Here is a 72,089-nt window from a genome sequence, read left to right as displayed (position 1 = left end):
CTTCTCTATCTTTTCCAGTTGTTATTTTCATTCATTCACGGGGTAGTGGGATTACTCAGAAATATATTCTACACACAACACTTTTATTTTTAATTCTTATCATCTTTCCAAAGAAGTAAAATACTTGAAAAATAACTGGTTTCCTAGGTTCAGAAAATAATTTTTTCAATAGATTTATTCAAGTAGAGTAATTACATTGCAAATACCATCTCTTTTTTATTCCCACCTAAAATTAACAGTGGAGTACTCGTTGTCCTAGAAGATACATACAAGGTTGAAAAACAATCCATACTCCCTAAATTTATGGGAGATGGATATATGTAAATTAACTACTTATCAAGTCTGCATTTCCTGTAGATTCATAAGGCTATATAGGAAAATTATACACTTATATAAAAAAGGCCAGGGAGAAGAAAGGGAAAATTTTAGTGGCTACAATCTCTTAGAAATAAAAACCAGATAAGATATAAGACAATATAGGTTTTACAAAACAAGAATAATGAGGATGGGTATAGAATAGTTTATTTCTCATATACAATTATTTAGTATAATTTTTCAATCCATATAGTAAGCTTTATTTTTAACTATATTTCTTTTTTTTTGGGGGGGTGGCTTGTGTGAGCTAATAAATAATTTCCACAAAAATTAATCTGTTATGAAAAAACTAAACGTTTCTACTAAGGCATAAAACAGAAACTTAGGTTAATATTGTCTAAAAAATTAAGACAACACAAAAAGCAATAAGCCTTAGTTAAGGAAAATCATACTGTTAGATTGAGGTATCAAGTTCAAGATGGATGCCCATGAAGTGGTCAGATCAAACAGGGAGATGCGATAGTACCAACCAGGTCATTTGGACCAGGATCAACTCCTGAGGGCACAGCAGATGTTGTACGTAGATTACCTTCCCAGGTAATCTGTCCTTCTTGCCTTAGCTGTTTTGTGAACACTGTTATTTTCAAATTCCAGCTACAGTTTTAACGTTTTAGTAAATCTTGGCTTGACTATCCCAGAAGTCATGTACCCCATACTCCTTCACGATCCCCTAAAGACACTGACCTTCCACTGTCATCACCGTTTATTATACCGTATAATCATGTATTGCAATTTTTATAACCTGATAAATTTCATCACCCTTATGAACAACTAGAACACGGGCATCATGTTTTATACATTATATATCAACATAAATTTGCACAGTTTACAATACATAATATCCATTCAATGCATATGTTTGTTGACTTCAATAAAACTTTCAATTTCAATTGTTTTAAATATATAGTTCATGGTTTGTCTATAGATATTTACTTGTAATAAAGACAGTCCATACTGTAGCTTCTCCACATCTCTGCAGGCATTTTTTTCATCCCACTCTGGCTCTGGGTCCTAATCTTGGTCACCACATTGTTCCAGGTGCCCTCTTTAGAGTACTAGCATTCATATTGTATTTTATATATATTTTCATTTCTTTCTAATAGTTTTTCTAGATTTCCCAAGCATGTCTCTTTCCTGTGCCTTTGTCTAAAGTGCCCCTTTTTACTTCAAGATACTTTATTATTTTTTTATTTATTTATTGGGGTGACAATTGTTAATAAAATTACATAATTTCAGGTGTACAATTCTGTATTACATCATCTATAAATCGCATCGTGTGTTCACCACCCAGAGTCAGTTCTTCTTCCATCACCATATATTTGATCCTTCTTACCCTCTTCTCCCACCCCCCTCCCTCCACCCCCTTTACCCTCTAGTAACCACTAAACTATTGTCTGCTTTATTTTTAAAACAGGTCCTAACACTAAGTTTCTGGCCCATTCCACCAATGTACAAAGTATAAATGGTTGCTCAGCATAAAGTGCCTATCACATAGCAAAGTGAGAGAAGAGAAAGATGATTGCCTCATACAGGCAAAACAGTGCACAGCTCTACGTTGTTCTGCTAGCACTTGAATGGTTAGTCAATCATATTATCACATACAAATTTAAATATTCAATTTAAAATGCATACCATTTCAAATTGTTGGAAATTGTGAGGAAAGAACGAGAAAAAAGAAACTATTTATTACCTACTTATTGCATATGCTTTAAAATATCTCACATCTTCACAATAACCTTTTGACGTATGTTATCTCCATTTTTTTTCAAATGAAATAAGGCTCAACGACATTACATAACTTGCCCAATTACACTTAGACCTAATTCCAAAGTATATATTCCACTATATACCGCATCCCCTAAGCATAGAACCCTTTATGTGACCAAGTTATTGTAGAGACTAAAGGAAAAATAAAACTTACTAAATCCACAAAAATTAATCGTATATATATTTAGTAATATGCAAAATTGTTGGTGTTTTGCTTGGTAATTAAGATGTAAACGCTACAGAGTTCAATAAATACTTGTAATTAATAATAAAATGTCAAAGTATTTCTGAATTAGAACAAATGAAAATCTTAGAACAGGAAACTGTTCTAATGTCTTACTTGATGCTCTATTGAAAATGTTCCTAATCAAGTAGCACTTATGCAAACAGGATAGCTCAATAGGTAGCACGTGAATTGCCTCAAAATATTTTGTTTTAGAAAAATAAAGTTTGCTGCTACTGAAAATACCTCCCTTATACTGCCAAAAACTTAAAAATGATTGGTGCATATAGATCAACAAAATGGAAAAATGATCATTTCAGATGTAAATGATAAGGGAAAATTTATACAGTACTTAGAATTTGAACTTATGAGTTATAAAACACACGATTAAAAAGAAAGAGAAAAAGAATTAAAACCAGGCTCTTTCTGGCAGACCAAACTGAATGCACAAAAGACAATGAAAAACGTGTTTTCTGACCGACAATTAATAAACTAATTTGGATGGACTTGCTTTGCATGGTAGTCAAGAAGAGAAAGAAAGTTTGGGATGAAAACCACAAAGGCCTTGACAAAGGTAAACCCTGTGCATATTTCCTGGGATCCTTACAGGAGCTTTTAAAATGACCCCAAGGTGCCCTCTTCCTAGCATAAAACACATTTTACTATTCTAGGTGCTGCTAAAAAGGGATTTTTGCAGATGCAATTAAGGTATCAAAACAGGTATCCTTAAGATAGGCAACTGTCCTGGATGGACATGACGTAATCAAGTGAGCACTTAAAAGAGAATGGAATCTTCTAGAGGTCACAGATTTGAAGCCTAAGAGGGATTTGACACAAGGGACAGTCTCTGTTGCTGGCTTAAAGATTGAGGGGGCCACATGGCAAGGCCTGTGGGCAGCCAACAGACCCGATAACAGCCCACAGCTCACATCCTGCAAGGAAGGCAGGCACATCAGTCCAACACGGCAAGGAAATCAAGGCCACCACATCCACATGGGCTTGGAAGAGGACTTGGAGCTCTAAATGGGAACATACCCCATGACAGTGACAACTAACTTCTAGTCTTGTAAGACCTAAAGCAGAAAAGCCAGTCATTCCAGGCCTGGACTTGTGACCTACAGAACAGTGAAACAATAAAGTAAACAGGTGGTATTTTAAGGCACTCACTTTGTGCCTATTTGCTGCACAGCAACCTAAAATTAGTATAACCAAATATAAAGCATCCTTGTCTCCATCATTCCTCTCTTGTTTTACATAAGATCATCATATGTATAATGGATATACAAAGATCTGCATGTTTTTTAAATTAAAGTTTATTGGGGTGACAATTGTTATTAAAGTTACATAGATTTCAGGTGTACAATTCTGTAAAACATCATCTATATCCCACATTATATGTTCACCACCTAGAGTCAGTTCTCCTTCCATCACCATATATTTCAGACCATTTACCCTCTTCTAGAGCCCCCTGCCCCCTTACCCTCTGGTAACCACTAAACTATTGTCTGTGTCTATCAGTTTTTGTTTCTTCATTTGTTTGTCTTGTTCTTTTGTTGTTTGAAGTTTCATATGTACATATCAATGAAATGTATGGTTGTCTACTTTTTCTGTCTGACTTCTTTTGCTTAGCATTATAATCTCAAGATCCACCCATTTTGTCGCAAATGGTACTATTTCATCTTTCCTTATGGCAGAATAGTATTCCATTTTGTATATAAACCACATCTTATTTATCCATTCATCTACTGAAGGACACTTTAGTTGTTTCCATGTCTTGGCCACCGTGAGTAAAGCTGCAATGAACATTGGAGCACACCTGTCTTTATGGATAAATGTTTTCAGATTCTTTGGGTAGATACCCAAGAGAGGAATTGATGGGTCATATGGTTATTCTATTCTTAATTTTTTGAGCAACCTCCGCACTGCCTTCCATAGCGGCTGCACCAATCTGCATTCCTACCAACAGTGTATGATGGTTCCTTTTACTCCACAGCCTCTCCAACACTTGTTACTATTTGTCTTGTTGATGATAGCCATTCTAACTGGGGTGAGGTGATATCTCAGTATTTTTTATTTGCATTTCTCTGATGATTAGTGATGTTGAGCGTCTTTTCACATGTATATTGGCCATTTGTATCTCCTCTGAAGAAATGTCTCTTCAGATCCTCTGCCCATTTTTAAATTGGGTTGTTTGTTCTTTATTTGTTGTTGAGTTGTATAAGTTCCTTGTATATTTTGGATATTAGCTCCTTAATGTATGCAATTTGATGAGTCAGGGCATATGCAAACTTCATGATAATATCACCAGAGTCAAGGGAACAGGCATATCCAACATCTCCCAAAGTTTCCTTGGGTCTTTTTGATTTTTGTTTTCTTTCTTCTCTTTTTTTCTTTTTCTTTGAGTTTTGTTCTGGACACTGCAACTTAAGTAGCTGGCCCTGTATTATGTGCTCTGCCAAACAGCAGGTATCCTGTTGAGGTCCCTAACTATGCTGCTGCTCCCGGCCACAGTTGTCCCCAGAAGCCTGCTGACACCCAGACCATCAGGACCATTGTGGTACGTTAGCAAAGCTGTCTCATAGCCCTGCTGAAGCCCCTACACTGACGTCAGAGCTGCCGCATGGCATCCAGGATGGTGGGGATTCATTTAGTTTACTGTGGATTTGCTATTTTGTTGTTGTTCTTAGGCTAAAACTCAGGGGTGAGCCTACAAAAGGAAAGCCAGAGTCCAAACTCAGAGATCAGCTTTTCTTTACCAACATTTTTGAGACACTTTCATTGGTTATGAATAAAATATTGGCATCTGGATTCTCTTCTCTGTCAAAATGGGTCTTTCCCAGAAAGTTGCTCTTTATGAAAATATAAATCTAGGATGGTGATTCCTCTGTTAACTTCTTCAATACCAGGACCCATCTGGTTTCTAAAATGATTATGACTTAACATTAAAATACAACCTAGCTTAATCATCAAGGATTGCTCTGCATTGTGGTTATGGGCATGGTGATTCAATTGTGCATTGCCGTTATTAAAAGTAAGTAGGTTTTCCCTCTTCAAATCCTAAAAGAATAACCTTATTTTTTAGATAAGAAAACTGGGGCCCAAAAGGTTAAATCAACATTTACTTAGGGTCTGACCAAGTGCTAACAATTTTCTGTCAACACTGTGAACCGAGTAAGAAAATAATATTGCAAAACATCAAAAGTTAATATCCTATAAATAGAATAACATGAGAACTTAATTGATGCTAAAATAAAGTATTTCCTAATCATGGAAAGAATCAGAATGAGAAAACTCTGCTTTAATGTTGATAAAAGTAGGCCCTGTGAGGAAGGGTTCAAAGGTATTTTTCAAAAAAGCTATCACATAAATATCATTACACCAGGGAAAATACTATAGCCAACTAATATCTCAACCCTGGGTCACACTTTGTATGTTTTCTCTCACTGCTTCCAAATTCAAAGCTGTAACATAAATTTAGCTTTCACACTTGTAAATTTAAATTTTGGAATTTCTTATCTCTCAGAAGCTTAGTACTCTCTTCAACACAATTACTACCTCACATATGGAATTTATTAGTATACATAGTTTATACTAATAAATTTCTGATTTTCCCCTCCTTCGAGTGATGGTCAGCATTCTTTCCTGATTTATATTTGTAATCTTGCATCAGTCCAAATCCAGAACTGAGAAACAAATGTTATTATGTACTTACTATGCTCTTTCTAAACACTGATTTGGCAAGAGACAGCTAACTAGTTTCTGTTAAACCACTATAGACATAACATTCTCCTTGCATAATTTCTATTCTTCATACATGGCCTGCTTATTTCTATGTGAGCCATTGGTTTTAAGAAACAGTTTATTTCAATATTTCATGTCCATCTAGTATGAGTAAGAATCATATAATCATTAGCAGATGTATCAAGAATCATATGGTCTCTACAAAGAACACTTGGCACACCAATTTGATGGTAATACTCCCTTCCTATGTTTATACCATACTGATTAGAGAAAGGAGCAGAAAGTACATGAGGGTAGAGCCAGTACTGGCACAAAAGAAAAAGGTAGACTTTGTCTTGTAAACATCCTACCCCTCATTACCCGGTATCACCTATCTCAGCTTATCTCTACTTCCCCAGGATATCTATGTATATTGCAGTTATCTATTAGTATGCAATGTATTAATCTAAACTGTCTTCCTCCTCCTCAAACTTCATTCCATTTCTAAAATTACCTTATGTTTAATCCCTACAACCATCAGTCTCCCGCTTCCAATTGCCTCAGTGTTAGAGACAGTGTGTTTGCCTGGATGTAGTACAGGTACTGGTATAAGAAAAAAATGGTCACTTTGTATTAATAAACAACATGGTTAGCATTCAAAAAACGTTGCTTGTACAAAATGTGCACACATATAAAATTATTAGAAGAGCACGTTAAAATAGAAGGTTACTCCCCCACGTACAAATGTGAAAGAACGTGACCTATGAAATGTGTCAGTGCTATAGTGGAATCCAACCTTTGGCATTTATTATCTGTGTAATATTAAATGAATTAACTCAACTTCACGAGCTTCAGTCTCCTCATCTTTACGATGAGGATGAATAATAAATTAATTCATAGCATAGAGATATATTTCACAGAATGGAGATAATAAGCAAAAATCCCTAGCACAGTACTTGGAACACTGCAGATAGTCAACAGGTGCCATTTTCCCCTTATTCAAGTAAAAATAACAATCTAATGTATAGGTATCATTTTGATGTTATCAACACCTATCTGTATTTACTATTACAGTTCCTATAAAATGCATTAAAAACGTATAATTGCAATTTGTAGAGAATAAATTATGTATCTAATGTCCTCTTTTTTGTCAAGGAAAAAAAAAACCATGTGAAGAAATCTAGAAAGTACCGTATTTCCCTAAAAATAAGACTGGGTCTTATATTAAGGTTTGCTCCAAAAGACGCAGTAGGGCTTATGTTCAGGGGATGTCATCCTGAAAAATCATACTAGGGCTTAATTTCCAGTTAGGTCTTATTTTGGGGGAAACATGGTATTATAACCATTATACTGAAGAAACTGAGACCAAGAAAGGTAACGTGATTTGTTGAGCACCACAATATAGTAATATGTCTTTTTAGACTCACGTATGCTCCTTTATCACTCTGTGCTGACAACACAAGGCAGCCCTGCCACTTCATTTTTTTTTTGTCTCCATATGCTCTCCATCTGATTGATTCTAGATAAAGAAGCTCCACTTCCTCCTTGCTCTTGAGGTACTCACAGCTTAAGTTCTGTTGTCTTTTTATTTAAAACTATCTCCTGAAGTCAGGATTTTCTCTGGCTGGATATTTTATCATATGGTTTCTAAAAGGTTTCCTAAATCTTGGCCAAAACTAAAGCTCAAAATTTCAGTAAGATCCACAGAGAGCGGGTAGAATTGAGAGCAGGCACTCACAGTTATGCTTCCTTAAGGATGGTCACATGATGCCATTCTGACTAATGAAATGTTAGAGGAAATGGGCTTGAAGAGCTCCTCAGAAATTGTCCTCACTCTTGATAAAGAACAGAAAGACATTTACTCTCCCTTCTTGTCTCTGGATTTTACCATCTACGTGTAATGCTTGGATCTACAACAACCATTAGTCATCCACCAAGAGTGGAAGAGAAGCAAGGTGGGAGGAGTTAATGCCACCATTATTCTGAAAGCACCCCGCTTCCAGACTTTGTCAGGTGAAAACAATAAGTACCCTTATAGATCAAGTCACTTCTAGTGGGGTTTCCAACAGCTCAAACTGATGGAGTTAGAATGAGCCTTCCTAGGATACTCTGATTCCTTGTCTAGTGCCTTTTAAAAATCAGATCATACCATGCCTGGCGAAGCACACCTACTCATATTAATGTAGAAAACTGAGATTCTTATTATTCCAAAGAAACCTCTTTTGAACAATTTAGACAAAAGTAGTACATTTTATTCTAAAACATATTATGTTCTTTTTTTTTTCGTAGTCAATCGATCCTCCACACTGCAGTAAAATGATAACGCAAACTAATAACTACATCTCTTCAACTTAAAAATTCTCATAAGCCTCTCTAAGCCTATTGCTTACAGCAGTGTTTCTCACCCATGGCTGACCATTTTAATAACTTGGGGAGGTTTTTTTGAAATAACAATGCCTGAGTTCCCACCCCAAGATATTCTGACATACTAGGTCTGGATGTGGCCTGGGTCTCACAATTTACATGTGCAGCCAAGGTTGAAAACCCTTTCCCTAGAGATTAATTCAATTGGTTTACGGTGGGTCTTGGAAATTACATGTTTTTATCTTTCTAAATTATAAATTAGCCAGGTGATTATAATTTAGCCAGGATTGATAAACATTCACTTGTGAAAGAAAGTAAACATTTCTTACTTCATTGCATTTTATTACCTCTCTTCAAATATTTTCGAACTGCCTTCCTAAACAAGGACTACTTCCTCACTCTAAGTTCCAGTTACTCTACATCATTTAGAATTTTATTCCAGTTCATGTAACAGAAGAACTCAAAACCAGTGGCTTTAACAGAATACAAATGTATCTTTTTCTCTTATTTAAAAAATAAATAAATAAATAACAGTTTTAAGGTCCACATTGAGGGTTCTGCATTGTTCCCAGAGTCCCATACTACCCTGTATTTTACACCTCACTGGCTAGAACTTAATCATATGGACAGATCCAGCTACACGGGAGACTGACTACATTGTCCTTACAAACAAAATCAGTGTGAAAATAAATGGGAAATAGAGAATAGATATTGGTTGGCAAGTAGCCCTATATACCAAACTACATAAAATTTCCCCAAGCATCATGCTTCTTGAGTCCCTATGTGCCTTTATTCAACTCTCAAGCAATTACTGGCCTTTCAAGTCCCAGCTCAACTATCAGATTAGCTACAAGACTCACAACTCCCCTACTTCATGTAAAATTGATTACTCCATCCACTTCCTTATACAAACTAATATCTTACCACCTATGAAACTGTATTGCTCTTACATGTTTACATCATTCTCTCTCCTTAAAGAACTATTAGCTCCTTGAGGGCAAAGAAAGTTTTAAGACATGAATACTTCTAGCATGTAAAGGTACTGCACACAAGTACACAGTGGTCAGAGCACAGACCCCTGACCCCAGAACTCTTAACACCTGAGGTCAAAGCCTCGCTCTACAACCTATTTCTGTGTGTAAAATTCAGGGAAGTCATATAAATCTCAGTATCTCAGTTTCCCTATCTGTAATTTTATATTTTGATAAAATAAATAGTGCCTGTTTAATATTAACTTATTATGAGGGCAAAATGAATTAATGGATATTCCTGGCACATTGTACGTGCTATAGAAGTAGCAGTTAAAATTGTTAATGCATTCCCTAGCACAAAATAGTGCCACACATATTGAATGAATAAATCATCCATGTGTATTGACTTACGAGTTTTAAATTATAAAGAGACTTATGTGAGAGAGACACGGAAGCATGACATATTATCTTTGTAATACAGAAGCAGAGAATAGAGTTGGAATGAAAATGCTAGCATCTCATGTGATACTTTATGTGAGTGAGACCTCAAATCTATAGAAAACATCATAAATAATACCATTTGGAAGAAGTAAAGTTCATTGAGAATAACAGCGGAGGGTTTGTGAAGGAGGTATAATGCAGTCTGGATGTTAAAGTATGCACAGAGAAAGTGCCAAAGAAAAAGCAGTGGAGGTGTTCTAGAAATGACAGTGTGGTCTATTTTTGAGGCATTGAGAGTAGCCCGACTGGAACAGAGCTTTCAATCTGAGATGCAGATTCAGCAAAAACAGATTTAACAAGCACTTATCGCATCTAAACAATGTCCCAGGCACAGTGCTCAGTGTTTTCCTTCTGGCTTTAAGAAAAAATACAGATACAGGAGGACTATAGGAAAAAAAGGAGTTCTAAAGAAAACTACAAGCATACAGATTTAATGCAGATAAAGAATTTCATGATGAACCTAGTTCCAGAGCAATTGAGGAAAGAATGGTCTAGAATCAAGAAGGATAGCTAAGACAGAATATCTGTAATAAAATGCACTAGAACACAGAGCACACCAGATACCTTTGGCCTAAAGTATTAGTTACCCATGTAGACAAGTTCCTGAAATACAGCTGGGTTAAACTATCTTCCCAAAGATATTTTATGTGGAATATCTGGGAAAACATTTACATTAATTACACCTTTACATTCATACTTTTAATTGACATGCTATGCTATTATTTACTTTGAGATTATGAAGCTGGAAAACATTTGTTTTCCTATGTTGTTGAATCTCTGAAGATTTATCTACATTGATCAGATAGTTTGACTGAAATATATGTTTGGAGGGAATTCCTATTTGAGCTTCCTCAGTAGCTAAGTATTTTTTGTCACAACTCATGCTTCAATACTATGTTTCAGTAATTATCTTTATAGTGAAGCACATCCTTTGCTCGAGGCATTTTCTTTATAATTTCTCCAGTGTCTGCATATGTTTTAAAAAGTTTCTCACACACAAGATTACATAGAGTGATGCCAATATGATGGCAGAACAGGAAGCCTCATATGTTTCTTCCATCAATGGAGATACTGATTCAACAATACTCTTTGTGTGAAATCCATAAACCAGCTGGGAGACTTCTAGACCCCAGGCAAGTGCAAAACCAGCCAATTCATAGCCAGTAGGAAAATTTTTGACACCTTCTCACCATTGTCAATCCCCCAGTGAAGTGCCACATGATCAGGAGAAAACTCTCAGCTCTCAGCTTCAACCTGGGGAGGGAACGAGAAGACTTGACCACACATCCAACATACTGATTTTTCAGAGAAGTTGCTTGAGGAACGAGTTTTTCTCAAAGTGCAGAAAGAAGAAAAATGATCAGTGCAATATATTGCTGCTGCAGAAGTACAAGTAACAGCTCACTGGTCTTCACTCAAGAGGAAAAGAGAAGATTGGACTCTACAATCAACATTCTAGCTTTTCAGGGAGCTCTCTGAAAAACCAGATTCTGCATAACCCAACTTGACTTACAAAAGGGATCCACATACTCAATATGCCTGGGGGCCTCTGAATAGGTAAGCATATTACTGCTTCAGAGGACCTATGATACACAAAACAGACAGACAGACACCAGAGGGAGCAAGAGATTGTGAACTCCTGTGAAAAAAAGAGACTAGCAAATCCTTCTAATTAGAAATCTGCAAGTGGAAAAAGGACATATCCACAGAAAAGGTGTGAGAAGCCCCCTGAATCTCTAACTGGGCTGAGTGGTGAAGGTCTTTCTTTGTAAAAAGTTAATAAGAACCAGGAAAAGTGGCTGTTTTTTTTTTCAAACATGTGGATACCAACACAAAGTTACAAGAAGCAATGTGCCAGATAAAGGAACAAATGATATTCCAGAAACAGACCCTAAAGAAAAGATATGTGAATTACAAAACAGATTTCAAAATAAATGGAAAAACATGCTCAATGAATTCAAGAAAGTGACACATGAACAAAATAAAAATTTCAATAGAGAAAATATTAAAAAGAATCAAATAAATTTAAAGCTGAAAAATGAAATAAACTGAAAAAAATCACTGGTTCAACAGCAGACTTGAACAGTCATAAGAAAAGAATCAGCCAACTCAACAGAAGTTCATTTGAAATTATCCGGTCAGAGGAGCAAAAAGAAAAAAACGAACGAAAATTTAAAAATGAAGAAAGATCAAAGGACTTACAAGAAACCATCCGAGTGACCAATATACAATTTATGGAAGTCCCAGATGACAGAGAAAAAGAAGACAGGGGTGGAAAGTTTATTTGAAGAAATAATGGCTGAAATTTTCCCAAATCTGGAGAAGGAAATGGACATCCAGATTCAAGAAACGCAATGACCCAAACTATGTTGAATCAAAAAGGATCTAAACTGCATAAATGATGTTTAATTTCAGAGTAAAAGTTAAAAGAAAAAAAAAATATTAAGAATAATTTAAAGGACAAACATTTGTTAATGGATACACAATATATAAAAAAAATTGTGATATCAATAACATAAAATATGTGGGGGGAGCCTAAAAGTGTAGAGATTTTGTATGTGATTAAAGTTGTTTATATTAGCTTAAAATGCATTGTTATAACTAAAAGACATTTTATGTTAGCCCAATGGTAACTACAAGAAAGTATTGATAAAAGATATACAAGGTCTCTTGCTGCAGCGACGCGAGCAGTAACCAGGAGCCTTAGCTCAGAGTGAAGACCAGGGATCATTTCAAGAGGCAGACAAGCCCAACGTGAGGAAAATCACCAACTTTGATAAGGCCAAACTGAAGAAGATGGAGACGCAGGAGAAGAATACCCTGCCCACCAAAGAGACCACTGAGCAGGAGAAGCAGAGTGAAATTTCTTAATAACCTGGAGCACTCCCCACCCCCGTCATCTTGGAGGCTTCAGTCTTCATGTGGAGAAGGGGCCACCTGCAAAATGGACACAAGTGACAAGCTGTACTGTGAACCCGGGCACTCTGCACCCATGCCATCAGCCTGTGGGTCTCTGAGGGCCCCCCCACCAATCAGACTGCCAAATTCTCTGGTTTGCCCTGGGATATTGTAGACAATAATTTGTATGATTAGTGAAAATAAAACACACTTCATGGAAAAAAAAAAAGATGCACAAAAGAAAAAGATAAGGGAATCAAAGCATGCCACTACAATATTTCAATGAAAAATAAAGAAAGACCGCAAGCAATGAAAGGGGTTGTATAAAAGAACTAACACAGAAAACAATTAAAAATGGCATTAGTAAGTCCTTTACTACCACTAACTACTTTACTATAAATGTATGAAATTCCCCAATCAAAAGAGATTAGTGGAATAGATTTTTTTTAAAAAAACACACAAAATACAGCTACATGCTGTGTAGAACAGACACACTTTCAATTTAAGTACAAACTTAGGCTGAAAGTGAAATAAAAAGATATTCCATGCAAATGGTGAGCAAAAGATAGCAGAAGTAGATATACTTATGTCAGATAATTAGACTTTATGTCAAAAACTGTCCAAAGAGATAAAGAACATTATATAAAGATAAAAGAGTCAATTCACAGGAAGATGTAAAAATTGTACGTACATATGCATGCAACATCAGAGCACATAAATATATAAAGCAATCATTGACAGACCTGAAGGGAGACATAGCATTATAATAATAGGAAACTTAAATATCCTACTTTCAACGATGGGTAGAATATATAGATAGTAAATCAATAAAGAAAGAGTGGAGTTGGACAATACCATAGACCAATAAAATTATCAGACATGCACAACATTCCACCCAACAATAGCAGAACATACATTTTTCTCAAGAATACAGGGATCATTTTCCAGGCTAGATCACATGTTAGGTTAAAACATGAGTCTTAACAAATGTTAAGATTTAATTTTCCAAGCACAATGGAATGACACTGGAAATCAACAGCCGAAAGAAAAAATACCTCAACATAATAAAGACAGTACATAATAAGACAATAGCTAACATTATACTCAATGGTGAGAAGTTGAGAGCTTTTTCTTTAAGATCAGGAACAAGGCAAGGCTCCCCCTTCTCACCACTTCTGTTCAACATGGTGTTGAAAGTCCTAATCAGAGCAATTAGAAAAGAAATAAAAGGTATTCAAATTGGAAAAGAAGAAGCAAAAATGTCTCTGTAGATGATTTGATCCTACATATGGAAAACCATAAAGACTCCACCAAAAAAACTGTTACAGTTAATAAAAATTCAGTAAATTTGCAGGACACAAAATCAGCATACAAATTAGTTGTTTCTATACACTAACAACAAACTGTCTGCAAAGAAAATTTTCAAAATAATCCCATTTACAATAGCATTAAAAAGAATAAAGTACTTACTTCAAACTAAATAAGGAGGTGAACGCCTTGTCCACTGAAAACTACAAAACAGTGATGAAAGAAATTAAAGGTACAAGTAAATAAAAAATATTCCATGCTCATGGATTGGAAGAACATTGTTAAAATGTCCATACTACCCAAAGAAATCGACAGATTCAATGCCACCACCCATCAAAATCCCTATGGCATTTTTCACTGTAATAAGAAAAATCCTAAAATCCATATTGAACCTGCAAGGATCCCAAATAGCCAAAACTATCTTGCAAAAGAACAAAACCGGATACATCACACTTCCTGGTTTCAAAATATATATCAAAGCATCAGTGATTAAAACAGTATGGTACTAGCATAAAGACAGACATATGCTAATGCAAGGAATAGAGAGCCGAGAAATGAACTCGGCCATACAGTCAACTGATCTTGGACAAGGTTCGCAAGAATAAACAATGGGGTTAGAAAAGTCTCTTCAACAAATGGTGTTGGGAAAACTGGACATCCACATAGAAAAGAATGAAACTGAATTTTTGCCTTATACCATACATAAAAATTAACTCAAAATGGATTAAGGACTTAAATGTGATCCCTAAAACTGTAAAACTTCTAGAAGAAATCATAGGAGGAAAGCTTCCGGACATTGGTTTTGGCAATGATTTCTTGAATATAACATCAAAAGTACAAAAAAATCAAAAGGCACCAAAAGGCAACAAAAATATCAAAAGGGAGCAAAAACAAAATAGACAAGTGGTATCATACCAAACTAAATATGTCTACCCAGCAAAAAATCAATAAACAAAATGAAAAGCTGACTTTATCAAAATAAACAAAGATAACAAGTATTGGCAAGGATGTGGAGAAATTGGAAACCCTGTACACTGTTGGTGGGAATGTAAAATGGTGCAGCCACTATGGAAAACACTATGGAGGTTCTTCCAAAAATTAAAAGTAGAACTACCATACGATCCAGCAAATTCATGAAAACATATATACATATGGTTTGCATATGTATACATATGTACAAAACGTATATACATATGTTATACATATATACATATATCCAAAATAATTGAAATCTGGATCTCAGAGATGTTTGCACTCCCATATTAACTATAACGTATTCACAATAGCCAAGAAGTGGAAACAGCCTAAATGTCCATCAACAGACCAATGGATAAATAAAATGTTATATACATCTAATGGAATATTATTCAGTCATAAAAAAGAAAGAATCCAGTCAAATACTACCACACAGATAAACCTGGAGGACATTATGCTAAGAAATTAGTTGCTGAAGTTCTTATGAGTAGACACATTACAAAAATATACCTCATCTGCCTGGTGTGGCTAATAGAGGACAGACTCGATTTCAGTCCCTTCTTTTCCCCCTCCCTACACCTCTGCCAAGCTGGATATATGTTTTAAGCACATGGTGTGCATGACCGTGCATGGTTTGAAAACATGCATAAGCAAAGACTAATGACTGCTGAAACAAATTCTGAAGCAAGGGCTGAAGATATTCATGCAGATGGCAGAGGAGGTGAACAGTGTGGGCACACAGAAGCATCGCAGAGACTGCAGGAAGAATGCTCTAGACCAAATCATCGTAGAACTTTTACCTTTTGGCCATGCTGATTAAGAATTATCATCGGTGATATAGGAGCATTTGTGACAACATGGATGGATCTTGAGAGTATAATGCTAAGTGAAATAAGTCAGACAGAAGAATTATCATCGGTTTATTAGGACTTGGAAACACACTGTATGTCTTTTCTAGTTTGTTGTAGAGTCATGCTCATAGTGTCATATTTAGTGACGGGGATACATTCTGAGAAATGCATCATTAGGTGATCTTGTTCTGAAAATATCACAGAGTGCAATTATACAAAGCTTGAGGGTATAAACTACTACTGTAATTGTGTGTGCTATATTTTTCTATGTCTGGCAGTGCAGTAGGTTTGTTTACAGCAGCAGCACCATAAACACATGAGCAATGCATGCACTACGAAGTTACAATGGTCATGGCATCACTAGGTGATAGGAATTCTTCGGTTCCATTTTAATCTCATGGGACCACCACTGTATACAGGGTCCGTTGTTAATCAAAACGCTATTATGTGGCACATGGCCGTATGTATGTGTGGTTCTCATTACAGAGTGTATCATCAGTCAGTCTCATTTAATCTTCAGGCTGTTTCTTCCTACATGACTGTTATGTTGAAGATTCTAGAGCCCAGAATATTTAAATTCAGCATTCCTCAGAGTGGAAGTATGTTTACACAAATACTGAGGTATGGGAGGGAGATAGAAGGAAGATTTCCTCTGCCTGGAATGTCCTTCCTCTTCACTCTCCCTGTCTGAAAGACAAATACTACATGATTTCATTTATGTGAAGTATCTAAACCAGTCAATCTCGTTGGAGCAGAAAATCAGAATGGTAGTTGCCAGGAGCTGAGGGAAGGAGAAAATGAATGGTTGCTGTTTACTAGGTATAAATTTTCTGTCAACTAAGATGGCAAAGTTCCACAGATCTGCTGTACAACATTGTAATTATAGTTAACAATAGTTTACTATACACTTAAAGATGTGTTAAGGGGGTAGATTTCATGTGTTTTTGACCACAAAAAAAAGAGAGAGAGAAATGAAAATAACTAAAACCTCGAGGAAAGGTTATAATTGCAAATTTCTGGATCTCCAAGGTGAAATAGTTCAGCACCTCACAGATCATGTCGGTTACCCAGGTTATTGCAGTTTTTTGTTTTGTTTTATGTGCTACTATCCTGAACATATTATTATAGTTTGAAAATCAGGTGTGTTCTTTATGATGGCAGATGGCTATCACACTTTTCGGCACTATATCCACTTGTGGCATCTGGCTTAGGTCTCTCGTAAGTCCTTTTATCTGAAAATAACTAATTTCCCAGAAAGCCGTCATTAGACTTTCAAAGTCTTACTTTCCAGGCTAGGACCATAACCATTTACCTTTGCCCCAGCTTCAAGGTTGGCGTAGGATGTAAGTATTTGGCAATTTCATACTCTCTATTGTGGAAATTGTCTCAAAGTCAATACAATAAAATTGGATCATCAAAACGAAATAATTTCAAAAAGAAAAAAATAAATAAAGGGGGGGTGTGAACAGCGATTGTGCAAAACTGGCAACCAGTTCTGCCACATACTTCTTACCCTTTGCCACCTTTCATAAAGCATGATGAAATATATGTTTTACTCATTATTCTACGGGTGAAGTTTCCAAATTTACTCATACTAAAATATGTAAAAATTAAATGTGGGTTTGTGTACTTATTAAAACATCTGATATTTAAATCTGTTACTGCATAAAGTAACAAGGCAGATGAAATAAAATGAAAGATTCTGCCAACCCTGTTAAATTTAGCCTGAAAAAATAAATTCTCTTTTCAGGTAATGTCTGCTTGCTAACCTCAGTATTTCCAATTTCTACCCATGACTCATAGTTGTTAAGCATTTTCAGTATATATTGTAGAAATAATTGCAAAGGCGGCTTTAGTGGGAAGGAAATAAATCTTACAGTTCTGGGATCCTCATCTTCATGGGCCCTTGGCAAGGATTTAAAATTCTGAATTCTTTTTCTTAAAGAGTACCTCACAACACCAGGATCTGCACTGAGGGCATGCAGTATTCCATGTTATTGCAGCAGAAATAAGAGAGGGTTCTTAGACTCGTTCAATGGCCTATAGAAAAGCCCTGGTCTCCCCTGAGGCATGCATGGCTGGTCGGCCTCACAACCTACATGGGTCATTATTGAGATCATTAGGGCTTCAGGAGAGGGGAAAGGGAGTGGCAGAACTACATCTAAGCCATTTCCTTTCAGTCTCAAAGTAGCTGAACAGGAGGGCTATTAGCTTTGAACTTACTCCCCCTAAGAGCCTGCTGGTCTCTGGGTAATTCCACCACCCCTCCCTGCATCATGGAGATAAACTTGATGCCTCAGAGGAGGCCTTGGGAAAACAAGAATGTTGTTTCAGACACAGCTGCACCCTCATCCATACTCTAGTAAAATAAGCCATGCCGTTTTAGTAATGAATACATGCAAAATATACCCGCAGGCTTTCCGGCTCTCCCTGGCGTGCCCACGGTTGTTTGCAGGGAAGTCTTCAAAGGGATCACCTCCCAGAATCCTAAATCAGAAAGAATGCCAAAGCCTTTTGTATTAAATACCTTCTCCCAATAACTTTGGCCCATAATGATGAGATGAGAACACGGAGAGTCACACTTTACACCATCACCCCAGTGTTCCAAAATACTTTGGCTACAGGCTTCATGTTTCATTAAAATATAACTTGCCAATTTTTTTCAAACTGGTGTCCATAAACGGTAAACCAGAACAAACAAGTGTGTGTGTGTGTGTGTGTGTGTGTGTGTGTGTGTGTGTGACTGAAACAATGGTTTTATAAGCTATTTTGCTAATCTAGGCCTTCATATGTACAATAGCACTCTGTTTTTCTATCTTAGTCTATTTCACTTTAAAAAAAAAAAAATGTTTGTTAGGACCAGAAAATGTACTTCAAGATCTACTGATATGTCTCTGCTATGGCATGAAATTCACCCCGTCCTACTACCAAGGTTCACAGGTTAGCTACAATGAGAAGAAACTCTGCTGTATAATAGATCACCAGACTAGATTTTAATATGTTAAATGAGAAAAAAGGGAATCTGAAAACTAACAAAAAACATTTAAAAAAATCATCAACACCTGGCTTTCACAGATATGATCTTGCTAAACGAAGGAAAGTGAAAGTATTGAGACCCAGTTTGAGACTTAAAATATCTTTATCCCAAGTCAGAGAGAGGTCTAAGATTTTTTTTCTTAAAGGTCCAAATAGTAAATATTTTAGGTTATGTAGGCCATACAATCTTTGTTGAAACTTTTCAACTCTGTCCTTGTGGCTTGATGGTAGCCATAGACAATATATAAACAATGGCTGTGGCTGTTTTCTAATAACACTTTATTTAACAAAAAAAAAAAGGTGGTAATTTGCCAATCCTTGTTCTAAATAAAAACACCTTGTTTGTTTCTCTTGTAACAATATATTTTGCAATTATTTATGTCTAGGTTTACCTGTTTTCCATGTTCTCTCCCCACTTAACTCCCATCTCCGCGAGAGTACAGGCCTCTTTTGACTTTCAGATTTGCATCACACAGTACAGACTCAATAAATATTTTCTAATCTGTTGCCAACTTGCAAAGTGGCTAACAGAAAAACTAGCTGATTAAGCAAAGCTAGGGTTACTTGATTTATATAATAAAGGAGAACACAATGTAGACAATCTTAGTAGTCCTTCAGATAGACTTAAGGAGAGGGTATTTATTTACAGGTTTTTCGTATTAAAAATAAAGCTGTTATGAACATCATGGTACAGGTTTTTTATGTGGACAGAGCTTTTCATTTCTCTAAAATAAATGCCTAGGAGTGCCATTTCTGGGTTGTATGGTTAATTTTATAAGAAATATCCAAAATATCTGCAATAATGGAATAATATATAATTCCATCAAAAGGTATAAGAGATCTAGTTTCTTCACTTTCTCTGTAGCATTTCATGTTATCATTATATTTTAGCCTTTCAAATAGATGCATATTATCATTCCATCATGCATGTACCTAATGGCTAATGAGGCTGAACATCTTTTCGTGGATTTTATAAGGCAGAGAACTGGTTGATACTGGACAGATTAATACAGAGTTTATAGCTTTGGATTGGTGGGCCCAACAAAGCTTGAGTCTTAAAGCAGAATATGGACAAGGACACTTCAACTGGTTCACAATCTTGAGTTTCAGTAACAAGTATCTCTTGAAAGAGTAGATAAGTTATTTTTGTCTGATCCCATTACAAAAAGACAAGAAAGTATATTTCTTCTGAAATTCTGGATTCGAAAAGTATAGTATAGATGCAGAAGAGAATTTTGGTATCAGTTCTCAATTGAATGGATATTTTAATGTCATTAATTATTTTGATGTTTAACTTATTTTCTCTTATATAGCAGTATAATAATTATGTAAAAGTCATAGTCTAAAATTATGTTAAATTCAACCAATTTGGAAATTAAAATAGTAAATAATGAGGATACATTCTATGCATAGCCCCTCAGAGGCATATAGCCCACCATAAAAATCATTATTTTTAATATTTTAGTAACCGGAATTATGACATTTTCATTCTCATCGCTGCACAGCATGTTTTAACACTTCCATTTTCTCAGAGTAACACATAATATGCTATGACTATATTTTGGGAATTCTTTCTTTGAGTCCTGTCATTGTCATTTACCAGAAATTTGTCCATAGGTAACCATTCAAAAATTCAGTTTGCTCTTCTGCATAATGGAGAAAAAGTTCAAGCTACCTATAGGATAGATTTAAAGGTCAAATGAGATACCATATAAAATAGCTCTTTATATGTAAGTATTAAAACGCCATATAAAGATATGTAGCTTTCAGAATGACTCCCTGTTTGGTATAGCACAGTGGTTAACAAACATGCCTATAGCTGAACTGACATTGGTTTTAAACAAAGTTGTACTACTTTCCAGGTCTTAACCAAGTGTCTTCATCTACCTAACAATCGGCTTCTTCACTTCAAATGATCATAATGATGATACTTCATGCAGAAAAATTATTATGAGGAATCAAAAGTTAGAACTTCAAACAATGCTTGGCATTGTAATATAAATATTAGCCATTATTAAATTACTAAGTCCTATTATTATGGATCTCACTTAAAAAAACACTATTTTACTACCCCTTGTATTTTTGTTATTAGCTTACAAAACTAATATTTCAATAGATGATAGACTCCACAGTAGCAGGAAATAAGACATCCATTTTTGAACTCTTGTCAGTCTAGGTCAGTGACTTGATTGTATGTCGTGACCAACAGACTTTTATATTAATGAATTAATATTATAGTGAATCAATACTATAAGCCTAATAAAGGGTATCAAGTTTATATTAATGAATTAATATTATAGTGAATCAATATTATAAGCTTAATAAATGGTATCGAGTGTTATTTGTATTAGTATTTTTGTTTGTACTATGAATACTGTATAATTTATAATTCTTGGCACTTCAACCCTAGTCCTCTTGTTAATTGCTTTAGGAAGAAGTTTGTTTCATTGTATTTGACATTTTCTACCCTTTACTTGAAACTGGCAATTAAGACTGCTATTTTCTCTGTGGACATGTATGGTAGAGAGAAAGAAGATTTTTTTTTTTTTCAAATGAAGCTCTGGGTATTTCATGATCCCAGTTTTAGAGCTGAGATCAAGATTCTTTAAAAAGATTTCAATATATATTCATATTTTTGGATAGACCCAAGTAATATTATCTCTATCATCTTTTTATTGCACTAAGTTCAAATGCATTTCCAATCTTTAACTTGGTTTTAGTTTGGTTTATTTTTTATATACCCATGATAAAGGTATTTTACCTAATTAGTTATGTTGGCCTTTACTTCATTTTATTGGACTTATAGTTATGGATTAGTGTAAAACCAAGTAGCAAAATGAGGTTTACAATCAAGAATAGAATCTTCCTGGAATGTACCATTGCAATTTCAAATTTCTAAGTATTTGGGGGTGAGGGAAGAATAAAAAGGGCAATTGAAAAGCTTAATGGTTTATTTTCCTTTGCTTTACCTTCATTAAAAGTTTTCTCTCTTATCATACATGATGAGGGACAGATACTTCCATTAGCCTTCTTTGATAAGATTTCTTCTTAAGAGGTAGGGGGATTCCATCTCTCTTGGGGCCATTATTAAAATTAATTAATTTTGTTTTTCTTTAATGCTATGCTTGTGAGATGGACAAGAATGAACACAAACCTAAGTAATAGTCAAACAATCCATGTCAATTTTATTATTGCTGATTTAATACATGCTGCAGTAACTGACACATAACTTGAGAATTATATCCTAAGCAGCAGAAGTCAGATACTTTTTCCCCATGGAGACTGTCACATGGAAAAGGACTGAGAGAATATTTACTATGTAGAATTATTTATTGCAGCAAATCAGAAAAGCAATATTACAACAAGCCATGTAAGTAAGTGCACATAAAATCAAGATGCTGGATTTTATATAATCTCAGACCCCTTAAGGGAAAGAGATTATAAGGAAATTCTACCTGATTATGAATGGAAGGTACAAGACCAAAGGTGTGGACTTCTAACATACACACAAACATAGAAAAACAGTTGTCAACCCCTATCACAAAGTTTCAATCAATTATTTAATTATACGATATTTAAATAAATTACCGAAGAATAAGTTCAGAGCTACTAACAAATATCACAGCTATCTTACCATTTTGCCAGAAGGGCATGGACTCTCACTTCACCTGCCTGGAAAGTACTTCCCTCTCCTTTTTGCCAACTCAACTGCTATCAAATTTTTAGGATGTCAAACAAACCATTTTTTCAAAAAAAAAGAAAAGAAATATAAATGTATAAAAATATATTTGAATAATCCAGTGTAAAGGGATTTGTCCTTTTTCTGAATGTCAAAGCAATTAAATATTAAAACACAATTTGTTATTTAGAATTTTTTAAAATTTCATTGTATTCGATGGTTTCAGCTAAATTAATCTTCCCATAGACAAAGTAGGTTTTTAGACAAGGATCATATATTTCACTACTTTTAAATCAGACAGAGATAGAGATATAGAAGTATATGCTCCACTGGTTGGTCCCTTTGAGGCCATCTGGATAGCCTTAAATACACTGAAAGAAACTGTTTCTAAATATGATTTAGGGAGTTTGAGAGATTATGCCTGTTGTAAAACTGGAGAAACTTGTATTCTTATCAATGGGCATTAAAACAAGGCAAGTTTATAAAGGTTTCCTCCTTTCTATCCTCCTTCCCTTCCCCCCCTTCCCTTCTTCTCCCCCCTTCCGTTCTTCCTGCTTCGTTCCTTTCTTCCTTCTTTACTTCCTGGCATTCTCTTTCCATTTTTCTTTTTGTAAGAGTTTACTCTTTTGCAGTATTTCACCTCAATAATGACTGTGTAACGAGAGAGTCTTCAAAACGAATTATGTGATTATAAAGAGATTTTTGATAGTCAATCACTAAAATATGGAGTTGTTCTTCAAACAGTTTTTGCATTTTGTTATCTATATAGCTCCATTGTTTTTCTTATTCATAGGAACATTATTCTATCAAGGAAAATTGAGAAAGTTATCTTTTGAGTTCATTATAAATGTGGCATGCTTTTTTTTCAAAATGCTTACTTTATGTCAATCAATAGATATTATTGAACACCTGAGAGCAGGTCAAAAAAATAGTACCCTAGATGCGTGAACAAAGACAATTACATCTCTTAACATATTCTTTGGATCAAAGGATAGACTTTAGTCCATCTGCATATTTCTGACATTCTCAATTAAAAAATATATATATATATATAGTAGTATACAGATGATAAATTTCACAGAAGAGAACTGAAGTACAATTAAACCACCAAAACCATTTTATGTATAATGTAAAGAAGTTAAGCTATTACCAATATTTGGAAATATAGTTAGGGAAAAATTCCCTATCTTGTACATTATTGATAAAAAGAGTATAAATATAAAACTTCTTAATTTTATTTAAGCTTTAAGTATGTTTGCTCTTTTCTGTTGACTCACTGATTTATTCAAGTTTAGTTACTAGTTCACAATTAATTGCTCTGTGTTAATTTGCATGAAAGTATGCATAATGTATTTAGAAATACATTTTCTTTTCATTCAGTATCACTCACGTATAATACCAAAGATCAATGCATTAATTTCATGGACAATTTTTAAGTAAAATTTGAATTTATTTTTTGCAACTGAAAAGATCTGATTGGAAAAGAGTTCAGTACTATAGGTTAATGAAACACTTTCCTAGCAAATTAAGGGAAAACACTTTTTTTTTTGGTTTAACCATAAAAGAAACATGTTTAGTTTTTCATTTGCTGGCTGTTATATTTAATGACCTATGCTACAAAAAGTCTCAGTAATTTTGTGAAAGGATGGGATTTTCACTTATGCAGAATAAAGTAATATATAAATATCATTATACAAGCAGAATTATCATTGTATTTTATCTTAGAAGAGTGCGTCACACTTTATAAAATATATTCACAGGTGATCTTTTTGACCTTATAAGTAGGACTGGAAGAAAAACTAGAAGGAAAATGTGAGGAAACAGAGTGAACAGACTTAGCCAGCTGTGCTAGGCAGAATAATGTCCCACCAAGAATATCCATATTTGAAGCTGTGGAACCTGTGAATATGTTAGGCTTATATGGTAAAAGGTGATTAAGGTTGAGTCTGGAACTAAGGTTGCTAATCAGCTTAATTTAAAATAGGGAGATTTTCCGGGATTACTTGTTGGGCCCAAAATAATCACAAGGTTTTGAATATGGAAGAAGGGGGCATACAAGGAGTAGATCAGAATCATAGCACATTAGAAGGACCCAACCAGCCATTGCTGGCTTTAAAGAGAGAGACAAAGGGCAGCAAGCCAAGAAATGCAGGCAGCCTCTAAGAAGCTGAAAAAGGCGAGAAAATAGATTCCAATCTAAAAATCTCCAGAAAGGAATGCAGCCCTATGGACATCTTCATTTTGGCCCAGTAAGACCAATGTCAGACTTCTGACTGACAGAACTGGAAGACAATACATTTGTATTGTTTTAGCCACTATGATTCTGGTAATTTGTTATAGCAGCCATAGGAAACTAATATATCAGTAGTCTACTTTTATTGGCTATTATTACATTTGTTTTCCTAAGTTAACATTAGAATTTTTGTGCCTACTAAGACTATTTAAGTTCACCCATCATGTCATGATCTACCAATACCATGTATTAAAGATATTAGAAACTTGTAAAAGACTGAAAAGTATTTGTAGCTTGAAAATGTTTGAAGTGAAATGAATCTATTGAATTTTATTCATATTCTGTAATATCTTTAAAGCCTTATGTTTATATAGCCTAAAATACCAATATTTTGAGTAGTGAAAAAGCAGTAATACATTTTTATCTTCTTTACATTTGAGGCAGTTAGAGCATAAAATCTCCCCTTATCTCCTTATGGACATGTTTAAATTCATGCACATTCCCAGAGCTGCTGTGCACCAAAGTATATTATTGCCTGTACATTATTAACAGTGACTGCAACTTAAGTTTATAAGGGAAAAACTATAGATAAATATTATTTTTTTTTAAATAGGCTCAATTATTTCTCTACCATCCTACCATGCCCCAAATGGACCTGTTGGCATGGATGAGACTTACAATGATCTCTCCCACACAACTGTACAACACTAAGTGTATGGAAATTCACCTAAAGTGCTGCAAGAACTTCTGAGCTTCTGGCAACAATTCTCCATAGCAAATCTGGTGACAGCAGTTGTCCCAGACTAGTTTTTCAAGGATATCTGTAGAGCCAACAGCCTTGGAAGATGAAGACAGTGTCTTCCTCATGGCTAGAAGGCAGATTTGTTTGCTGTTCAGGATTATAAAGGTAACGTGTCTTTCCAAGGAGAAAGTTGAGACAGGTTTGCTAGACATCTCTTCTATGACATTAGGGGTTCCTAATCTCTGCCCATGAGCTGTGACACAAACCCACCGTGTGCGGGATCTACCTAGGTCTGCTTCTTTACTACCCGCATAAGATTTCAGCAGTGTTTCAGTGCCAAATAACCGAGGATCACAAAAATAGTAGCTAAAAATAACATGCAGTTATTGCCTCACACTTTCCATGGGTCAAGGGTCCAGGCACAACTTAGCTTGGTTCTCTGCTCACAATGACACAAGGCTGCAATAAAGGTGCCCGCCCGGGTTCCTTGTCATGTGGAGTCCCAACCGAGGAAGAATCTGCATCTGTTACTTGTGGCTGTGTGACTGAGGAAACGAGGCTTCCCTTGCTGTTGACCACAGGCTGCCCACAGGTCTCACAGGCTGTGTGCAGTTCCTTGACAAGTGCTTTTCCAGCATGGCGGTGTACTTCACCACGCCCATAAAATGGATTACTCTCCTTCCTGCTGCACTTGTTAAGGCAGAGTCTTATTTTATACAGTGGAATCACAGGGATGACATGTTGTCACCTTTGCCCTAATATTGTGACCTAACCATAAAAGAGCTAGCCTATCATGTTGACTATATTCTATTGTTAGAAGTAAGTCTGACCCCCTCACACTCAAGGGGGAGGGATTACATGAAAACATGAACATCAGGAGATGGGAATCACTGTGAGGGCAGAGGGTCACCTACGGTCTGTCCATCACAGGGCACAAGGGAAACGAGGCAAACACTGAAGCTCACGGTGCTTACTGGGCTGTGAGTAATAACATCCTCTGTCTCTGACTTGGGAGCCCTATGTCTTCTGCCAGCATCTACTGGCAGGACAATTTTGTCACTTACAAGTACAGAAAAAGTCTCAAACTTTTTATACTTCTTAAGTTCTTTGTGTGTGTGTTGTTATTTTTTTTTCCTAATTTTATCCTGGATGTGCATAAGCCACTGAGAGTTAAGGTAATTGTATCCTGACCAATTTACCCCCTATTGAAGTGAAGGATTGAAGGATTATCCAGAGAAGAGGGGTTTTATATAATTACGTATATATCTCCATCCCCATTACCACAGACACTCAGAAACATAATACTTCTAAGGACAAATACAGTGGGAAGCTGCTGGTACTTCACATCCTAATCTTTACCTATATAAGGGTTTCTTAACCAATAGCTTTAAAGTTTAAACCAATTCATCTGGAGTATAGTGACATGACTAGTTTACTTAATTTGAAATCTTTTTAGACCCCTAGAGTACAACCAAAATGACTGTGGGAAAGATAATATGCCAGAACTCAGTCATGAAATTTATGGTCAGTGACCTGAATGGAATATAATCGCTCTTTTCTAAACTTGACAGAGTCTCGCATCATTTTTTAAAAAGTTTAACAATGTATAATGTCTTACTAAAACCAATAAATGCACCATCAGGGTGGTTTTGAAATGCAGATTGCTTTTAAAATTGCACTAAAATGGCTTAGTTTTCAACAGACTACTTAGCAATAGGAGTTCAAAGATCACCAGTGGAATGGCCCATAAAAGGTCCATTATGTCATTTTATACGCATCTATCTGCCAAGCACTGAAGATCACAATAAGAAATTAAACAGTTCAAAGAAGATAAAGTTGTGAAAGTTAAGTGGCGAGACAATGCAATGCTCTACTGATAAAGAAGTTATTTCAACAGTTTATAAAGTGTTGACAGCTCTTTTCCAGCTCAACTTAAGCCCAGACTCTTGTCCTAGTGCCAAAGCAACACATTGTATAGTTCAACCAGGTGTATTCTGTATCCTGAAGCATTCCAGATTTTGACGACAGTAGCCACTCATTGCCATGATACTACAATACAGAAAAGACGAATCCCTTCCTTCCTCACACTGTAGAAATCCTCTTCCTAGACCTGGGGAAAAATAAAATTGACTCCCTTTCAGATACTTTCTTTACTTTTCCTTCAACCTCTGAAACTCTCCAGAAGAACACATGGCACGGCATCTGATTTTGAGGTGTTCCTTTTTTTTTCAAAACCTTTCCAAGCAATCAATTTTAGAACTCCCAGAAAAAACAGAAAAGCATCTCCGTGTTTTCACGAAATACCCAGTGTGACTGGTTTTAGTCACCAGTTTCACTCCCACTACAAATCATCAGAGTTGTCTTTCCATCTCAGAATGCTCAATGGCTTCCCATCATATATTTGTCAATGTTTCCCAATCTTTAGAGTATAGAATGTCCCATGGAGAACTTGCGAGAAATACAGACCTTCAGGCCCATATCCATAGTGGCTAAGTCATAATTCTGCATGATTTTATGTGTTATTTAAAAATATATATACTTTACTATCAAAGAACAGTGTCTTGGTAATTTTAACAACTAACTCTCCAGGAAAAAGAAAAGAGAGAAAGAAACACAAAGACAGAGGGAGAGGCAGAGAGACAGAGACAGGGACATGGAGAGAGAACAACACTGGAAATGTGTGAATTCCCGATATGGCCAGTATTTAGCAAAGTGGTATCACTGGGGATGGTGCTGGGGAAAGATGCGTAGTTTTTCTGAGCCAGTAGGAATCAGCTCCAGCACACCAGTGCACCTAGGTGGTTCTACTTCTACTAAATGATTGCACTGAGGGGCTATTATTTACTGCTAGTATCTGCTTTACTCTCTCCCTCTCCCTGGAATGCAGAACTTTCCTTTCCCTCTGCCTGATCATTTCCTACTAGGGATACTAATCCATCTGGGGAACTGCTGTCCAAGGAGCAATCCCAGATGCTTCCATAGTTAGGGGTGAATGTTTCTTTCATTGTACTCACCACATGTTAGTGCCATTACCTATTTAAATGTCTATTTTGATCTTCAACTCAGTCATCAGGAACTACACATCATTTATCTTGATATCACCCTAGTGTAAAAAAAAAAATGTAGGAGCTAAACATGCATTTGTAAAACTCATAATTCACCATAATGAATTAATACTGAGCCAGCAATTTCACTATTGATTTAGTATTGATTTAACACTGAGACATTTAAAATGCATCAAAGAGAAGATGGCATAGGGAGGTGATAAGGTGACTAATGGATTTTAAAGGGATGGAGAGGTGAAAAAATACACACACACACACACACACACACACACACACACACACACAGAAATATAAGCAGAGAAGTCACCTGGTAAATTTTTGAGGTTTTGAAAAACACTGGTTCACTGGTTGGTTTTATAAATAGTATGATTATATTTTATTCCCACTAATCACATTTATAATTACACCAGTCAAGAATAATGGGGGTAATCAAATTTCAAGTTTTAACACATAAACCTAATATCAAGGAGAAGGTATTAACCCCCTGTGTTATTTTCCTCAAAGCTACAGCAGCTGGTAAATACTAAAATCTAAATATAAAACTAAACACAATATAAGAAAAATATCATTATTGAATATGCTTCTATAGTAAAATCACTACAGGGTTTTCTTTTCTTTCTTTTTTTATAGTTTTATTCCATGTCAACTCATACACCTGTATTTTCCTGTAGAATGTAATATTGTAAATGTCTCGCATCTTTAAATTCAGACTTTAGAACAGAAACTAACTCTAAGGATACTTCTCTGATACTATTTGCATCTCTAAAAACATCTCTATAAAGCAACAGCCTGAGTATTCCCAATTCACAGAAGGAATGGTGTAGCGTTATCTTGATAATTCACAATAAGAAGTACGAAGAAAAAGCTGAGGATACCAACATAGAGGATAAACTGGGTGAAATGAGAAGGCAACTTTTGACAATATGAATTTGTCTTACTTTATATCAATGGTTCTTGCTGCAACATTTGTTGTTCATGATGTGGGCTATTAGGTTCAGAGTCTGGAAATTTAAGTATTCTTATTCAAATTCTTTATTTTACTGATACAGATGGTAAAGTTAAAAAAAAAAATCTATTTTGTTTTGGCAGGGGTGGGGGGAGGGCATCACCACACTTTTATCGCACTTTTATTACCAGTGTACAGCGTGGGAAAAAGCTCTGGACTACTACTTTTGTTTTTAGTGTTTCTTAGTTCATCTACTTTTCTTCTGTCCTATCTATTTATTCTTAATGAGAACTGCATTTTCCCCAATACATAAACTTAAGAATGTCATTCTACATTTTTTGAAGCAAAGTTAAATCCCTCCTTAAGTTTACTGACATTCTTCAAACTGGGATTTGAATTTTGTTTAAATTTGTCTTTATTAACACAAGGCATGTCTCTGAAGTTTTCTTCCCATCAATTCAGTCATTTCATTTCAGAGCAAGAAATCACCTGAAGATTCTTCAACTCTTTAGGAAGATTCCCTAACAAACTAAAAAAACCTAAAAAAAGAGATCTAGGGATCTCTTGTCCCTAGATGAAGTCCCAGATGCAAGATCACGATCACGTAGTCAGATTCATGCACAACCTATGGTTCTTCCACTGTAAAATCCATGTGTCCTTGAACCAATCTAATTTTCTATTTATTATTGTATATTGTCTCACTGCTTATGTTATGGTCAATTGGGATATTTCAAAACTTACTCTTTCACTAATTAGCTTTGCGACTTGATCAAGTCACTTTATCTCTCTAGGTCTATTTCTTGTTCACTTCTACAAAATGAGGGAACATGCCTTCGCACTGTCACATTTTCTATTTTTATGACTCCCAGATTATTAAGTATCAAAAATTAGCAAATACTTTTAAATGAAAGCATTCAGAAGCACATAGAAAACAGAAATGAAACATTGCAACTGTTTTCTACTCTCATGTTTGCAAATCCTGAATTGTGGATGACTTAATATTTTTCTTTCTGAAAGTCAAGCCACCAGATGGCATGTTATGGCACATTAGATAACTGTTCACCAAATACATATTTCTTTTCCTCCAGGTCATATAAGTAGAATTCACATCTCGACCTCCTTTGAATTTAGGTTACTATATACCAATAGAATGTGACCAGAAAGGAAATACCTGACCATCCATCCTTCCAAATATGATTCTCTATGCTTTTCCAACTTCATGTACAGGACTAAAATTCTGTAGGTGAGCAAGATCAAAAAAAAAAAAAAAAACGTAACTAAAACAACAATATGGATGGATAACTATATGTAGAAACATCAGCTTCCTGTTTTGGCCTTAATTGAAATAAGCAGTAAACAACTATTTTGTTAGAGCATTGAGATTTCTAAATTTTTCTGTTAAAGTAACCATTGAGGACATTATCTTATCTAGTATTTGAGGGTTCTTAAAATTCTATGGTTCTGTTATTCTAATTTGTCAAACTATATGTCTGCAATAAGTACATAGCCTGTGTTAAAACAGCATAAAAGCAAACTTTCTATTTCTATACATCAGTAATTATACTTAATTCTAAATCAATGTACTTCAAAAATCTTGTTAATTTATCATTTTAATTGAAATTCTTTTTGAAGTTCTCAAAGAATTTAGTCATTTTAATTAATTACAAGTCTTTTTCCTTTAGGAAAGTTGTATATTTCCTTTTGCCTCAAAATTGTCATTCATATCCTGTGTAGTTAGAAATTCCTGAAGGTAGCCTCAGGGAAGCTTATTTCTTAATTTCAAATAGATTAAAATATGAACACATTTAAAGAGGGTGTAAAAATAAAAAAAAAAAAAACCTCTTCTCTCCCATATCACATTCACATCTAGAAAAAAAAATTGAGGTAAACATATTATTTTTAACTATTGAATTTTCTATGAAATGCACAATACCTAAAGTAAAAGTGTAAACATTTTAACAAGCATATTTAATATCCATATATCATCTCTTTCCTATTTCTTTTTATAATAGCAAGCCCCACCCAAAAAAAGATTTTAAAAAGTCTCATTTAGAAAGCCAAACCAAACACTAAAAGGTATTGAATCTAATAAAAATTTATAAAACTCATATAAATATCGTGTGTATTATACAATCAACTGTACTAATAACTAATATTTCCAGTGTTAGAATATCAATTTACTAGAAACTATCTAGCAAATTAAAATAGCTAATGCAGTGTAAGAATTAATGATATTTAAGGAAATAGTTTAAATAGTAGTCAACAAACTTATGCTAGAATAGTGAAGAAAGAAAAATATAATGTTAACACGGATATCTTTGAATTTTATATTTGTTTCCTTTTATACAAGAAAAGTGAGGCAGTGGGATTTCCAGAATGGCAGTGGTAGGAAGTTGGTAGACTCTTCAGCTAAACAATCATTTACTAGTGGAACATTATAATAAAAGAAATGTCTATAAGATATCATAGTGACATATAGGAAATGAATAAAATTTCATTCAAGGAAACCTCATACATCTCTGTAAGAACACCATGCATCTATAGCATTTGAGCCATGAGACATTCCCATCCTCTTCTCCAGATCAGTATGACAGAAGTTCTTCTCTGAGTAGATTCTGTCACAAAGATGGGGCTCCCTCCTCCCCCAGCTATAGTCTAGGACTATAGTTTCACTGTACGTGGGGCAGATTAGCAGCACATCTCATTGTACTCTGTTCCACGATACAAAAGCTAGGTTACAAGAAAGCCCAAGTGAGAAAACAGAGGCTGCCTCTACCCAGTTCCCACTATAGGCAACCAACTGACCAAGATTGGGCCTATTGCAGCCAGGCAACTAGGAAAATAAAGCAAAATACAAACAATGACACCACCACCAAGATCTGAGGCATGGAGTAGTCGTACATGTCCAGAGATGCTACAATATATTATTGAAAAACAGCAACAAAAAGATCTAGTGATGTGGTGAAGGGTATCAATTTCGCAAGTTGCTACCATGCATTAAAAGTATTCATTTTTCAACAAAAATGTAGAAGATGTACAAAGAAACAAGATAATATTGGCGCAGACAATATTGTTTGCATTTGAAGGAAGCCAAATATTAGGTTTAACAGACAAAAACTGCAAAGCAGATATTATACATTATGTTGAAAATATAGAGAAAACTATGTTTAAAACCTTGAAGGATGGTATCACGACAGCATTTTAACAGATAGAAAATATCTTTTTTTTTTTTTTTTTAAAGAACAAAATGGATATTCTGGAGTTGAAAAGTATAAAAAAAATTAAAAATTCACTGGAGATGTACAACTGAAGACTTAACTGGCAGAAAAAAAAGAATTTGTGAGCTTGAAGACAGATTGACAAAGATTACACATTGAAGAACAAAGAGAAAAGGGAATAAAGAAAAATGAACACTACTTCAGAGAAATGTGGAAAACCACACAGCTCATCAACATATTTGCAACAGGAGTGTGAGATAAATAGGAGAGAGGAAAAAAAGGAGCAGAAAAAAATATTTGAAGAAACAATAGCTGAAATCTGTCCAAATTTGCTGGAAAAGATGAAATTACACATCTCAGAGTCTCAATGAACTTCAAGTATAATAAATGCAAAAAGATGCACACCCTGACACATCATAATATAAACCCTGATAAGCAAAAACAAAGAGAAAATCTTGAAAGCAGCAAGATAAAACAACTTATCACTTACAATGGGTACCCCCTCCAAAAAGATTAATAGCTTATCTCTCCTCAGGAACAGTAGAGTCCAGAAGGCAGTGGATAAAATAATCAATGCCCTCTCTCTTTCCCCCACCCCCCACCAACAAATAAAGCTATCAAGCAAGAATGCTATATCCAGGAAAAGTATGGTTCAATAATTAAGGTGAAATAATGCTATATCCAGGAAAAGTATGTTTCAATAATTAAGGTGAAATAATGCTATACCCAGGAAAAATATGTTTCAAAAATGAAGGTGAAATAAAGACATTTCCAAAAGCAAAATCCAAGAGAAATCATTGCTAGTTGACTCACCTTCCAAGAAATACTAAAGGAAGCTCGTTAGGCAGAACACATATAAACCCAGATAGAAATTCAAATCAACATGAAAAAACAAAGACCACTAGTAAAGGTAATTATGTAATTATAGAAGACAGTATAATTTATAAATGCATATGACTTTACCTGTTTTCTCTTAACTTATTGAAAACACAATTGTATAAAACAATATGTATATTATCGCATTGTTGGGCCTATAACTTATAGAAATGGAATATATTTAGCACTAACAGCTTAAAAGAGGCGGGTAAAAATAAAGTCGCTTTGGAGTAAGAAAATGACACCATATGGTAACTAAATCTTCAGGAAGAAATGAAGAGATACAGAGTGGAAAATAATAAGTTTAATATAACAAACACTAAAAATATACACTTATCCTCCTTTTTTTACTGGGTTCCTTTTCAAAGACATAAAATTGTAAAAACTAATACCCAAAACAATTTATCGGTGGGTTTTAAAATACACAGATGTACTACATATAACAATAAAAGCACCAAAGGGGGTGGGGGGAATAGAATTATGTAGGAGTAATGTTTCTGTATCTCACTAGAATTAAGTTTAGTATAAATCTGAAGTAGATTCTGATAAATTACAATATATGTGGTAAGCCCTATGGCGACCACTAAAGATATAGCAGAAAAAAGCACAGTGGAAAAAACTGTTAAAATCATTAAAATGTTACATTAGAAAACATTCACTTAATACAAAATAAACAAATAAAGGAGGACTAGAGGAATAAATAAAATACAAAACAAATTTAAAAAAAATGAAAGTTACAATGAGAAACATAAATCCAACTGTAGCAATAATAAAATTAAATGTGAACGGATTAAGCAACCTGATCATAAAACGTATTGTCAGACTGGATTTTAAAAAAAGACTGAATGTACTATCTACAGGAAATAGATCAAAAGTGAAAGGAAAAAAGATAGATCAAGCAAATAACAATTACAAGAGAGCTGAAGCGTCTGTACCAATTTCAGACAAAAGAGACTGTTCAACGAAAAATGTTCCTACAGATGATGAGCATCTTTTTATAATAATAAAATGGCAACTCATTCGGAAGATATAAAAATCATAAGCATATATGTACTTAAAATGCATGAAAATAAAGCACAGAAATAAAGAGGATACAGTAGGTGAAGACTTCAATGACTCACTTTTAATAATGGATACAACTAGGCAGAAGATCCACATGGAAACGTGAACATCTGAACAACACTATAAACCAACAGACGTCTATAGAACATCTATAGAACACAATACCCCAAAAGAGCTGAACATGAATTCTCCTCAAATGCACTGGTAGTACTCTGTAGGACAGGTAATATTCTAGGCCATAAATGAACCTCGATAAATTTAAAAGGATTAAAATATTACAAAGTATGTTTTCTAAACACAATAGAATGAAATTAGAAATCAATAGTAGAAAAAATTTGGGAAACACAAATATATGGAAATTAAAGAACACACTTCTTTGGCCAATAGGTCAAAAAAGAAAGAATTTTATGAAAAACTTTGAGATGAATGGAAATGAAGACTTAACATACCAAACCTTTTTGATGGAGCTAATTAGTGCTTACAGGGATATTTATAGCTATTAATATTAACGCCTACCTCAAAAAAAGTGATAAGATATCTGGTCAATAATCTAGACTTGCACCTTAAGTAAGATACTGGGGGAGAAAAGAGCTATAGCAGAAAAATGGAAATAATAAAGAGATAACAAAAACAAATAAAATGGAGAATAGAAAAACAATCAAGAAAACTAATGAAAAGATTAACAAAATTGGCAAACTTTACACTATATTGAACAAGAAAAAAAAAGGAGAAGACTTAAACTACTAAAATCAGAAAATAAAGTGGGGATATTAATATTGATCTTACAGAAATAAAACAAATTATAAAAGAATATTATAAACAATTGTATGGGAATAAATTAGATAACTTTAATTAAGTGGATAAATTCCAAAGACACAAAAGACTAAAACTGACTCAACTAGAAATAATCTAAATAGATTTAATACCTGTTAATAGAATGAAAGATACAAACACATGATCATCTCTATAGACACAGAAAAAGCATCTGACATTTCACTAATCTATTAAGAGAAAAACAATTAAAAATAAATAAGTAAAAGGGAACTTCCTTAACCTAATAAAAGTTATCTACCAAAAACCCACAGTTAACATCATGCTAAATGTCAGTGAAAGAATCAAAGCTTTCCCTGAAGGTCTCTCTTTTCAGGCTGCTTACTATCTATGTAGAAAAGCTGATGGAGTCCTCACAAAAGTTACTAGAATGAAAAAAAGAATTTGTACGTATACAGGATGTACCACCAACATATAAAAATCAATGGTATTTCTATACACAAAAAGTAAATGATCCAAATTTGGAATTAAGAAAACAATGCATCAAAATAGTATTAAAAAGTAAACTACTTAGAATCAGCTTAACAAAAGAAGTACAAGACATGTACACGGAAAACTACAAACTATCATTGAAAAAAATCATGGTGATCTAAAAAAAAAAAAAAAATGGAAAGACATTCCATTTGTCCTGGGCCAGAAGATTTAATTTTAAGATGGCACTATTTTTCATAGTGATGTACAGATTTAAGACAATTCCAACGAAAATCCAACAAGTTCTTTTTGCAGGAATTTACGAGCTGACCCTTAATTAATATGGAATTACAAGTGCTGCTGTTTAACAAAAATAATCTTGAAATATGAGAACAGAGTTGGAAGATTGTCATTTCCTATTTTCAAAACTTACTACAAAGCTGCACTGAAGAAGAGTGTGTTTTACCCATATTAGAAGAAACATTATTAGATCTGTGGAATAGAATTAAGAATCCAGAAATAAATCATAACACTAATGGTTAATTGATTTTTTATAAGAATGCCAAGAAAAACTTTGTCATCAAATGGTGCTGGGTAACAAGACACACACACACACACACACATACACACACAAAAACACAATTGGACTCCTTCCTGATGCCATATACATACCCTAAAACGAACACAGAAAAGGATCGTAGACATAATTGTGGGAACAAAAATGATGAACCTCTTAGAAGAAATACAGGAGTAAATCTCTGTAACCTTGAATTAGGCAAAAGTTTTTTATTCAATACCAAAACACAAGCTACAAAACAAAATAGCAGATAAATTGCACTTCATCAAAAGTAAACACTTTTATGCTGCATAATATATCAGTGAGAAAGTGAAAACACAACCTGCAGAAGAAGAAAAAATATTTGCAAATTAAGTATCTGATAAGGGACTTGAATCCAGAGTATATAATGAACACTTACAACTCAATAATCAAAAGATAAATAACCCAGGACAAAATGGGCAAAACATATGAATAGACATTTTTCCAAAGAAGATATATAAATGGCCGATAAGCACATGAAAAGATGCTCAACATCATTAACTGTGAGGGAAATGTAAATCCAAACAACTAAGAGATTCTACTTCATAGCCATTCGGATGGAACAATCAAAAAGACAGACAGTAACAACTGTTGGCAAGAACGGGAAGAAATTGTAATTCATACATTGCTGGTGAGATTATAAAATGATGCAGCTGCTTTGGAAAAGTTTGCAGTTCCCCATACTGTTAAAAATAGAGTTACCAAATAAACCAACAATGTATATTTTGTATATCCTCAAAAGAAATAAAAACCACATTGACAGGCAAAAACTTGCATGCAATGTTCAAAGCAGCACTGTTATAGAATAATAAAGATATGTGGCTCTTTGTCCCTGGTTCCTGGCACAGAACTCCAAAAACCCTTGGAGTTTCCTGAGTAATGAAAGTGATAATGTTATGTTTTGTTCTAAGGAGGTGACTTTTGATGAGACTACATAGCTTCAGGATGGGGGCTAGTCACCAGAAAGGCTAAACATTCCCACTCCATACCTGGGAGGAAAGGAGAGGGACTGGGGATTGAGTTAATCACCAATGGAGAATGATTTAATCAACTTTGTCTACATAATTCAACTTCCATAAAAACCTCTAAACAATGTGGTTTGGGGAGTGTCTAAGTTGGCAAACATACCCACATTCTGGGAGACTGACAGGCTCCAACTCCATGGGGACAGAAGCTCCCACACTCGGGACCTTTCTGGACCTCACCCTAGATAACTCTTCATGTGGCTTTTCATTTGTATCCTTTATAATAAAATAGTAAATGTAAGTAAAGTGACTTCCTGAGTACTATGAGTCGTTCTAGCAAATTATCAAACCTGAGGAGGAGGTCATAGAAACCCCTGATTTATACCCAGCAAGTAAGAAGTACAGGTGGCCAGTGACTTGCAGAACCACAGGCTCAGAATGGCGTCACCTGTGCTAAGTCCATGCTACCAAACCTAGATTTAATACCTCCCCTAATTGCTGCTTCAACCTTTAGCAGAAACATAATCTTAATCAACCAGTCTGAAATTTTCTGGCCAGGCCAATAACAGGTGGGCCCTCTCCATCCTCCATAAAAAGGAGAGGAAAGCCGCATGACAAAAAACTTCCGCCCAAAAGAAGACATAGTGATCTAAAAGTAAGCCTTTCTTTTCTTTTGTTACTAGCTCCCTTGCCTCACTCTTCTTCCTATGAAAACGTTCCTTTTGTACAACCCCTCAGAGTGCCCTTCCATTAATATTTCCTACATGGGATGCTGTGCAATTCATGAAATGTTTAATAAAGCCATTTTGATCCTCACATTTATCTGGTTGAATTTTGTTCTTTAACCCATTTTTGTATAACTTAAAAATTGATTATGTAGAATTTCAGGCCTACACAGACGTAGACAAAAATGTATAATAAACTCTTACGCACACATCACCCAGTTTCAAAAATTAACAACTCGTGATAACTCGTTTCATCAGTATCTAAAACCACTACTCCCTCATATAATTTCCAATGAATCCAAGAGATATTTCAGTCACTTCTGTACAACTTTTGAAACTGATACACATATCATTAAAACAGTCAACTACTCATTAAATGTTTAGTTGATGTAAGAGAGAAATATCCAAAATAAACACAGATACCTCAACAATACTATATTCACACTTTAAAATTTCAAAGTTCCCTTCATTCTTTTGCCTGCAGAAAAAGAAAAGAAAAAAAAAAAAAACCGCCTGCGGGTATTTTGTTGTAATTTCAGCGGGGCTCTGTTTTTTGGGGGGTATGTTATGTCGTGTGTAGAAGAATATGGACCAGTCTTGGATAAATTCTTAAAGTTAGAAAAGATGCTTAGTAAAACCTTGATTTTTGTGACATTCATCTCAATAAAAGCCCACTGGAACTCCCCCAAAAGCCAGACAAGATATGCCGCCCCCATGGCCCGCAGGTCACCTGCTTGAAGCACAACAGCACCCGTAATAACTTGTCTACCTGGAGGCCAGGAAGGAGGGCGGGGACAGGCTCAACTGCAGGTGGTGTCCAGGAGCCCGGAGTGGCTGGAGGCTTCCCGGGAGGTGGTGGACAGGCCCCTGCTGCCCTGGAGTCGGCAGAAAAGCACATGTCAAGCATAATCCCAAGCAGGAGACGGTCCAGAGGCCGGAGGGCTTTAGACTCACTAGAGAGAAGGGGCCAGGGAGGACGTGGCTGGTCCTTGGGTGGCCTGCTGATGGAGGGAGCTGATTGCCAGGCCCCAGCCGTTGTGACGGGCAGCCCTAAGTATGGCCAGCTGGGCCTAAGCTTTAGCCACTAGCACCTGTTTCTCTGGAACCTCACTGTGGGCCAGCCTGGCCTGACCTCCGACCACATCAAGCTACAGCCTCCCAGCTGTGACGTCCTCCCCATGCCATCCCACACCCACCTCTGTGCTCCCCACCCTGCCAATGGAAGAGCCTTCTTCTGACATCCTGCCTGGCGTCCCAGATCAGGGCTGCTCAACAGCCCGTCAATAACTTGCATTCCCACCCATCCACTTGAGCAGGACCCAGCTAGTGGCTGGGAAAGCTGGGCCATAGGGACAGCAGCTGGCTGGCCTAGCCCAGAGGCCTCTGGGGCCGAGCTGCATGCTTCCCCACTTCGGTCCCTTCATTAAACCTCCTCCCCTTCCCCCTTTTCTCCCTCATATCCCCTCCTCCCCCTCCTCCACTCCTCTCCTTTCCCCTCTTTTATCTTTTTTTCCCTTTCATACTCAACAAGTATTCATGAGAAGAAGAAAAACATCTCTCTCTCTCTCTCTCTCTCTCTCTCTCTCTCTCTCTCTCTCTCTCTCTCCCTCCCTCCCTGCCTTATTCTGTCTCCCTTCCTCCCTCACCCTCCCTTTCTCCCTCTCCATCCCCCTTCCTTCCTTTCTTCCTTTCTTTATGTTTGGCACTCAAAATATATAGGCACTTGAATGAAATTCAAAATTGAATGTGAATTATCCTAAAAACAAAAATACAAAGAATACATCAATATTGCCTTTACAGCAATTATCACACTGAGATCAAAATTTAGTTGTTATAGCCACTTCAGTTATGTCTTTAATTTTCTTTTTCTCAAATTATTTTTAAAGTAAGGAAAATATTTGAAAATATTTAATGCAATCTTAAGTTTATAAAGTTAAAAGAGAACTTTCTCATCAGATTTAGAAAATGCATTGTCTTCTTGCTTTAACTCTTTTCTTTATAGTAAGGTAATCATATACCTTATAGAATATTAATTCTCACATAGAAAGTAAAAATTAAATATACAAGCAAATGAATAAACAATATGTTATGACATTTAAGTCTACTCCGTATAATTTGTATTCTATGCAAATTGATGTCATTAATGAGTTTTATTAATTCATGTAATATATACTTATGAAATTTTTAAAAGTAGTAAATATTTTCTGGCTGTGCAGTGTACCATCAATTTATTTATATTTGTGGAATAGTAAATGAATTTTGTCTGGGCTACATATGAAGGGTCTTTTCAGAGCATAAGCACTCATCTTCATACTTCCCATAAGGGAAAATAAGATTGGGAAAAAAATCTTTATTAGGAAAATTATCAGTTTTTTTTTTTTTTTTTAACATACAGAGGGTGCAAAAAAAATTTATACACATTTTAAGAAAGAAAAAAACTGTATTAAAATTGTAATACTCAACATATATTGATAACAAAAGATGAATACAAGTCATGTGTATACGTTTCTTTGGCACCCCTGGTATATAACAAAGCAAGGGTCTCAAAGGGCAAATGAACTGACCTTTGGCATAAACCTTAGACTTTCAGGTCTCAATGACATATTTTTACCCCAAGCTTCTCATATGTATTTAATCAAGAATAAGAAAGAGATCGTTTTCTGCTTTCCCATGTATCCATGTGTATATTAACCTCCTGCACAATGCTCTGTTGTTCATCTTTCTTCCTCTATAAAATGAAGATAAAGTAAAAATTCCTCTCTATCCCTTCCCCACTCCTACCAAAAAACCAGTTAATTTGCAAATGGGCACACAATAAATCTTTATAATTTTAATGATAGCTAAGAATTACATTAACTAATGTAACACCTTATTTCATATTTGTAATTGTTACCCTATATATAGTAAAGAGAAAATTGAGTGAGAAGTTATGGCTTACGCTACATATGAGATGATAATAAACTGAGGTTTACTCATTCCAGAAAGTGGGAGGTATTTAATTACGTACTCATAAATGAGAGGGGGGAAAATGGAGCTTTATATAGGAATATGTTAAATCTATTATAAATATTGTATGCTAGATTTTATTACTGTAACAATTATTTTGTTCCTTCTCTGTAACATCCCAACCCCTTGCCACATGACCTCTAGTTCCTTCTACGAGAGGAATCTTTCCCACCGCGTTGATGTTACACTTTGGCATGTGACTTGATTTAGCCAATAAAATGTGGATGAAATACAATTATGCTTCAGAATTTTCCAGTCTTTGCATAATTCCATCACAAGAACATCATATGCTAAATATAGGTAGACCCTTCAGTCTGGGCTGTGGTATGAGGAAGACACAGGCAACCTGAATATGACAAGTATTGTAAGCCACTGAGTTGTTTTTGTTTTGGTTTTTAACAGAAGATAGGAAGATTAAATTACCTGTTTTTGAAAATAATCATAAAACATGAAAAATAGGCCTTCTTGTATTTCTGATAAGTGAGGACAAACAATGCCTCCCGACCATCTGTACTATATCTGTCCCCTGAGGCCATTGATAGCACCAACACGTTGTAAATGAAGACTTAGTTATTCTGAAGAAAAATAACATCTTAATGATGCTGAGCTCTACAACAACAAATAAAAGTTGCAACAGAAATTTATGGCCACATCTTTAAGCAACAGTGCAAGCAAGACTATTAACCATCTGAGCTTTCTGTGGGGAAAAATTTACAGCAAAAAAATAAGAAGACTTCCCTGAAGAGCCAGAGGAATCCATGAAGAAATGAAGTGTGCCAAGAGAACGCAAAAATAGGAACACTATCAAGGTCTGAAACATGTGATGTCAACAGTCAGCATACTGAAGCTGGGTTTACAGGTATATGCCAAGGAAGGAGACAATAGGCTCTGTGAAACTCAGTCAGCATGGTTCATTTATATGGCAGGCAGAAGTGGAATACCAGCACCAAAAACCATAATCAACAAACTTAGTCAGCAAATTGATGAAAATACTTCAAAGGCAGGACTGCTTAAAATAGCTCCCAGGTTTGTCCCTCAAATCTTTGCTGAATAACTCGCATTCAGTAGTTGGCAGATATTTGTCTGATGGTGTTCTGTAATATTTTTGGAATCAACAGATAGAAAGCCTGTTAGATCCCTAAAGAAACAAGTGACATCAAATTTAAAACAACAACAACAACAAAAAATAGTCTGGAATTTTAACTCAAATGAAAATGCAATAAACATACTTTAAGGGAAAATAGATTTATTTGCTTTCTGTGTTAGGTTTCCATTGCTGCAGTTATCAAATTACCGCAAACTTGACAGCTTAAAACACAAATTTATCTTTTTACTGTTAAGTAGATCAGAAGTTCAGTAAGGGTCTCACTAAACTAAAATCAAGGTTTTAGCAGGGCTATGTTTCTTTCTGAAGGCTCTAGGGGAGAATTTGTTTCCTGCTCATTTGAGTTAACAGAATTCAGTTCCTTGTGCTATCAGATTGAGAACCGTTCCCAGCTTCTGCAGGCTACCCACATTCCTTGGCTTGCGGCCCCTTGGCTCCACCTTCACAGTCAAAAACAGCAGATTCATTCTCTATCAGGCTTCCTAGTTCTTCAGTCTCTTCACTCTAACCCAGTTGGGAAAGGTTCTTTGTTTTTAAGGAAGTGTATGATAGATTGAGCCTTATTGGATAATCCCCAATAAGTGTACCATCTCCAGGTATGCACCCTTAATTATATCTGCAAATTCATTTTGCAGATATAAGGCAATCTGTCCACAGGTTCAGGTGATGAGGGGATGGACATCTTTGGAGGAATATTATTCTGCCTATCACACATATTAAATGGCCAATCCATCATCCATAAACAGAAGAATGAGGAGGGACATGGATATAATTCAGACAACATTTAGGAAAAGGAACTGACACTTTCTTACATGACAGAGAACCTGAAACAACTACAGGTAGTTGTAATGGTTTGGAAGATGAAGAATTCCCTAGGTGGCAAAGGCTGAAGATTGACAGACCCTCTTCTACTAATATCCTCCTTCTCCCATAGCTGCCTCTACTACACAGGATCTAAACACCAAAAATGCAAGTTTCAGATGATAGTACACAGAAATCTGAATTTTTATCAGCCTCTATCCTAGTGTTTCTTTAAGTTTCATTTCTGAATCACCTACAATAGAAAGACGTAGAGTGATTGTTAGTAATATAGATCTTTGGGACTGTCCCCATTGGATAAGAATTTGGGAAGTGTGGCCTGGAAAACTCTATTTTTCACAAGCTTCCAAAGTGATTATTATTCACAAAATTTAAAAATCGCTGCTATAATAGATAGAAGTACCTTTAGAAATCAGATTTTTTAACCATTAAAAGGCATTGAATGAAACAGAGAACTAAATGGTACACGAGTTAAATATACACTGACATCTACTAATTACCTCTCTTTGTTGTTGTTGTTCACTATCTAAAAGACAAAAAAAAAAAAAAAATACAAAAGATGTCCTAACAAAGGACTCCAACTCTTTCTCTCTACCTTATATCTATCACTAAATATTTTATTTTGAGAAATTAAGTAGACTGGCCTAGTATACACTAAGATATAGGCAGTACTCTTAAAACTGTATCAATAGAGAAAAGTCAAATGATTAATAAATTTAATCTATTATTTTCAATTAAAAGAACCTATTAATTTAACAATCATTTGGAGCAATTATTCAATCTGTTCTTGGACATCTAGTAGGGATGCAATACTTCAATTTTTATATTAATCTCATATTGAGGTTCTGATCCTAAACAAATAAATAAAAAATTTAAGGTGTCTGTAGAGCGATCAACTATTTCCATTCACATTATTTTAAATCAGACTGAAATTGTTCTTTCATAGTTCATATCTGTGTTGTGTGATGTGAAGATCATGTGCATGAAGATATTTTCAAATAACTTTTTGTTTCCATTGATTTTTCTTTAATTAAATTTATCGGGGTGACAATTGTTAGTAAATTTACATAGATTTCAGGTGTAAAATTCTGTATTACATCACCTATAAATTCCATTGTGTGTTCACCACACAGAGTCTGTTCTCCTTCCATCACCATATATTTGATCCCCCTTACCCTCATCACCCACCCCCCAACCCCCTTTACCCTCTCATAACCACTAAATTATTGTCTGTGTCTATGAGTTTGTTTTTTTTTCTCATTTGTTTGTCTTGTTCTTTTGTTGTTTTTGGTTTATATACCACATATCAGTGAAATCATAGGGTTCTCTGCTTTTTCTGTCTGACTTATTTCACTTAGCACCATTGATTTCTTAAATAAATATTTTCTTTATAAATGAAATCACACGTTGGAAGCAGTAATAATATTTCACAACTATCACACATCAGAGGACTTTATTTTTCAATTGTAAGTAAAACACCAAAGTATGATGAATTCTTAGGTTTTGCAAGAAGCAATATGAAATAAATGTAGCTGCATGACAAATAGCTTACTCATCTTTGTTCCATCTTTCCATAGAAACAGGGAACAATTTTAAGTATATTTAAAAACCAATAGCAAATTTCCAGTATTGTTTTTCTATGGTAATAGAAAAAAAAAAAAACAAAAAAAAAAACAAACAAAAAAAACCTAAGTAATCCAGTCTTGCTGCAGAAACATCAGAGACATTCCTAACAGGATGTTCACAAATGCCTAGCCTTGTAAAGGTGTCAGTGTGATCTACACATATGCACAGGAAAACCCACAAGCTTGGTTGGGCCTTCTGTCAACCTGAATCACTCCTTCATTCTCTAGAGGATAATGAGACCCAAATTAATGAGTGGTAGCAGAACCCATCACGATTTGTGAAAGAAAGATACAAGTAAAACTGCATAGCCTCACTGTGTCAGAGACAGTATGAATCAACAAATTTAATATCATACACAGAGCAAATAGCAAATATTAAAATGGTTTCTAGACGCAGGGATGAGGAAAGAGACAACACAATCAGGAAATATTCTATGTCAAGTGTCACCATTTTAAAACTTTGCAAGTTTTTACATGAAGTTTGTGAGGGTGAGGGTGGTATTCCAATATAATTGTACAATGCCAAATTTATTAAAGATTTTGTTTATCTTGGAACTAAGGTAATTATTTCACTTGTTCAATAGGTAAATGTATGTAAATCTTACGTAGTCAAAAATTTATGTTACCTAAGTTTCCAATTCAAAAGATAATTGTGAAAACTTCATTAACTTGTGTACGTTCTTTGGTGAATTGTTATGGTCTTTGGCTCATTTTTAAATGGGGTTGTTTGTTGTTGTTGTTGTTGTTGTTGTTGTTGAGTTTTAAGTGTTTTTTGTATATTTTAGATAACAGTCCTTTATCAAATGGGTCTTTTGCAAATGTTTTATCTTAGTCCATGTCTTGTTTTCTCATTCTCTTGACATTGTACCTCACATTACAGAACTTCTTAATTTTAATGAAGTCCAGCTTATCAATGATTTCTTTCACAGATCAAGCTTTTGGTGTTGTATCTAAAAGGCATTCCCACGCCCAGTGTCATCTAGATTTTCTCTTATGTTGTCTTCTAAGAATTTTGTAGTTGTCTTCCGAAAAAGATATACAACCCACGGTTTCTACAGCTAAATTGTTTATTCCAATAATTGTAGATATTTCCAAAACAAAATATTACAAAGGAGTTTGAGAATTAAGTCCTGAATCATGTGATACAAATAATAATTCTCATAATTACTCAAAGAGATTGATAATGAGGCTTGGCATTGAAGACCAAGTTGACATATCTCTCCACGAGGAGTTATGCTGGGAATGAAGAACTGATCTTCCAAAATTTTACCCCACTCTACCACTGAATTATTATGAAAAATCTATCCATTTTCTGAAGCTTTGAGGGTATTGTAATCCGTAAAGTCACATGGAAAGGACCACACACACAAAAAAAAAAAAAAAAAAAAAAAGAAAAAAAGAAAAAAAACCTATCTGGGACAATGCTCTTCTCCTACAGTGAGCAATCTTAAGAGAGAACTGCTAAGGCACGTTGAAAATGTATTATAAAATAAACTGACAAGATATGGATAAAATATGCAGAGATTAAGGAAAAACTCAACAAAAATATGGTGATGTGTCATATTCCTGATTGCCAGATAATAAAAGTGTCAGGTATATTTCTATTTGAGTCCTAATGTAATGAATATTCCCAGGGATCTGTACAAAATGATCAATGTGTTAATCTTTTTGAAAATAAAAATGGTTTTAATAACCTCTTCCAAATATAATGAAAATTCTTGGAAATAACATGCATCAATTCTATTCGGGCTTTTAAAATAATTGCAAGAAGCTAACATAAATTTCTATGATTTGCTAATACTAACACTCAGTCATTGAAAGGACAAAGGCAGAACCTCAAAGCACAGAAATTAAATAGTGGTTTTATTACATAAGTCTTTTTAAAACGGTAATTAATTGAAAACCAATTCAAGTGAAATATTGGTAAATTATTAAACTAACAGAACTATAAAAAATTGTCATCTATCCTAATTCTCCAAATATAAGTACACACAGCTACATTAAAAAAGTGGTTGGCTACAAGTAACATTATGTAAGTGAATATAAAAAGTACATTTCTACCTAAAATAGATCTCATCTTTCTTGATTGTTTTTCTCCTTATATTCCAGTAAAATAGTTCAACATTTGTACAAGAAAATTCAGTCAGTACACTATAACTTAAATGGTCCTAAATAACTAAATGGTGTGACTCAGAATAGAGACAAATCTGACTATGAATTTCTAGCTTTGTGAGTTTAAGTTAGAACCTTCTCTAATTATTCTTTTACCTTTTATTATATTTATTGGGGTGACGTTGGTTAGTAAAATTATATAGGTTTCAAGGGTACAACTCTATAATGTATCATCTATACATAACATTGTGTGTTCACCACCTGGAGTCAATTCTCCTTCCATCACCATATATTTGACCCTTTTTTCCTTCTTCTACCACTCCTCTCCCCCTCTTACACTCTGGTAACCACTAAACTGTTGTCTGTGTCTATGAGTTTTTGGTTGTTTGTTTATCTTGTTCATTTGTTCTTGCTTTCAGTTTTATATCCCACATATGAGTGAAGTCATATGGTTCTCGACTTTTTCTGTCTGACTTATTTTACTTAGCATAATAATTCGAAGATCCATCCATGTTGTCACAAATAACAATATTTATTTTTTTCTCATGGCTGAGTAATATTCTATTGTATATCTTCTTTATCCAGTTATCTATCAAAGAACACTTCAGTTGTTTCTATGACTTGGCCACTGTGAATAAAGCTGCAATGAACATAGGGGTACACATGTCTTTATGAATAAATGTTTTCAGATTTTTGGGGGTAGATACACAGAAGAGGGATTGCTGGGTCATGTGGTAATTCTATTCTTATTTTTTTGAGGAACCTCCATACTGTTTTCCATAGTGGCTGCACCAATTTACATTCCCACCAGCAATGTATGAGGGTGCCTTTTTCTCCACAGCCTCTCCAACACTTGTTACTTGTCTTGTTGATAATAGCCATTCCAATAAGTGGGAGGTGGTATCTCATTTTGATTTTGATTTGCATTTTCCTAACAGCTAGTGAAGCTAAGCATTTTTTCATGTATCTGTTGGCTGTTTGTATATGTTCTTAGGAGAAATTCTGTTCAGATCCTCTGCGCATTTTTTCAATTAGATTGTTTATCTTTTTGTTGTTGAGTTATATGAGTTCTTTATATATTTTGAATATAAGACCCTTATCAGAGGTGTTGTTTGAAAATGTGTTCTCCCATTCGTTTGGTTGCCTCTTTACTTTGTTGATGGTTTATTTTGCTGTGCAGAAGCTTTTTACTTTGATGTAGTCCTATTCACCAATTTTTGCTTTAACTTCCCTTGCTTTTGAGGTCATATTCATAAAATCCTCTTTGAACCCAAGATCCATGAGTTTAGTACCTATGCTTTCTTCTTTGCAATGTTTCAGGGCTTATGTTTAGGTCTTTGATCCATTTTGAGTTAATTTTGTTATATGGTGACAGATAGTAGTCTCATTTAATTCTTTTGCACGTGGCTTTCCAATTCTCCCAGCACTATTTATTGAAGAGGCATTCTTTTCTCCATTGTATGTTTTTGGTTCCTTTGTCAAAAAGTATCATCCCATATATATGTGGGTTTTTTTCTGAGTTCTCAATTCTATTCCATTGATCTGTTTTTCTGCCAATGCTATGCTGTTTTGATTATTGTCATTTTGTAGTACAAGCTGAAGTCAGGGAGTGTGATACCTCCAGCCTTGTTCTTTTTTCTTAGGATTGCACTTGCTATTCAGGGTCTTTTGTGGTTCCATAAATATCTGATGTGTTTTGTTGTTGTTGTTGTTGTTCTATATCTTTGAAAAAGGCCATTGGAATTTTGAGGGCAAAATGCATTAAATCAGTTTATTATTCGGGGTAATATAATTATTCTTAATATAATTTTGAAACAATCTAATGAAATATAAAATAGAGCAAGAATTATCTATGTAAATATTATTTTAAAACATACACATTTCAGCTAACCATAATTGTGAATATGTATTTTTAAAAGAAGAATACAGTTGTTACCGTTTGATGACCACTTGGAATAATAATTATGCTTTGAGGAAAACACTAAATCTGTTCAATTGACTAATATCAACAATTCTGAGAAAACATGGAAAGCAAAACACTTTATAAAGCCACATACCTCCAAAAAAATTACAATAAAGATTAATACAGATATCATTCACAAGTTCACACAATAATTAAAAACAAGAGCCTCACAATATCTTACTATAATATATAGGATTTAGACATTTGTACATACTAAATAATCAATTTGGCTTAGGATAAGGGAAAAATAAATATCAACTTCTTAAATAACTAAAAAAATACAGAAGATAGATTGTTTCCAAAAGATTTTTCCTGGTACCATATTCACTCCTTTTCCAATGTCCATAATATCCTTTTTAAAGATTTACTCAGAGTACTGTAATACAGAACTGTACATATGCTCGTTCTCATTTCTACACGTCTTCTAATATCCCTGCAATAGCCAGTTTGGGTGTATTTTGTGGAAAAAATATATAAAAGATATGAAAATAGTAGGTGTATATCACCTACTGTGTGTTGCCCCGTCCATGAGAACAAGGAATACTACCTTGTGCTTCTCCCACCCTGTATTGAATCTTTGAAACTAAGAAGACCTTACAGTTTCCTTAATCTTCTTCAGTCAAGCAAATAAGAAAGCAAATGATTTTGGGGAAATGGACCAGGTAGAAGATCACTCCAAACCATGCTTATGGACAGCACTTCATATCAGAAAATATTTGTAAATTATAACTGAATTTACAAAAATGAGAGACACAGAGGATCTAACCTTGAGTGGAAAGCATAGTCATAACCATAAATTTAAAAATTATTTACTCTCAGGGACAATGCCTTCGAAAGCTTACCACATGACATTTATTCCTTTAACTGCCCTCCTCAATCTGACTGTCTTCTAAAGAGACCAAATTTATGTGGTTTCATGCATGGCCTTTAATAAATAAATCTTAAGAATAAAGTACTGTATAAATTGCATAGGAAATGTCAGCCCTGAAGACAGTTTCCATGCCCAGGAGGATGGAATAATAAAGGACATGAAGGCTAAATTTTGATATAACCTTGGTGCCACTACTCACATTCATCTTTCATCCTTCAAATACCCATTTTAAATGTCAAATTATAACTAAGGAAATAGTATATGAAATAACAATTATCTCAATGATCATTTTTAATCCTGAACAAGTCTATGTATTTCAAGCCACTTGCAAACACAATTATCCCATTCTTTAAGGAGGCTAAATCTCTCTAAAGTTAACCTAGAGATAATTTACTGTGTAACAATCTAATTCAAGACTCTCTCTTATTGACTTTCAAAGAAAGCCAAATAAACTACCCCTAGAGGTAGTTTTCATGACTTACGTCATTTAAGGGGTTAGTTTTTGTATCTTCTGTAGTACCTGCAATAGTACTGAAAATAGCTTAGATGTTCAAAATAAAAATTAATGGGTTCATGACATAAATAAATGGCTCCCTTCATTCTGAAATTGTCATGTTGAATCAAATTATAGCCTAACTAAAACAAAAACTAAATTAACTAAAGTAAAACACAAATAGTGAGCGTGTAGAGGCAACATCTTCAGCCCAATGTAAAAGAATACACACACACATATTGAGAATTACACCATGAATAATATATAGTTCTATCAGGTATATATAACATATATTATATAACACATATTAATATAATAAAATATAATATAATATAATATAATATAATATAATATAATATAATATAATATAATATAATAATCTCTATTAGATACCATATATTGACTTTTAAAGTCAGGGAAATAAAGATCTGAGAGGTGAAGTAGTTAGTTCACTGTTGAAACTCATAGTGTTAATTGAGGCCACGTTTGTTGGTCTTTAAACAGTAAGTTCTTTTCCCCAGATCCCTTGAGTTCACAGTGACTTTCCCCTCTACAGTATTTGCAGGGTCTCTACCTTTCTGTTCTCCTCCTTTACACTTATGTCACAGATCACCTTCTATTGTAACAAATAGTCATGAAACTAGATGTATGTTTTTTGACAACTTCCCGATACATAGATGACCAAAAACTTTCTGACGTACGAAATTACCAAAATATTGATAGACTTGTACAGCAAGGAGTAGATCATTAGAAGCATAAATGACCTCTTTGATTTGTAATTAGAGAAAAGGCCAGAAATATTTTCCCCCAAAATCACACAGATAGTGACAAAGCAGAAATGTGTGTCCTTGCCTCTTGACTTACTGTTTTGACTTATTTTACTTACATTGTGTTGAGACATCTGTCTTAAAATCAGTACCATTTTTGCTGCTGTAAAAGCATAAAATCATAGCAAATTGGGCTGATTGAAACTTTGAGGAACTTTGATATCTTTAAACTTAAGTCATTACTGCATTTTCCCTTAAGTATCCCTTACCTTCTTTGTTTGCATGTATTATAGTTATTTTTTAGTACCCTAAAGGGTAAACAAGAAATCTGAGAATTATTCCAATATGGTGAGTATATTATATTTTCATCTTTAACCAAAATGTGAGAAGCAATGTATTATATAACTATGTTTTCTTTTAAATAGAGACATAACTACTAAGCTTACACTTGTGGATGAAATATAAATGTATGGATAAAATATATAACTTAGAATATGGCTCATTAAAATCTGCCTAAGTTGAATTTTCTTAACATATTTTTTAAAAAGCTATTGCAAACTTATAACAATAGCCTCTTAAAATTCCTGACAGTATGAAATGGTAGGTTGTATCTTTAAGCAGTTTTTATTATTTAGATATAGTGAAAATATATAAAAATAAAACTTACTTATGCAGTTTTCTCACATCAGCTATTGATTCAGTCATTTATTTTTAAATTCTTTTGTAAGGCGTGGATAACTTATTTAGCCCCTGAAACAAAGATAGAAATGTTTTTTCTTTGTAACTTTGAAAATATAGGATAGTTAGAAATGGATATGTTATCATTTTTTATGAGCTTTGGGTAACCAGGAAGATAACAAAAATAGTCCTTTGGCGCTCTAGGTAATAAAACCATTTGTGTTAACAACATTGTGTAAAGATTCTGCAACCTTTGTCACATAAGAAGGATTACATTTTCTCACATATGAGCTATTTCTATACAATTTCTTTAAAACATAGTATTAAAATAGCCACTCCTTTGAACTTATGGGCCTATTTTCGTAACTTATTTTTTTCTGATGTATTTTTGAAGCCAGTGTTACAAAGCATATAATTACCCTGTCATATTTTGTTTTCTGTATATGCTTTCTTAAAATTCTACCTACAGATCTTCAAAATTTGGCGACAAACACTTTCAGTGTCTACTATTTGTGTCTTCCATCCAGCAAGAAGAAAAGATGACAGAAAATTCATAGGTGTTAGAAAAATGATAATAACAAAAATATTTAAACTCAGAAGGCAGATGGTTTCTGCAGAATGTAAAAAAAAAAAAGTTGATTTACATTATTTTACATTTACATGGGACTTGACAGTTCAGTTCATGTGCAAAGTATAATCTAATTTAATTCTTATAACAACCAAATGGCATATTTAATATTACTTTTTTCTGTTGACTACATGAGAAAACTGAGGTTCACGGAAGTTAAACAAATTGACAAAGGTCTTCAAGATAGTCTTTTAAGTGAAAATATTATCTCATCTCAACTGCTTAAATTTTCATCCAGCCTGTCACATGATTATGAGCTTCTGAAAATATGTTTTTAATAGTTTATATGCCAGAACAAACGTATGTATAATTTATTGGTGGCTATATTTAATATTAGTCTGCTTTAATTTCCTACATTTTTTCATAAATTTTTATTGATTGATTATGTTCTATCTACTATGTTGATTACAGGAAAAAAAACACAAATGAGTAAAATAGTAAACTATCCTTGAAAAGGTCACAGGCTAAAATCAGAGGTGAACACAGTAACATACATTCACAATACAAGATAGGTCCTACAAAATTGCATAGACGCTAGTCAAGCCAATCAAGAGAGTTATTCTCCATTGAATTCCACATCCTAGAACCAGGAGAAAAGAAAACAAGTGTTTGGATCATTTTAGAAATGCGTATTTACAATGCAGTTACATAAGAAAGAGAAGTTTGGAAACTGAAGGGCCTATGGGTATTATTCTGTGCTTTTTAACTGAGATGTCCACAGCCCACAGGAAGAATGTAAGCCCATAGTGGTAGTAATGGTGAGGTTGGTGGTAAGGATTATTAATGAACTGTTAAACTGGAAAGAGTTTAAGGAATTGGAGGTCAAAGTCAAGTTGATCAGCTTTTTAACAATAAGGTAGTGAGGAGGCAGGATAGAGTACAAGAAGAAATTCAGAATTTAAGAAGTCAGAGGAAAAAAAAAAAAAAGAAGTCAGAGAATGAGAACTTTAGGTTGAAGGAAATGAGAAGGCTCTGGGTATAAATGATCATACAAAAGAGTTGCTTAATAAACAATAAAGTCAATTTTATTGGAATGTAAGTCAAGGAACCATTGTAGTGCTATTCACAATAGCCAAGATATGGAAACAACCAAAATGCCCATCAATAAACAATTGGATAAAGCAATTATGGTACATTTATACAATGGAGTATTACTCTGCCATAAAAAAGAATGAAAACTTACCATTTACAACAACATAGACGGACCTGGAGAATGTTATGCTAAGTGAAATAAGTCAGACTGAGAAAGACAAATACCATATGATCTCACTTATATGTGGAATCTAAAGAACAAAATAAACAAGCAAACAAAACAGAAATAGACTCAGATACAGAGACAAAATTGATGGTTTCTAGATGGGAGGGTGTTGGGGGATAGGGGAGAAAGTGAAGGGATTGGAAAGTAGAAATTAGTAATCACAAAATAGTCACAGGGATGTGAAACACAGCATGGGGAATATAATTAATAATGTTGTAAAGATTATGTAAGGTGCCAGATGGGCACTGGACTTATCAAGGGGGATCACTTCATAGACTGTGTAGATGCCTGACTGTGCTGTACACCTGAAGCTGATGTAGAATAATATTGAATGTCAAATACACACACACACACACACACACACACACACTCAAAAGGTGTCAAAAATGTATACACATTTTAGGAAAGGCTAAAACTGTATTAAAATTGTAATAATATATAACGATAACAAAAAATGAATAGAAGTCATGTGTATACATTTTTTGGCACCCCCAATACACATTTATAAGGTATTTATTCTGCGTGTGCTACTATAATGAAATACCACAGACCAGGTTGTGAGTATATTTTGAAATTTTATGCAAAATTTTGCATATATACATTTTTCTGGGTACATTTTTCTGAGTCCACAGCTCTCTTCTCAGTTTTGGTCCACAAAATGTCTAAAGATCCTTCACCCTTCAAATTTTACATGTCTTATTATCTAGAGTCAGAAGACCTTATATTTGAGCCATGATTTGATCAATCTTAACCAAATGTCTTATTCATCAAATTATAATAATACTATGTATTTTACATCAAAAACAATGTTGCAAATATTAGTTCTCACTTGTGAAATATTTATGAAACAATTAGTTATTTTTAGAAGTCGTGGTTTTTTAATTATGATTTTTTTTCACATGGGATCTGAATAGCAAAAACCATTAACACTTGTCATGTTTTATAAAACTCTTAAATGCTTTAAAAGTATTATTTTATGCAGACCTCCCAGCAACACTATGAAATAGGTTTTATTGTTATTTCCACTTAACTGATAAAAGAAAACTCAAGGAATAAACATTTTTCTTGTTGCTACATAGTTACCCATTATGACAGACTATCTTATTACTTCATAATTATTTGAGCCCTCTTTCTTTAAAAGAATTTAGTTTTTCCTTTTTGTTAAATTCTGATATGGCAAAGTAACTTGGCTAATCCAATGCAATGTAAATAGACGTCCCTGTCACTTCTGGGCATAAATTTTCAGAACCAGTGCAAAAATTTACCATGTTCTCTCCTACCAGCTTCTGTAACCATGGGGGAAGTATCATGCAGAACTGTTGTCAGCCTGGGTCAGAAAAAGATGTGGAGAAGAGTGCCCTTGCAAATCCTTAAAGGTATATAAGACGTGAATGAGAAATAAACTTAGTTATCTTAAATCAAGAAAAAATTGGTATGTGTTTGTGATTACCCAATCCTGATTGGTCTACATACCCAGTAAATGGGGAGCTAAGATCCCAGCCAAGCCATTTTGGTTCCTAAGCCTAAACTTTGAACTCTGCCATATTGCCTTTCTTGATGATATTTTTTTTTTTAATGCACATTCTTTCATTAACCTCTTAAGTTTGTTGAGAAAAGATTTTCATCGTTCTCTTGAGGGGACATTTTGTCCTGCTTAGTGCTCATTTTCAGAGAACAATGATAGGATGTAATTCTGCCAAACTTCCCCAAAGGACAGTTTTGAAGATGGGTATAACCTCCAACATTGGAATGGGAAATTTGAGATGCTGAAAATATGTATGCAAAGCTAATTGAGGGAAATGAGAAATAAATTTGGTCAGTAAACTATCCATAGAACCTCTACTGACAAACTGATGCTGCCCTATGAAAAAATATTATAGATAAATATAACGGAAAAACTTTAGTATAGAATTTTTTTGTAAAACCACCTGTAAAACCACTTCTTTCTTTCTACTTATGCTCTGCCAAATTGTTGAAAGTAACTGAGATGGTCCCAAGACCTTTGTTATGAGCTAAAGTGGCTTAAAAATCGCTTCGATGAAGATTAGGATGATAATGATGGTGATGATGATGATGAAGATAGCGGCTAACATTTATCAAGGATTTACTGTGTGCCAGGCAATCTGCTAAGTGATTTTCTAACAACCTTATGAAGTGGGTGAGATTACAGCATCCAATATGTACAGAGAAAACTAGTATAATTAAAGGATGCTGAAATCAGACCCAGGCAAACTGACTTCAGAGTTCTGATGTTTAATCACTCTAGTACACTTGCACTGTGTAACACATAAATGATAAAATATGTTTCTTCTCAAGTAAAGATTTCCTAACATGTTGGGTCATAGACTGAGGTTTTTCATCAGACACTCAGTTCTATGATTCTGATGAAAACAAGCAAACTCGTAGTTAAGGATGCGCAGTGTAGGATGGTCCTCCAGTTAAGAGAGGATGCAAAATCTAGGTCAACAGTCTTCACACAAAGAACTCAATGCTTCTACATGTGGAGCAAACTTTATACTTCTTAATTTGTACACTGTTATTGTACTTCAGCTCTAAACTGAAAATACTATAGTAGTAGTCTCCAAAGTATTCGTATAACATATAATATAAAATATAATCCTTCTAAAAGTAAACTGATTTGGGCTCCTGTTGTATCAGGAATTAACCTTATCTAACATAAGATTCAATGGATCAAGACATTGCTTTGAGTTCGGGGATACTAGGAGGGAAAAAATAACTGGTGAGAGAGGATAAATACTTCTGTGGGAATTCTACATGTTTGATCTATTTCCTTTGGTAGTTTCAATTTTGTAAGTGTGAGTTTAAAGTCTATTAAGACTTTGTTTAATTACACTGAGAAATAACTAATATAATTCAAACTCTAGTTAACAGTCACGTAAATGTTGATTTTATTATAATACATAAGGTTTTGTGTGCAATATACTTTACCTTGGTAGAGTAAACAATATCAACTGGAATTGTATTTGTTTGTAGCTTTCCTTTTCTTTAGAAATTATTAGTGAAAACAGAACATTATGCAAGACTACATTAATCTGTGTCTTTTTAAAAATTTTTCCTTCCCCCAATCTTCTAGGATGCGTGCTTATCTTTCGAAAAGAAGCATTAATTAAAAAAATAAAGAAGTCCAAACAAATGGATTTGAAAGCTTTAATTTAGGTAAACCAGAAACATGCAAATAGTATTTATTATAGCCATAGAACGGCTTAGCTTTGCTCTCTGATGCCGTTCATATATTTCTAGTTGTCATGGCTTCCTGCCTATCATGTTCATGAGACACACTCAAAGTAAAAATACTGTAGGATTGCTTGTCTGAGAACACACATACTACATGAGACCTTTATTTCTGGCTCCCTGACACTATTTACCGGAACATAAAGAGCAGACAGTCAAACAAGCAATTCGTATCTTTCTTCTTGTTTTGTCAACGTCAGGATCCTTTAACCTGGTATGTTTGTTTTACACAGTGTGGCTTTTCTTTTCGTGTTTCTTATGTGTTATCAAATCAGCGCCTCCGAGTACTCAGTAGTGTCATAACGCCGTTTCTTGCATTGTCTTACTGAAGTAGAGATTGTCTGACTTAACGATTTTTCGACTGCAAAATCAGAGTGCGCGTTCAGTAGAAACGGTACTTCTAATTTTGAATTTTGATATTTTCCCAGGCGAGTGATATGCAGTATGATACGCTCTCATGATGCTGGGCAGTGGCAGTAGATGATTTTGCCTGATAGGTTAATGTAAGTGTTCTCAACATGTTTAAGGTACACTGTGGTAAGCTATGATGTTCAGTATGTCAGGTGTACTAAATGAAATTTTTACTTATATTTTCAACTTTTGATGAGTTGATTACAGCATACCCCTACCAAAAGTCAAAGGGCATCTGTACACTTCTGAGCTTCCTAGTGCGGTGTGAATAGCTAATCTAGAACCCACAATATTTTAGTAACTTAATAGTTTCTTTAGTATGTGAGTCACTTGCCTGTTTCTATTGCCATTACAATGGCTACATTTGTCTTTGACAGAAAAGATCTGTACATGTGCTGTCATGTATGGTAGCCACAAGCCACATGTGAATTTGTAAATTAAAATAAAAAAATGAATTTAAATGAAGCAAAGTAAAATTACAGCTAGACTAGCTACAAAGTTCTTTCACAGTGCTGATTTCTAAGGCAAAACTAAAATCTGTGGGATAAATATTAATGCAAGAACTTATTAAGATTTTAAATTAAGCATTTTATATTACCCACAATATGATCTCTAATTTATATTTATAAAACATTACCCTGTTTTAAAATATTTTCTTGTTGTTCTCAAACATATTTTTTAGTTTGAAAACCCCATATTCTACCTTGAAAATCTGGTCAGTTGACTATAAGTAGATTTTTTTTTCTCAATCTTTCCCCAGAGGGCATACAGTAGTTTGAACTGGAAATAGCAAGCAAACAGAGCCATTTTTTATTATTGCTAACTCTCCTTATTACCCATTATAACTAAAATAATCTTTGTTCTCATTCACCTGCGTCTAAGAGCATTTCTAGAATATATGTTACAGCAGAGATTTTAAGATTACATATATTTATATTCTTCAAATCATAATTTATCTTTGAAATTGATAATATATATTATATATACATTATATATTATATATACTTCTTTATATATATATATATATTTCTTCTTTAGACTTAAATAGTAGTTTGACTATCATAAAAAATTTGCCTCTATATTGAAAAATACAAATAGTGTTTTTTCTAATACCCTGTGCAATTAAAGTATCATTTAATTCTTTATTAATATTTCATATTTATATACAAAGAATATATATATATATGTATATATATATATATATATATATATATATATATATAGACACATGAACCAAAAGGCATTTTTAATTGTTGTAATTGTTTTATGAACAAGAAAGGGATAGCAGCAAGAAATAGAGTCAATTTGTAGTTAGTACAATTTACATAATTTAGAGTTTTAAAGATAGAATTCCACTATGTCTTAGTGCCTGTAGCAAGCTGTTACTTGTTTAATATGTGAAAGCCATTGTCCTTATTTTAAACTCTGAATTAAGAACAGTACAAATTCAGCAATCAGCTTCCAACCATGACAACAGTATCAGTGTATTTTAATAAATTTACTTTCCTGTTGTCACATACTAATTTCTAATATGAATCAGAGCTTCATCAGTACAAGAGATTTAAACAGACATTACTCTCTCTCTCTCTCTCTCTCTCTCTCTCTCTCTCTCTCTCTATATATATATATATATATATATATATATATGGTGTATATATATATATATATGGTATATATATATATGATATATATATATATATATATATATATATATATATATATATATATATGGTATATACACAGGGAGTGGATGTTATGAGTTGCCAAAATCCTCCTTCAGGACTGGTATTTTATTCCCCCACTGCTAGGAGTACCCCCCGCACTGAGCCTGCAGTATTCCCCCCTCTTTGGGAATCACCTAATCACCTCCACTGAAGATGCCTTACTACACAAGGCCATGACCCTTTCCAGAGCAGGACTGTGGTCCATAACTGAATGACACTGAGGTATAAGGGGACATCCTCTTCTCCCAAATTTGAGAAGCTCTGAAAGGCCATAGGGACTTCATAGGGAGTCCATAGGGAGCACATATCTTAGCCCAAATTCTCCTTGTGGGCTCTCCCACTTTCTTCCCTTCTCTTCCAAAGTGTCCTCAGGAACACTGTCTAGTAATCTTCTTGCCTACTGATCTGTGTCTCAGTGGCTACTTCCTGAGGTATCTCAACTAGGACAATGAGCACATCTATCCACATTTCCTTCAAGTTCGAAATTTATACAGGTACTATCTCTTGTGAAGTTAGCTGGATTATTTCACTTGCCCAAACTTTGGCTTTCTCATTCTTAACATAGGGCTATTAACCCTATGTCTGGAGGTAATTGGGATAATTAAATATGAAGGTGTATGTTAAACATTTAACCCAACTTCTGGCAACTGAAAAGCATTTTAATAATACTAATTGTTAAGCAAATCAAAAAAAAAAAATGACTCATCCACATATAGGAAATATTTATGACAGAATTGTGCCATTTTTCACAAACTAAATAATTACCCAAAAAAATTGACAGTTACCAGATCAATTCTGCATTTTAGTTAGGTTATTCAAATCTTGTAAAAAAATAATCAGGATCCCCATATACCCAGTGTTGTAAATATACTTCAAGAACCATCCCACTGCATCTTGAAGTCTAAAATAGCGGACATTCCCACCACTTAATTGACAATGAAAGAATCCTCAAGAAAAAAAATTCTTAACATTCTGTAATTTACATTTCTCCGTGGAAACCAATATTATGTTCATATGATAGCACAGATAACATTATTAGCAGAATAATTGAGCCAAATTAATCATGACTGAAAATCTGATTACCAGAAGGCACCATGCTGATTTCATAGACTTCACATACTTTCTTCTTTCATCTAGTTGCAATATCAGATTTCTTCTGCTATTTAGTAGGTATGCTTTGGTCTCTGTTTCTATTTTTTTTTATAACTATTGCTTTGATATTATAATATATTTCTTGTAAATGATGAGTCTTAAATTAATTTACTGTTTCAAAGGAGAATCTACAAACAAGGACAACTGTTTGTAATAAATTTATTTACAACTAACTAATGTGCAATTTGTTGCTTGTCAAAACATTGGATATTATATTCTTGTTTCATGTAAAATATAATTAGCCAATACTTTCAGAAGGATGTGCAAGCAGAAGCAGAAGAGGTATTATTAAATTGCAACTCTATAACCTATGTTTATTCTTTGATTTTTTTTTCTTTTCAATTTCAGGTGTACAATACAATGTAATAGTTAAATCCCCCACCCCCAATCTACATAGTATATAGCTGTTACAGTTCCACTGACTATTCCTTATGCTATACTCCACGTCCTGTGACTACATATATATTATAGTTGACATTCATTATTACTTAGCTTCAGTTTCAGGTGTACACTGCAGTGGTGGATCATTCTTTTTTTTATTTTAAAAGAATTAAAGAAGCCGTGTCTTCTATTCAAATGAAATAAAATAAAATAGATTAGCACATCCTCTTCATGTCTAACTGTATCATTTAAGAGTTTATGAAAAGCAGTGCAAACAAAATTTGTAAAAAGAACTCATTTGGAATCTTCTAATGAATCACAATGAATATTCTACTCTGATATGTATGTATATAGATATATTTTAGCCCAAACTATTTTAAAGAAAAAATAAAAGTAAACATGCTTTAAAAACTTAAGGTGTAGATCTTTTCTTATATGTCCCATACTTAATATTATCTAGCCTTTGATACTAATTTCCTTTTCCTGTTTAATCTTTTAGTGTTCTTTTATTCACAGGCTCATTAATCAGCAACCAGAAGCATAGTGCCAATGATATGAACTGTCTTTGTCGAAATAAAATTCCAATCACATGACAATTACCAAAAGATGTTCAAAATTTGGATTACCATCACGTATTAGCATTTAATAAGCATCCACAGAGATTGATATTTACTGTCCTACCACTCAGATTTTCTATTTAGACATAAAATCTGCCCAGACATTATTCCTAGGTTATAAAGATGATATTTTAAAAATAAAAACACTGAAAAACTTCACAATCAAAAAAATCATTTTAATAGAGAGAGGTCAAAGAGTTTGGTTCTGTAATGCAGAGTGAAAAGGGGAACTTTACAATAATTTAAGACTAGTTCTATTCTGAGTATACTGTTTCCATTCTTTATTGAGCTGAAGCCAAAGCAATTTGTGCACTTTCTGTACATAGCAAATTCCCGTACCTACCTTTCAGTTCCTTCAGTTTCCACCTTCTTTTCTATGGTATTCTCCACACATACCAAATAGTTCCTCTTTCTTCTCCTTTCTTCTATCAATGTTCTTCTTCCCATTTGTTAAATGAAGATTTGTATAAGGGCTCTCTGTGAGGCACTTAATTCTACCCTTAACATTGTAAGTTTCTTCTCGTCTCATTTCTCATCTTACCTGGAAGAGAGCAAACTTGCATTATTTTCTCATCCTCGTGATAAAGAGGGATGAGCAAAGTTACAATGTGGAGTTAAAAGAATTCATTTACCTGGACTACACAGGGCTTAACCACTTTTTGATGGGCTCATTACCAACTTAGGCAGAATAGTCGGAGTAGAAATGGAACAGAGTTATACATAAAACCCAACCACCAATTTGTTGTGGACCTAAGCATGTCATTTAACCCTTAAATTTCCATTTCTGTATCTATGAAATAGTGCCAATGATATTTACCATACAGACTCAGTGAAAATCAAATAATACACTGTATGCAAGTGTGGGTGGTAGGGTAATATAATAGGAATCCAGGCCTATAAATCAGGCATGTTGTGTTTGAAACTTGCAAGTTTCAAACTGTTTGATAGTATGTACCTTGAGCAAGTCACTATCCATCTTGATTTATGCCTCTGAAGATGAGAATAACACATGTAACAGCACATAGAATAGTGATGATAATTAAAAGAGATATTGGTAAATTGATTAACGCTATGCCTGGCACACTATGACAAGTCAATATTAGTTCTTATAAATCATAAGAAAAAATACAGCACAAAAATAGGCCATAAACATTTTGTTTTAGTTTTCAGCCAGATAATTAAAAAAAAAACAAAAAAAACAAAAAAAAAAACAAAACATAATATTGAAAAGTGGGAGAGAAAGTATGGAAAGATAAGCATGGTTTTCTTGTTCACTTTCTTGTTATTAGTTATTTACCACTGTTTTTGTCCTGGACATGCATTAGTGAACCAAATAGATCAGCTACTATTTTCATGGAGGTTTCCATTCTGGTGATTGTTTTGGAGTTTGGAACGTATGAGAATCAATATTTTAATAAGAAGTGTGAGACCTAAATTTGCACGTGAAATTGTGTGAGCATAACAATGTGATCACACCAGAAAATATTCTGCAGGCAATAGCAGAAGAGAATTTTTGAATTTATGCAAGAGTACATTTGATATTTTTTTTGTTTTTTTCTATATATGTGAACTACTTTTTAGTTAAAAATAATTTTGTAAACTCAATTATTCCAGGAAATAATTAAATGGTCAAACTATAGGGAGGATTCAAGTGGACATTATAATATGGCTCTCCCCACATGGGGCTCTGGAAAAATGCACCCATGACAAGTGATAGAACAATTATTGAAGCTATGCTTGATGAACTAATATAATGATCTTTTAGGACTGGGGGGAAAATGAGAAATAGGGACAGACAAGGACAGAGAGCAAGAGTGGCAAAGAGGAAGAACTTGGGATTACCTTGGGTTACAGGATAGAAATTCTTCAGCAACTGTGATGACTAGGTGGATTTTGTAGAATCCAGAAGGCCCAATACAGAAGACAGAACACTAAGCAGAAGCAAACTTACCTTGACTGACTTCTTGGCTCTGAGCAAGTATTTCGTAGAGTAGAAATTGCTGAGGAAAAAAAAAAAAAAAATTCTACTTTATGACCAAATAAAGGAAAGGTGAAATTTTTCCTGCTTTTTTTTTTTTTTGATGATCTATTCCTATAAAAGTAAATTTCACATAGAATAAAGGAAATTCTATCAATAGTGATGCTGTAGAATGATTTGAGTCATACAAGGCAAGGACAAAGAATGCTAATGGGACTAATTTTGGTTCACCAGCCTCAAACTACTCAAGTGCCAAAGAGCTTACCACTTTCAGCTTCCACCTGGGATTCATTCTATCACTATAATTTATTATAATGAAAAAAGAAAAATGAAAGTATGAATAAACAGAAAACGTCTCCCTGTCTCTGTCTGTCTCTCTCTCTGTCTGTCTTTCTCTCTCTCTCTCTCTCTCTCTCTCTCTCTCTCTCTCTCTCTCTCTCTCTTTCTCTCTCTCTCTTTTTCTCTTCCCCCCCCCCACAAATACACACATACACATACACACAAACTACATACAGTATTAACGATCAGGTAGGATGACTGAAATATTAATAGCATCTTTCATCTGAGCCAATGTCTTATGAAGGCATTAATAACAATTGGAATTGGAAATCTTTATGCTTTTTTTGGTTGGAAGCACATTTACTGAAAGAGTGATTTTACTTTATGGTACATCAGCCCAGTTTTGAAGAAAATGTAGTCCTTCTCTGCAAAAGTCATGAGACATGACTTTTAGGAAACATGACTGCAACCTTGGGCAAAAGTGAGCCAAACCCCAACAATTGGCTCAACTCTAATCAATAAAACTGAGGCACATCCAATAGAAGATCTGCCAACTTCATAGTCTATCTCTTCAAGGCTAGAGAAACAACTGTTGTTGAGTATATTCAAAAGAGAAGAGAAAAACCGTCCTTGACAGTGAACCTTAAGAAACAATAAATTTCAGTCCTTAATTTTTTTAATAACAGATTTCCTGTTTCCATACATTGCCTTTTTTTGGCCAGAGTACTAAGTGTTATGTCTATCTTGCTAATGTTGTGGTAAGCCCAGAGTCTCCAAAGGAAACTGAGGGTCAGAAGGAAGCCCTAAATCTGAGCCTCCTTAAACCTAAAACAAACAAGAGAGCAGTGTTCTCCCTACTTACTTTTTCTTATGCACAGTTTGCTCAGCAGACTATCGGAGAGTAATAAAGAAACTCTTGGAGAGGATTACTAACTTCACAGCCAAAAGACTCTGGAGAGAGTCCCCAGAGCTCTAAGTATAGAGAGTTGTGATTTTGCAGATTTACTGATGCCAGAGAAATAAAACTGGAAGATGAAGGAAAAGCGACACACTAGGACCAGTATGTTCTTTTCTAGAATGGGAAGTGAGATGAGCAGCATGAGAGATTTAAAAGACATTTCATTAAATAATCCAACAGACCTACAGGCCTGTGGTCAATGATATAAGAAACACTATTATGGAACCATTCATTTATGGTACTGTATCCATTTCCTGGAATCTATAAGCGTCTCTGATTGTGTCCGTGCCTAAAAGTCTGGAATATTAGAATTCATGTCAGTTAAAAAATACTAAACAAAGATAGAGTGACATACAGTTCATCAAAGTCAGAAAATTGAATTGCCTGGTAGAGAGCCAGAGTTAGATTTAAGAAATGCATACAAGTAAGCTCCCTATTGTGGAGAAGAATAAGGGGAAATAAGCCTTCACTTGTCCAGGAGGCTCATAAAATTTGAGAAAGTGCTTTGGTCTGTCTGGTGGAGGGCATCATCTTCCAACAGTTGGGAAATGAACTACTGGAAGTACCAGATGTGCCCCACACTGTGTTTGAAAAGACTTTGGAGAAATATGATGAAAAGACTTTGGAGAAACATAATAAATAACTGCTTAAGGTAGATATGAATCTTAAGATAAGAAGGTAAGGTTGAAAATTCTCATTAGACAAGTGGTAGTGTTTTCTCAGTTAAACATATAGAACATATTTTTATTAAGGGATAAGCATCATATGTCCCAAAAGATGCTGGGTTTTACCTATTGACTTCATCCTATCAACTTTGGAGTGTTAGGATTACCGCTATGAAGAAAAATAAAAGCAATGGATGGTGACAGAGAGTGCTATAGAAAATCATGTGGTCAGGGAAAAATCTCATTGAGATCACATTCAAACAGACACCTGAAGGCAGTGATGGATTAAGCCATTCAGATTTTGAAAGGAAGAGCAAACTGGATTCAGAGAACAACAAATACAATACAGGAAGATGTTCACAGCAAGAAGGTCATGGAGGTTTTATAAAAGAATGTGTCTGCAGAGCCAAACTTTATTAGTGTAGCTTAAATGCATGCATTCAGAATTAGACCAACAGGGGACTAGCCAGGAGGTGTGAATGCAGGGACCAGGAGGTCTCAGGCTTTTACCAGTGACCAGTGATAAATAGGAAAGTTTGCATTTGCATATAACCATTCAGAATTCAGGAAGGTTATCTGGTTAATGTGTCTGTATTAAGTACCTGAATGGCAACAAGACTTTCATGCTAAAAAAAATGCAAGTTTGGAATGGTTATGGGTAGTGCTTTCTGGGAAAAGAAATTGGTGACTATTGCTAGTTGGAGCCTATTAGAATTGAAGGCATATTAATTACCCTGTTCTTATACATAAGTATATGGTTCTGAAATAGGTTTCTATGAGAAGATGATAGCCTTCCATGTGGGAAGTGATATTGACATAGAATATTTTCTTTATGCCGGTATCATGTCTTGTGAAACTGAAGAATGGAAGCACAGATCAAAGAGAGGTGAGGAGTTGTAGAAGAGGATAGTTTATTAAAAGTAAAAAGTCTCAGCTCTCCGAACGAGAGGAGGTCCCGACCAGGTTGTCCAGTGACTGAGGCAAAAGCTATTACCTTCACTTGCCAGTTTGGAGAAGGGAGCTAGTGCCTTCTAATGGAATTCGTCTATCAGGTTTGTCTTGTTTCCCCACCCTAAAGGGATTAACGAACCATTCTGTCTATCAGATCTGTTCCTTTTGTCTGGCCAAAAGTGATTTATGAGATAATTTATTAACCTCAAGGTGCATTTTTTATATCTTTGTCCTGGAGTGAAGAAGCCATTCCAGAACCTGGACTTTCAGGATATGGCTGCCTTTTGTTTATTTCATCAGGGACCCCCCTGTCCACCTAACAAAATGCTAACTAACCTGTTTCAATATGAATATGTATACAGTTAGACTGCAGAGTGTGGCAGCTTCAGCCAGAAATAAAAAGAAAAAAGTAAATCCATGAGTCACACAGAGAAGCACATACTGTTACTACTTAGTAACCAACTATGATAAGAACCTGCTATGATAAGAAGAGATGAAGGTTTTCTATGACCACAGAACTTAAGCCTCTTAGGCAGTTACAGTTTCCTAGAAAGAGTGATATCCGAAGGATTAGTTGAATCACAGGCATACTCTACACTTATCTTGGTTAACTCCTACTAATCCTTCAATTCTAAATTTAACTGCCACTTTTTCAGATGCTGTTTTTGTACTTTCTTCTAATATAAATTATTTATCCCTTGTTATTCTGTTTCATTGGCTCTCATCTTGCATGAAATTTATCACAAATTATAATTATAGATCTACTTGTATTATTATTATTATTATTATTATTATTATTATTATTATTATTTACTTTCTGTCCCCACAACCAGATTTGTTAGATCTGAAGATTAAATACTAACTCTATTTTAATCAAAATAGCCCTCAGTGAATGTTGGTTGAACAAATTGAGTAAGCACTAACTTGTATAAGAGGTCAAAGAAGCATGAAAAAAGTAATTATCAGAAAGTAGGTATGAAAATGCACAGAAAAGAGAGTTTATTACATTCATGAGACTAAGAGATCTTCCATTTGGTGGAGTAAAATGTGCCAGCAGGGAAGTGCTGGGAAACAAAGTTTTAAAGTTCAGCAGGTGAACACCAAGGGCATGAGATGAAGGGTACTTATGAACTAGAAAACCAGGAAAGATTATAAGTATCAAAGTAAAATGAATAGATCACTCAGTTTGAAGCACGGAGAATAGATTAAAAGAGGTAAAACTGAGCCTGAGGAAGAATAAGGTCACTGATGCAATAATCTACGGAAGAGTCAAGGCTGACTAACCTTCTGTAGTGGCAGAAGGATGGAGAGAAGTAAATGCACCCGAGACACCCAAGAACTATAAGCAGCAACACTCAATAAGAATTAAGCTAGAAAAATAAAATAAAATGAAACTGAAGAAATTAAATTTGTATAAATTATGAATGGATAAAACTTAAAACGTTTGACCTGATAAAAAAATCAGAAAGAAAAGTATTTGCAGATTTTACTATTTCCTAATCTAAAACAAACAAAAAACAACTATTAAAAGGCAAGCAAAATTCAGAAAGTATTCACAGTAAAAACAGCAGGAAAGGGTGTTAATTTCTTTGTAATATGAAAATTCCATGTAAATTGTACATGAATCAGTAAAATCCCATTGGTGAACAGGCAAATGTGAGGCAGATTTTCACCAAAGAGGAACTACACATATTTGATAAACATGAACATGTGTCAACATGAGTTATCAAAGACAAATCTAAAATCAAAATAAAATGTGCCTATTATATTCTTTGGAATCATCAACTATTAACATGATAAACATTTCACCAAATCACAAAAATAGGAAGGATTTATTACATGTAAGTTACTGTGAGAAATACTGATGAGACAAAAGCATCCTAAATTACTGTGTATTATAAATGTGATTGATTTTTAGGTAATGCATGCTGGTTCCTAATGATTTTCTATTTCTATTTTATATTCCCACACACATCACACCTAATAATATTGTTCCTGTAAATAAGCACAATATTCATTTGAATTCTTCTTTCACTTCTTCATTATGATGGTGATGAAATATTTCAAACGTACAGACTGTACAGCCCTCATTTTTTTTCTAAGTACTTATACCTTATGAATTATAATGTGTATATTTTTACCTGTAGTATTGTTTCATCACAGTTTTAGAAAGTATAGTGTTTGTACATTTATTGTCTAAAAAGACAAATAAAACAGAATATAAATTACAGTATGGTTTCTCACATTTATAGTGAACATTTAAGATAATTTGAATTGCTATTTTGTGTATTTGAAGAGCATATTCTTTTCAGTGTATATTAAGAAAATAAAAATGTTTTCACTTAACTTATATTCCTTCCCATATGCTAATTTTACCTGAGATTTAAAGTTTAGCCAACCAAAGCCCAACACTTAATTACAATATAATTAGAATGTCACAGCAAACACATTTACTTGTTTGGATTCCCCTTAAAGACCTTGGGTGCAGCAGGTGATGATAAATGCTTTGCAAATGTTTACCAAGAACAAACATTAAAACAGTGGTCATCCATAATTAATCAAAATTATCCTAAAGAGGGTATTTTATTTGTTCATGGGTAAGTTAAGACAAAGTAGAACCAACATCCTTTTTAAAGAGAAAGAAAAGTCATTTCTATAAGCCTCCTGCAGATTCTTTCTAACTCCTAGTTTCATAATAATAGAATCATTAGACTGTTGTTAGCCAATTATGAAATTAGGTGATTACTCACTCTTATTCCACTAATTTCTGCTTGCCTTATTCTATGAACAGACAGACTGCATCATCTTCCTTATCATCACAAAGCATCATACAGACTATCAAGGACCTGTATGGAGACTTGTGTGACTCCATAATCAAGAAGATATAAAATCCCAAGCAATGAGCTTTAAGTAGTGCCCTCCATGCTTCTTTGGGCAATCCAGCAGAAACAGTGCACAGAACACCTGTGGTTAACTCTGCTCTAAAACTACTTTCATAGTTGCAGATATATAAGATAGTGAGATCCTACTTTCTCTGAGAGTACAAGAAATCGTGTTGATGATGAAACAGTATAAGAAACATCCTAGCAGGGAGAAAAGCATTACAGTACTTCAAAATGATCAAAACAGCGAGAAACCACAGGATGGCAAATACACTGCAGTACAATAGAACAAGCTAAACCTACAGACAAGGCATGCATTGAGGTGTAGAAATTCTAAGAAAGCTAATAGAAACTTTCACTGCACCAGTGGATATCCGTCAGTCCAACAAAAGCAATCTTCTGAATAATGGGAATAACATTAAGGAAAAGTCATAATTACATGGGTGGCTACCTCACACTACAAATCCTGCAAAGCCATGTAGTTCTGTGATGCATATTATATGTACTAAAGAAGAGCGTCTTTTTTACAAATAAATATGCAACCAGAGTGCAGAAAAACGAGGACACAATAAACAGTATTGAAATATTTACTCCCTCACTGCTTCGTATCTGGCACGTGACTAGGATGCTTTAGGTAGCATTAAACACTTTAATGTTGGGAGGTGGCAATGGATGAATGTGTCTTGGTTGAACTCATTTAATATGGAAGCAGAGAAATATATTGCTATATATAACATCTGTGAAGTGATATAAAAGGCCACAGAGTGGCTAAAAATAATGACAAAAGAAGGTTTATTCTTATTCCAAAATGACGAAGCAGCCTCTTTTTCCCTCTACATGGACTTAAAATTAATGTCTACCGTAAAAAGATATATGAGGACTAAGTCAGACAATTATTCCTAGCTATTGACCAACCAATGTCATCCCAACAGCCCACCAACATGACATGACAATGTGATTTCTCAAGGAAGTCTAAAATGATTACAACAGCTTAATAATGTTTTATATGGCCCACAAAATATATATTTATCTAGAGTTATATCTTTCCACACTTACTTCAGTTCCAAATAATAAGAATATAAGCAAGTTGTAAGACTTTAAAATAAGCATAAAATATTTTAGAGCAATTTTATAATAAATACATCAAACCAAATATTACACTAATGTTCATTTGCTACTTCCTTGATGTAAGAATATATTCAACTTTTACTTTTATTGGGAGAGTATATATTCAGATCCACTGTGTATCACGCTATCGATCTCTTCTGTTTCCATAAATTCCAACTTACTTGGATGTGTAGTCTAAAATCAACTTGTTTTTCACTTCACACTTCCTCTTCAACCTTTGGACATTTGATTTTCATTTCAAAACCCCGATAAAGCTGCTTTCTCAAAGATCACCAAATGACTCACTTGATGTTTTAGCCTTGTGTCTCTTTTGTGACTTTACATGTTTGGTCTCTTCTAAGCATTTACCATCACCCTTCTTCAACCTCTTCCTTGGATTGTATAACACAGCTCTGTCCTAGTATTTCTCTGAATTCTACAAGCCATAAGCTTGAATCCTTCAGTTACGTGTCTCTGTCCACCACTATTTTAGGTTTAGCTAGGCCCACTTTCACTCCTTAACCCACAAACTCTTCCAGGTCACTTTCATCCCCTCACATGACTTCCATGCTCATGTTTTTGTGATTTCCGAATATATGGGTTGCCCTCCCAAGCTCCATACTCCAATTATCCAAAGAGTCTGCAGCATGTCCCAAAGAAAACTTAGCCCTTTTCCCTGCAGACCCTAGTTCCCTCTCTCAGTTAATAGTTTTATGATATTCTCAACTGCTTACATTTAAATATTTTGCCTCATCAGTAACTTATTCCCTTCGTATAACCCCAATTCCCAGTATCTTAAATTTTGTACTTGTTACCTCTGTTCTGAATTGTATGTACAATGATTCCCTAACTGGATTCCACAATTCCAACAAGTTTTTGTGTTTTGTATCAATGCTTTTTTCCTAAAGGCTTAATCTGAAAGTGTCACACCTCTACTAAAAAATTAAATTCAGTGTAGAATAAAGATGAAATTTCCTATATTTCCATCACCTGACTTCTGTTTATATTACAGCTTTATCTCCTCAAGGCATTGATCCCAATGCTCCTTTTTTTTCAGCATAGTTAGGTTAAATATTGTCTTTTCTGGTGGCTCTTGTTTTCTGGAACACATTTTAGTGTGTGTGTGTGTGTGTGTGTGTATGTGTGCGTGAGTGTCCCTATTGAAGTTTTACCCAAGGCTCAGCTCATTAATATTGCTAAGGAAGCCTCTGCAAAGATAATTAGATTAAATCCCTCTCCTGTTTTTCTATGTCCCTTTCTTTATATCTGATTTATAGCCTCAGCAAAATAATATTATTAGAATATACAAATCTTATGTGTCTAAATTCTTACTAAATTGTGACATCCTCAAAAACCATGTTGTCTTTGAATTCCTATCATTTATTGACTAATTCTGGGTAGCAATAATCAATAAATATTTTTAATTGTGTATGTAAATGAATGAGTGAGTCTGAGTCTTATCTGCAGTTAAGAAACTAAACGAGTCACACAATACATGTATATCACCTTTTCTCAATGGTGAATTATTTCTTCAGGAATTGTTCAATGTCTGTGAGGTTTCTCGTATTCATCTCTATCCCCTAACCCTGTTTTTTTTATTTGTAAGGAAGCAAAGGGCGGTAGTGATGCTAGCATAAACTTAATAAAATGTAAATTCACTTAAAGAACTAGCATTCACATTACAACTTAGGAATATTATTCAGTGGAAATTTGGAGAAAATGGAATTTTATTTCCAACATGTCAGGTAAAATGAGACAAATTTTGAGTTTAAATGCTACATAGCCAATCTGTATGATTTAACAAATGTTTATAATATTGCTTAGAAGTTTAAATTTCTTCCAAAATGAATATATTGACTTCTTCACTAACTGATATTTTAGGTAGCTACCCAAAAAGGATAGAACTGTCATTATAGTGAATGGTATACCATATGGCAACTCTACTTAGTGTTATCTATTCTTATAGTACTCTTTTCCATGATGCATTGTTTTTTCCTTCTGTAACTGTTCAGCATTTCAACATGTAAGTCTGGGGTGTTGGGAAATGTCAGAGTGTGAAAGTGTGAC

Source organism: Rhinolophus hipposideros, assembly GCF_964194185.1.
Source record: "Rhinolophus hipposideros genome assembly, chromosome: 4".
Taxonomy (NCBI): domain Eukaryota; kingdom Metazoa; phylum Chordata; class Mammalia; order Chiroptera; family Rhinolophidae; genus Rhinolophus; species Rhinolophus hipposideros.
This window is presented reverse-complemented; position numbering follows the sequence as displayed.